The sequence below is a fragment of the Triturus cristatus genome, chromosome 3_1 (assembly GCF_964204655.1).
Source record: "Triturus cristatus chromosome 3_1, aTriCri1.1, whole genome shotgun sequence".
In the NCBI taxonomy this organism is placed as follows: Eukaryota; Metazoa; Chordata; class Amphibia; order Caudata; family Salamandridae; genus Triturus; species Triturus cristatus.
In genome coordinates, this window is record NC_140583.1 from 1101980113 (window position 1) to 1102052201 (window position 72089).

The window sequence follows — 72089 nt, forward strand, 5'->3', positions numbered from 1 at the left end:
TACCATAGAACCCCGGGTAATGTCTGATCACTCTTGCATCTCCTTATCCATTGCTAATGTTAAACCCTCCTCTCGTCAGACGTCTTGGCGTCTGAATAATGAAATTCTAAATAGTGATAAGCACCGGTCCACAATACAAGAGGCGATCTCTTCTTACCTGCAGATTAACAAAGAGGGGGACACGCCCGATCTCATTAGGTGGGATGCCTTGAAAAGTACCATAAGGGGAGTGTGTATCAAAATCAGGTCAGCAATGAACAAAAATTATAATGCAAAGTTGGAGGCCTTGGAGACCGAAATTATGAACCTAGAGATTAGACACTTAAAGGATAGGGATGATATGTCTCTTTCTGCGTTGGCGAATAAAAAATATGAATATAATAAAATAGTTAGCGAGAGAGCGGGAGTCTGGCTTGATAAGGGTAGGAGGTTTAAGCTCTGTGAGTCTAATAAGGCAGGCAAGAGCCTAGCCTCGTACTTGAAGTTTAAGGTTCAGAAGAATTCTATTAGTGTCATTAAAGATGCATCAGGATCCTCGCATTCAGACCCAGACAAAATAACAGAGGTGTTCAGAGTATTCTACGAAGACCTTTATGCAAAGAATAGGGCGGTGGAGGAAGCCAGGATTAAGGAGTACTTAGACGAATGCGACCTTCCACAGCTTTCTGCTGAGGACCAGGTCAGTCTCAATGGTCCAATTACTGCTCTAGAGATAGAGACTGCAATTAAAAATCTGAAGATAGGGAAAGCACCAGGCCCTGATGGCTTTACGGCAAAATTTTACAAAACCTTTCCCTCCCTTTTAGTCGAACCCCTCCTACATCTATTTCGAAACATAAATAAATCTGGCGAGGTCAAAGGTACCCTGGCTGAAGCAATAATTGCAGTACTTCCTAAGGATGGGAAAGATCCGTCGCTACCGAAAAATTATAGGCCAATTTCACTGATTAACATAGACTGCAAGCTTCTGGCTATGATACTTTCCGCTCGCCTCCAGAGGGTCCTTCCCCAGTTGATCCACCCATCTCAAGCAGGCTTCCTTAAAAACCGGCTGTCTAGTGACAATACAAGGATTTTGGCGCATGTCTTAGAAAAAGCGAAACTCCTAGGTACACCCACGGCAGCAATAACACTAGATGCTGAAAAAGCATTTGATAAGGTGGATTGGTCCTTCCTTAAAGCAGTCCTACGTAAATTCAACTTAGGGGAATCATTCACAAGACTGGTAATGTCCCTATATTGCTGTCCTTCGGCAAGAGTTAGGGCGGGTGGATCTGTCTCCTCCCCCTTTTGTTTGAAGCAAGGCACGCGGCAGGGTTGTCCCCTGTCTCCTTCATTGTTCTTGCTGGCAATTGAGCCGTTCTTGTATCATATAAGGAATGACCCCAAGATAGCTGGTATTCCGTTTGGAGACTGCACTGTTAAATTAACGGCATATGCAGATGATGTACTTATTATGTCAGAAAGAGCGGATGAGGCCATACCTGCACTCATGACTGATATTGAGGAATTTTCCAGAGTCTCTGGGTATAAACTCAATAAAGACAAAACGGAGGTCAAACTCCTGAACAATGTTGGGGATAAAGGAATCATTGGGGACTCCGGTCTTACATGGCAGCCCCGGTGCTTTAAATATCTGGGGCTAGACTTTGATAAAGATTTGATCTCTACGCTGAGAGTAAATGAAGAATTGACCCTTAAAAAGATATCTACATTGCTGGAGGGTTGGTCTCCAAAGTTCCTCTCCTGGTGGGGTAGAGCGGAGACGCTCAAGATGATGTCAACTCCGTTGGTTAACTATCTGGCCAGCATGCTCCCTATGACGTTCTCGAATAACTTTGTTACTAAGGTGGATCAGCTGTTTGGTAGTTTCCTGTGGCAGGGCAAGAAAGCCAGAGTCTCACTGAAGAAGCTGCAATTAGCAAAAGATAAAGGCGGCCTGGGTCTCCCCTCGTTCAGGAACTATCAGACAGCGTTTCTTTGCAAACAAGGTGCTCAGTGGTTGATAAAATCCCCAGCTTATACACCTCTATGGGTTAATATTGAGGAGTCGCTAGTAGATCACGCGCCTCTGGAAGCCCTTCTCACTATGGACCTGTCACATCTACCACACTCCAAATATATCATGCTAAATACTAGACGGGCTTTGCTCAGACTCGACCAAACACATAAAACAAAGTTGACATTCCCTAGGTCATCGTTTATGTCCTTGTGGAGAAATTCCCATCTCAAATATAATGGTAGTGGACTATTCGGGGAGTCTTGGTCAAAGAGGGGCATTAACTTGGTGAAGGACCTGTATGATGATAAGACTCCACTTCCGTTCTCGATTTTGCAGCGGAGGTATGATCTTACTCCGATGGATTTTTATGACTTCTTGAAAATCAAAGCGACGCTAACCGCTCGTAACTTCTCTCCATATACACCATGGTTAATAAGTCATCTCCCACGTCTTATGTACGCGGGCCACTTCGTTTCGAGGGTGTACAAACTATTATTGCCTTTACCCACGACAAAACACAAAATGGTGGAATCAAAATGGGAGGCTGAGCCAAATCTAACAGGCATAACTTTTGACTGGGATGTGATCCATAAGTTGGCTCTTACACACAAAGTCTCACCCATTCTATTCCAAACAAAATATATGCTACTCAACAGGGCATTTTGGACGCCGGATAAGCTTTTCAAATGTAAATTAAGGGAATCTCCTACATGTTGGAACTGTCAATCAGTTTCTGGTGACCTTGCACACATGCTATTTAACTGCCCTTCGTTAGGGGATTACTGGGGGAAAATATTCGACTGCATTTATCACGTGTTCAAGATAAGGCCTGTACAGGACTTTGTATATGTCATTTTAGGGGCGCTGGACCCACAAGTAGCAACTGTTCAAGATCGTCAGCTTTTGGACTTAATGCTAACAATGGCATGTAAAGTGGTACTTTGCAAATGGAAAAATGCGAGTGAGGTGAGCTTCAAAATCTGGCAGGAATGGTTATCATTCCTGAGAGGTTCTAATAATCCGGCTCTACAAGCTTCTACTTGGAGCCCATCCAATAGAAAGCTTTGGAAATCATTGGACGCAACCTCCTTTCATTATGAGCCGCCTTGAGATATTATATTGCGGATTGGTCCCTTTGATCGGGGTTGTTTGAGAGTACAATTGTGACTACCCTCTTGAGCCCAGAGGCGCCGCACCCACACATGGAGCATTGTATATATATAATGTATCTGTATATTGATGATGCAAGCAGGAGTTGATTTACTTTATATTATTTGGTTTTGCTAATTATTCTTTGTTATTTTTAATTGTTTGACATTGACTGACTCGAACCTTTTTGTACGGAAGAGTTACTGTATTGTCTTTGTTTTTTCAATAAAAACGATTTGAAATAAAAAAAAAAAAAAATTTAATGCTTTGTATTTAACTCGTGGTGCATAAGGTTAGAGCGTGAGAGGCAGGCAAAACCTACATGCAAGTCATTTACCATGTGCATCTTTTATGTGTCGTAGATTCTTTGCACAGAACATTATAGTCCACTAAATTCAACCCAAGAGAGATATTTGCCAAGGATCACACAAATTCCTCAAGTGGAGAAGCCAGGATTGAACCCAGGATTTCTGGTTTCACAATTTGAAATTCAGCCGCTTGAAGGACATTTCTTTATTTCTCCTGTTCTCCTGTTTTACAACAAAGGTACATTATTTGTATTACATTTTTGGTGCATGATGTTGGAGCATGGGTGGCAGGCAGAATCCCCCCAGTATGTTTTATTTTGTTTTACTGATTTTGACCACCTAATTCTTGTAAGCAGAAATGTTCTTCCTTGATATTTGACTACTTTTTCTTAGGACTTGTAAGTTATAGGGTTAAAGCTGAAAAAGTCACACCCACAGAGCATACATAGGCAACTTATATATGCTCAGCATTGCTGGCTCTCCTTAAACTTAAGGACCAAGGTACCATCTACATATAGGTCCATCATGTAACAGTTACACTAATGTCTAGAGAAACACCCTCGTAGAAGACACCTCAACAAAACCCACCAGAGAGTAATTTTGAGTGTGTGTAGTTTGGTTTAGGGTACAGACCTGTGTCAGAGATTCTTAATTATTATAAACTCATATCAAAAGGTTTCAGAGACTATATTGACAGTGGAACGAACAAGGTTGCAACAACTGCATCTTGTTATGAGGGCATTATACACACCACCACTGATTAAAGGTGACTGCAAAAGGGGTTTCAGCACCATAAACTTAATACTGTCACCCATACAAGACTGTCCTGGTATCGGATATCTTTCTTCACTAATGTTCATAGATCTCCTGGGCCCTCCTCTGCCTCTTAGTAATCCATTCCCATACGTTAATAGATGGCTGACTCAGTTTAGGAAGGCAGTAGGCAATTTTTTAAACCCTCATTTTAATTTTATTTAAGTTAGTTTTAACCTTTTTACAACCTTTTAAATCCTTTGCATTGTGTGAATAACTTTGTGTGCATACTGACCTGCTCCTCGGGGGTCCGCGCTCCGGGTTTGACCGCCATTACCGGAAGGGAGGCTGGTTAGCGGTCTAGTGGTTCACTCCTTCAGGCTATTTTAGCCGGAAGCTGGAGCGAACGCGCAGCGGACGGGCGCAGCGGGCGCACCAACGGCGCGCCAAAGGCGCACCAAAGGCAAGCCCGTCTGCGCCCGTCCGCGCCCGATCCGCAACCAGCGCCAGCCCGAATGTCGGCCCAACAAGCAACACGGAGACACGGCAATCATAGTCTAGCCTTCAGCTGCATGAACTAAATAGTAAGCTTCATAACTCTGGATGCATCGGTATATTCCCGAATACACTACCCGGAATAGACCAGATATTCTGCCCTAACTGTAGTTCAAGAATACTATTATACCACTACCACGCATCTATGAATACACAGTTCCAGCATAAAACAATCAGGGGAGAGCATGAAAACAAGACGTTTAAATGCCTCCTGTTAAATACTAGATCTCTAGTCAAACACAGTCTGGAATGTGCGCAGCTCCTGGAAAACGAAGATATTAAGATAGCTTTTTTTTACTGAGACTTGGTCGAACGAGGCCTCAGGTCCAGATCTGGTCAAGGCCACACCACCTGGGTATAGCTGCCACTCTCTCAATAGGGCGAACAAGAAAGGAGGGGGGCTCGCAGTAATTTTTCATGAATCTCTGAACGCCATGTTTCAGGGTTCACTAATGCCAGAAAGTGAAACACTGGATTTCTGTTTCTATCTCTCCCATCGTAACACCTTCAAAGGGACCTTAGTCTATCGGCCTCCCGGCCCTAAATCTCAGTTCTTCACTCAAGCTAGTAGCTGGGTTGAAAATGAACTGGGATCAAGATTGTACACAATCTTAGGGGATTTTAATTTTCATTTAGAAAAAGAGGGAGACCCAGACACTAGTACACTAATTGATATAATGAATTCAATTGATCTGAAACAGTTGGTCCCGGGGCCCACACACAAAGCAGGGCACACCCTAGATGGAATCTTTTCCAACAATGAACAACTGAACTCTACTGATACCTATCCTGTTATTTGTTCAAACCATAATGCAGTGATATTTTCTGTCACTTCTCCTCCTTCCGATCCAATGCAGGGTAAGACGATACATAGGCTATATCGCCCCTGGAATAAGGTAAGGGGACAGGATTGAAATAATTTGCTACACGGCACCCTTCCTACCCCTCCCACCAATTTAGACGAAGCCGCCAAATGCTATTTTAAGTGGTTGGAAGCCGCCAGTAACAGACTGGCCCCCCTAAGAAAAAGCAGGAACACTAGGAAACGACCAACGTCCCCATGGTATTCGCAGGCACTCAGGGAAACAAAACTCCGTTGTAAAATGCTTGAAAGAAACTGGAGAAGTAACTACGATGAAGTAGAGAAAACACTATATAAAGAATGCCTTAAAGAATATAAAAATCTGGTGTTCAAAACGAAACAAGATTTTTTGCCCTTAAAATCAATGAGGCAAAACATTCGTCCAAAGAATTATTTAAAACAGTTAGGATGCTGGCTCATCCTGTCCCCCCTCCTTTAAACTTCTCTCAAGAGCTTTGCGACAGGATAGCCAACCACCTTTTCGACAAGGTCAATGTGATATTTTCCACCTTTTCACAAGTATCGAAAAATTCCCATCCGAGCACGCTAGATCAGAATAATCAGAGTTTTTTATCAAGTAAGTTACTCCAGTTTGCCCCTATCTCAGCTCCTGAAGTAGGGAATGCCTTGACTAAAATCAGATCAGGATCCCCGCTGGATCCATGTCCTGCATCGGTGCTGAAACTTGCACCTGAACCAGTCACAAAATATTTGGCATCTGTAATCAATGCCATGTTTACAAAAGGACACTTCCCTTTAGACTGGAAAACAGCATCTATCCTCCCACTTCTAAAAAAACCTCAACTCGATAATAATGATCCTAACAACTTTAGGCCTATTTCCAGGCTCCCGTTTCCTGCCAAAATTGCAGAAAAAATCATGAATACCCAACTTAGCAATTTTCTGGAGGCAGGTCGGGCACTGGATCCTACTCAATATGGCTTTCGAGCAGGACACAGCACCGAAACGGCTCTCCTTAAATCAACGGAAGAGATCAGAGCCACCCTTGATCAAGGAGGAAAAGCGGCACTGATCATGTTGGATCTATCAGCGGCCTTTGATACGGTCCATCATGGGTTGCTGATGGACCGATTAAAGGAAATTGGAGTCCGAGGCATGGCCTGGAACCTGATCAACTCCTTCTTGAAGGATAGAGTACAAACGGTTACTCTAGGCACTTCTCTGCCAAATCCTTCTCCTTCCCCTGTGGGCTCCCGCAGGGCTCCTCCATCAGTCCAACACTCTTTAACGTTTATGTCAAACAGCTAGCCCCTCTGGTAGAATCCTTTGGGTTCCATCTTACCTCCTATGCCGATGATACCCAGATTGTGGTGTCTCTGCTTCCGGGAAGACAACAGAACATCTGCTCTGGATTCAATGACTGTATGACAGAGGTTGGCAAGTGGATGGCTCAAAACTGCCTCAAGTTGAACTCCAGCAAAACAGAGGTGGTTATTTTTGGGAATGATCTTAACTTTTGGACTCCAGGATGGTGGCCAGATTCTTTAGGACCACTCCCGCCGCCTAGCAGGAAAGTTAAAAACCTAGGGATAATGCTAGATAACCAGCTATCCTACAAAGATCAAGTTAATGCGGTGGTGTCTGCCACCTCATTTACTTTAAAGTCCTGCAAAAAAATTCTGCCCCTACTTCCCAAAGAGAGTTTAAGAACAGTGGTATCAGCTCATGCCCTCTCAAAACTGGACTACTGCAATAGCCTTTACCTAAATATTCGGGAAGGTCTATTGAATAAGCTCCAGTTACTTCAAAATGCAGCCGCTCGACTCATCTCTGGGATTCCAAAGTACGCTGCCATCTCACCTGAAATCAAAAAATTACACTGGCTTCCAGTAAAAAAACGTATTTTGTTGAAAGCCATGTGCATTGTGCACAGGTCACTTCAGGGTGAGGGACCCTCATACCTGACCAAGCACATTCGCTGGTACACACTCAGAAGAGCATTACGCTCTGCTGAGGCCAAACTGGCAACAATCGTACAAGCGAAAAAAACGAATTGGGGTGGCCGGAGCTTTTTAGTTGGAGCTACTAAGGCCTGGAACGCGTTACCACGACACCTCAGAGGCACTTCTAACCATCTCAGTTTCAGGAGGGCACTAAAAACATGGCTATTTGCGCACTAATAGGTATCTACGACAACCTACTCAGCTGAAGGAGGACCATACCCTAGCGCCAGGACACCCACGGGTAACAGATGCGCTTTATAAATTTTATAACATAACAACATAACATAACTGCCCATCACAAAAAAAAATGCCAGATGCAACTGCATGTTAGGGACTCTATGATGCAAAAGGTCTCACTAATTACTCATTTCTTATGCTTTAACATCCTGTAGTGATATAGCATGGTCCATAGTATCTGAATTCATATATGTACAGAATATTGAGTTTTAATTGTACCTTTCATAGAGAATATTGTTTGCCATGCTCAGAATACCAAATGCAATGAGCAACTTGTATTTTTTGATAATGACCAAAGTCTGCTAAAATTTTGAGTGCAGACAATGGTGGTATATTTCGTAGGTTAATACATTTTATAGTTTTGATATTCACAACTGAAGTTTCCAGCATTGTTAATGCAATGCATGTATTGTGCTTTGTTCTTGCAGCTAAGTTTAGTATGCCTAGCCTTAGTACTTGATGGCTTGTCTACTGTAGTTAGTCAAACTCCATTCACATTTGTGCTGTTAATGTCTTCAGACAGAGAACTCAACTCACAGGTTTAAGTTCTGATAAGCTTTCATTTGTTAAATCTCATAATGAGCTCAAATATACTCATGATAGACCTGCTAAACGTGTGAGATCTTAAGATCTTATGTCACTTCTATAGATGTCACTTCGTGTGAGGTCATAGTTCGTGATGCCACTTCCTGTGATGTAATTTCCCATGATGTCACACACCTTGATCTTAATTGCTTACTGCCTAACTTGGTTTGTACCCTCTTCATTTTTTTAGGACTTGTGCCTTTGCGGCACTCCAGTATTGTTATCTGCTTAAAAGTTAGATTCATGCTATATAAAGACATACAAGTATGATATAGAGACAAAGGCAAGAAAATAACTGTGGTGTTGAGAGGTAATGTGAACACATGAACTAAGGGAAGATGTAGTTTACGGGAGAAACATGGAGGGAAAGAGGACAAAAAAGGACACTTGGGATAAGCTGGGACAGGAATTGTGTAGACATAAATGTTGCGAACAGGCAGCTACACACGTAAACCAGAATAGGATTTTTAAAAGGGCGTTGTTGTAGTATAGAGGGAGGTGCTTGCAGGGAGGGATGAGAGACACCATCTTCTGATGGACATTGGGTGTGTGGAAAAAAACAGACTTCTAATGGGGAACAGTGTGGGTGAGGGTGAGAGACACCGATTCCAACAGGAAGCAGCCATAGAAGGGAAAAGGAATTTAGATGGAAAACAGAGAAGAAAGTGTGCAGCTGGGCAGGTGAGAATCAGGACAAGGTGACGATAAAGGTAAAACAAGCTTATTTACAAGGGGGAGGTCTCCTTGTGACTTCCTTTCTGGGCAGGTTGTACCCCAATATTTTCATGCACCTAGAACCTGCCACATCTGATAATGGACAACTTGAAATCTCTTGTGATGCATGGTGTATATTTTAATTCATTTCCTGTTTTCAAATGGTTCAGAAGATTATTATCTACAGTAGCGGCTCTCTGCATATACGTTTTTGATCGAGCATAACACGAGTAAACAAAAAATGTAATAAGGTAGGGAGTCTAAATCACGTTCCTATATGGATCACAATTTCTCCCACCCCTCTGTTGTTAGCGCTTTTATACACTAGGTTTAAGTAAAATGGTCTCGAATTTATTGACAACTCTCATTCTACCACTCACAGGCATTATGTGTGAGCTTGGACAAACTCACCTTCGTTGCCTGTGCCTCAAATTACTACTCTCGACGCTCGGTAAACAAATGGAAGAAATAACTGTCTATGGTGCTGATTATTATAATTAACAAACAGCTGGTTAAGAACTGTGCTACCGAGATTTTAACTCACATTCAAGTAGGGGGATAAATATTTCGCCAGGCTCACTACTGGTTCTTTTGACGAAGAACCGCTAAGAAAAACATAACTCTAGGAAACTGGTTCTTTATCTGCTTTTGCCCTTTCCTTCTGCGAGCATTCTCCTTGAACTCTCGAATTCCCCACTGCCCCATTTATGAGTCCCAGGGCCTCGCTTTAAGGGGAGGCATCAAAGTTAAACACCCTAATTGAATTATAATTTCAACCCTAAACAATAAAATGAAATCCTGTAATAATCTGCCCGCGGTGCGTGACAGCTGGCTCGTCTGATCCCAGCAGCCTGCTAACAAATTGGTATTAGTAGCACTAATAAAGCTGATTAATGTTGCGACCAAGGGACCCACTAACCTGACACTGCCAGCTGGACTCACAAAGGCTGTCAATCTACCGAGCAGCTGTTCTACTGCCAGGGCCCGGCGCTCGCACTTCACATCTCAGTAACCTTGCAGCGCCGCTTTTGAATGAGCCGCCATTAAACGGTCAGGCCTGCCAGGCGTCAGCGATGTCGCACTCACAGTGCAGCTGAGGTAACCAAGAAGTGCCAGGGACGGCGCGAGCACAAGGGAGCAGCGCGAGGGCCGGATTATTGTGATTAGCGGCATGATTTATTCATGGGTAATGGTCAGCAGTGGATGGATAATACTTGATTGCTTTCAGTGAATAAGATTTTTTTTTTTAAAAGCCACTGATGAGATTAACTCATTGGTTGAAGAGACTTCTGCCAGTTGAAAACGTTATCCCGGTCACTGTATCTGCTTATTAATTGAGATGTATTTGTTGCGGGATTAACTTTATCGCGGACGCCGAAGTGGTGCGTCATCGGGATGCTTTCTCACTTTCTGTGTGTATGGCGAAAAGTGTTTGAAAATACTAGAAAACCCGCCCAGTAAATGTAATTGTCTGGGGGCATAACGTGTTGTCCTTATAGGTGGACTCTGCGCTTCGGTGATAATCTTCATGCCAATCATAATGAGCAGATGCGAAGTTCATGAACAAGAGTGCAGTCTGTCCTAATGTAAGCCAGGAAAAGGAGCCCTGTTGGGTAGTAAAACATCTTAATAATTTGGGGGCACTGGGCCTTCACTACCCTGGGCCACGGTGCCACGACACCTTTTACGCTAATGATAACTACGCCATTTAGTCTAGTTTTGGGCTTAATTTCCCTGGGGGGAGTGGGGAAGTAAAGGAAGTGAAGATCGTAAAAAAGTCTTCCCCTGGGGTGCTTCGTGCTGGGCCATCAGGACAGGGTGGGGATAGGCTAAGCTAGGGGGAAGGGGCGGGTTTAGGTAGTGGTATAAAGGTGTCAGGAGAGGAGAGGAGAGGAGTGTCCGGCCTCTTCCTCACACCAAGCACCACCGGGAGGGGAGTTTGTTTTTTAGGATAGTTATTATAAGGTAGGGAAACACGGCTTACCTTACGGTCCTGAAGATGGTGGCAGAAGCAGATGGGGTACCGGACAGTGAGGTAGTCTGGGCCGCTTTACTCACACTAGGTGCAGCAGGTAGGGCTGACCTTCTCAGGCTGGTGTGCTTGACCAGGCCTGGGTTGGGATGTGGCGCCCAATGCGCTGCGCATCAGGCATGGCCGGTGTGTCAGTGGCGGCTTGCTTTCCTGAGCAGCTACCGTCCCCTAAGACTTCAGCAGGGCATGGTCGGAGCGCAATGCGTGCTGGGGGGAAAAGTGAACACTGGGGCAGGATGAAGAGCCTCCCTGCACGTCTACAGCCTCCTGCGGAGAGGGTAATTAAGCTTGAGAGCAGGGTGGCGGGACTTCTTGAAGCAGAGGCCGCACGGTCTCGCGTCCCGCAGAAAGGCAGGCAGAAGGCTCAGGAACTCCCAGGGGGAGAAGGGCCGGTGGACTGTCAGCAAGGCGTCCCACTGGGAAACAGATGGGCCAAACAGCTGGGCCCTTGGGCCCTGTGATAAAAAAGAGCAAGTGGGCCACACCTAAGCCCCGAGAGGAGGGTTTGATGGGGAGGTGGCAAACATACCGGCACTTGAGCAAGGGGACCAGTGGAGGGTATGGGGCTTGTGACCCCAGGGCCTCCCCAGACAAACAGATGGCACAGAGTGGATTTGGAGCTGCGTATTTGGGAACAGCACCTCCTTATCCAAGAGACTGAAGAATGCTGGGCACAGATGTGTGAGGCCCAGGAGAGGGTGGCTGCCCTTGACCCTGCGACCGGGGATCCACAGAATGTTGACACCCAGGTGGGGGACCAAAGGTCAGTAGGCCACATTACAGGAGGGCAGTGGGTGTTGGTTCCCAAGGACCTGGAACGTGAGGAAGTCAGGGTGGGAGCCAGTACAGCTCGAGGGCCCGGTGGTGTGAGGGAACTCCCCAGGTTGGAGCAGGCTTGTGGGGGATGGAGGCACAAGACCGTCAGCAGAGCCCAGGAGAAAGCTGGCGATGCCAGCTGGGTGCAAGACAGCCCCAGGATGGTGGCCTGATGCAGCAGGGGTTCTGCGGCTACCTGCCTTCCGTCGAGGACTAGCGCACAAGGAGTTGAGATGAATGATCGTCCAATTACACATGGCATGTCAGTGCAATGGCAGAAGCAAGTGGTTCCGTAGCCTGTGTGTGATGAGCCTGTTGGTGATGCAGAGCTGATTCTTGACTATGGGGAGGATAGTGACGAATGGGAAGAAGGGGAGTTGCAAGATAAGGAAGATGAGTCGAGAGGGAGGCCTGGGAAGGCAGATAGGGCAACCAGCAACGTTGGTGTTTTACAGGTGTCAAGTGCAGACAAGGAGAGTGACAAGTGTGCCAGGCAACGGAGCAGTGGAGAATGGCACAAAGAAAAGGCCATGGGCGGTGAAGTGTTGCTAGGTAAAGGTGATTGGTGGGCAGCATGGGATACAGGGGGTGCAGGGGCAAGAGATAAACATTGCATTTTGGTGGGAGTGGGAGATGGTCAAGTTACATTTTTAATACATATTTAGAAAAAGTAACTTTCCCAGTTACCTTTTCCCTGCCTGAAGCTCCTGGAGGTAATTTGCTTTAGCCTAACAGCAGCTATCCTGTCAGTGCTTGGCTTTAATGAGGTGTGAACCTGCTCCCAGAACAGAACAATGGTTAGGCCTGTTGAAAAGATGAGCTGGGTGAAGGGCATGTGATCTCCATCGGCTCAGGAATTGTAGCTGGGGACTTTCCAAGAACTTCCTTAACATTAAAGGGACAGAAGTGAAGACTGTCTATTCATAGTTTAGCATAAGGGAATCCCTAAAGAAGGGGAAGCCTTTGTGCTTTAGACCCAGGGTGGCCGATTGGGCACTAGTCCAGTGGGAGGAGGAGTTTGTCCCAGAGCCAGTTTGGTGTAGCTCAGGAGGAGGAACTGCTCATTTCCCTAAACACATTCTGCCTGGGGCACAAACTCTCGCCAAGGCAGAAGGCCTGTTCCATCTTAGATTTCTCTTAGACGAGTGCACTCTGGAATAGTTTACAGTAAGGCAAAGATGATGTGCTGAAAAAATGGATAAAGTTGCCCACAAGAGCATCTTCCCCATTGGTGAGCGAGTGTTCAGAAGTCACCTCCACCCACAAGCTAGTGAAACCTGAAAGGAAGGCATCTCACCCCCACCCCCAGCTCCTCAGAACAATTTCTGGACCTGTGGTAGAAAAGCAGATGGGCTACACCTGCTGTTTGAGACCTGTGAGAAGACCTGAAGGGCTGGACTATGTCCTTCTTGTAGGCGGGAAAAAGAAGTGGACACCAAGGGTCAATTGGTTGACCTTCTGTATGGTTACAGAGACACAACATTCAGCAAGAGGCAGTTTACCTGGAGTGACCAGTTGCAACCAGAAGAAGACTGAAGAATCCTGACCCCAAGGCTGTCCTTAAGGCCTTGTAACCCTTAATGGTGTCGAAAGGGACTTATTCTGAAAGCTCAGAAATATTTGGACATAGAAATATTTTGGACTTTCAGATGTCCAGAGGACCAAGACTAACCATACAAGTCAATCCGCCTATGGTGTAACCTTGGTGGGAAAGAAAATCAGGTTGGTTTTGCTTAGATATTTTTGAAACCTAAAAATCCAGTTCAGCAGGCCCTCACAGCAAACCTATCTGAGTTCCATGAGCCCTTTCTATCCTTGCTGAAGAGGGGTAAAACCCCGAAACCGGTCCTAGAATGCTTGTTTCCAGTCCAGGGAGGACCCGGCTTGGCAGTTCGGGCTGGACTGTTCCCATGAGGCACAGGGTCAAGACTGATTTGCATATGGCTGGGTTCAAACTGGAATGGCATGGTGAGCAAAAAAACGATGGATTTAGGCCCAGATCTCTGTACTGGGGTGAATGTATGACATTGTTCTGCATTCTGTCCATCAACTGTTGTTTTTCACCCTTTCTATATACAGCCTGCTGGTGGAATCAGATATTCAAAAAAGAAACTAAGTTCAAAGGTAGAAACCTTTATCGGGCAAAGGCATCAAAAGTATCTGATCAGCGAGAGGACTTATCTGGGCATGAAATTTGAACTCTCTCCACTCTGAGTTTTTAAAGCCAAAGCAAATGGCTTCAGCAAGACATTGTCCAAGGGCTATCTGATTTCAAGAGGGCCTCCTTCGATATAGTGTGTAACCTTGCAGCACAGGTTGATTTTGACTTTCATTTCAGAAACTAAGGGTCTGATTATTAATCTGGAGGTCCAAGGACCAACAGACTTGTGGGGGTGCAGCAGTAGCAGTCCAGCCCTATTACAACTAGGGTGGTTGGACCACCATTGGACCGCTGCAACCACCAGGGATCAGAGATCCCTGGGGTGGCATGGCGGTCTTGAGGCCACAATATGCTTGGCGGGACCGCTGTGGTCCCGCCAAGCATATTTCAAGTTTCTTCTCTGCTATGTTTTTTTTTTGCAGTTCCTATTCCATGACAACTGTGGCGGCGTGGATACGAAGGGGGCCCTACAGGGCCCCCTTGGGCCTCAGGGCCATAGGGTGCATGCAGCTTGCCGCATGCTGTGGCATGCAGCCCAGTATGGACTGCACCAGTCCGTGCAGTGTAGGTAAGATCTTTGACATTCGCATTGCAGCGCCTATTTCATAGGCACCATAGTGGGACCACCATGAGTTTGGCAGTGAGGGTGCGGGCCGCCGTCGTGGCGTACCACTGCTGCACTGCCAAGCTCGTAATCAGGTCCTAAGTAACAATGTAAAAACTTTGACTGGGACAAACTTACTTGGTGTAACCGACCTGTCCTCCTTCGCAGTCAGTCTGATATTATGCCTAGGTCCTAGTCACATGTTAATAGCACCTTCTAATGGCACCTTACTTTTTCTTGGCACCTTACTTTTTCTTGGCACCTTTTATTTTAACGCTTAAAAAATCAAATCTTCTGTTCTCCTAATTGTATTTTTGTTGTTTTGGTGTCATTTTGATAATTACGTTTTACAGTATTTTTATAATTTGGAATGGGATTTCTATTATGTTGTGTTTTTTACTGTTTAACTGTTCGGTACTTCTAAATGCTTTACACATTTTCTCTAAGTTAAGCCTGTCTGTTCTGTGCCATAGCTTACAGTGTTTGAGCTCAGGTTTAAATGATTGAAACCTTGTGTTGGAACTAACAAGTTGGTGAATTTATTACTTGTGGTGGACTACCATACCCCCCAATTATTAAATCACTTTCATACAATCCCCAACTGCTGCAATAAAAGAGGATGCATTCATATGAGAGCAGTATGTCAGCAATATGGACCTACACTATAGCTAGCAGCCCTGTGATTGTGGATTGCACCTACGAGAATTATTTTGTTAAAGCAATTAGCTGGAGCCAACCTTCCTATCAACCTAGTATACTACGACCCAAGGATCATGGTAGTGAAACATATACCTTTACTAGGAATGATGTACACAAAACCCTGTCTGTAATTTGCATCATTTTGGAAATTGTGTGTTTCTCTTTGATTGAGAAATTCCCAAAATTATGTCAGTACAGCATATCATGTACTTTTGATGCTGTTTGCCGCAAAGTTATGATGTGGGAGCCCGGGAACAAATGTGAACTATGGGAGCACTAGTGGCTTTTTGTGTTACACAGCTACAGTAAAATGTGTTGATGGTCTTTTTTCTGGTTGAGGAGAAAGTGCCCCATATTTCTTCATATTGAGATCTAGGGCCCCTTTCCTTCATTGATTCCACAAAAATGCAAATAATGACTCAATGGAACGGAATTCTCTATGTGCGCAGCTATAAGGGGCATTGTGCTCTTGGAATTTCTAATTATTGTTAGCCTTGAAAGGCAAAGTTGGAAACTGGCAAGTACCGAGAAAGCTGAAACCATGAGGTGATCCTGCAATACACCTACTATACTCACAAATCGCAATACACTTACTTGTGTACATGTTTCTACCTGGTTGGGATAGGATCTACAGCCGTGGTAAAGGCATGGTCATTTACAGGAATGGGCAGATCCAAGGACAAGAGACTGAAAGACAGCATATAGAAGCATCCCCAGTAAAGGAGAACCAATGAAGCTAGGTATTGGTGCCAAACACACCTGGAGACCTAAGAATGCCCCTAGAAATCCACCCATAGTTACTAATAAGTTTAATTTATCAAGTCATCTTCGTGCAGTCAATGCTGTTGTGCTATTCTGGTGACTCTTTCTGTTGGAGTGCACTGAGCTAGCATTTGTAAGCTCATTGATCTTGGTAATATTTGCCATTGATGGACAAATAAATACATGCTTCAATTACCTGTCTCGTGGACCGGATTAATTCACTATGGAAAACGGCTACTTAGTGATTACCCTGTCCCACATTTTGTTTGTCACGCATTATCAAGGAGGGCAAATTAGTGCTCCTCCCCCGTGGTTATTCAGGCTGAAACATGTATGCAAGTGGATTCACAATAGTTGGTTACTTTACATGGGCACCTTATGGGTGTTTGAATGTTGAGGCGAGTTTACATGAAGGGGCACAAACGTCACCAGTTACCAACTACAGGTTTACAAGATGTAAATGTAGGGCACTTATTTTGGATGAAGTTTCAATTGATGGTTCATGTGCAACTAAGTTATTGATTTGCCTCATTGTCAGTTCTTAATTTGAGCCTGTGGTTGCTGGTGGGTCCCTCCTGCACTCATCTTTGGGGACTGGGACTTTTTTCACATTCAACTTTTGATCCGGGAAAAGAGAGAGAAAAAGGTAGTAGTAAAGGAGGAAAGCAGTCGAATGAAGGGGCAGGGAATGTGCAGTGGTGGGTGAAAGCGCCATGATGTGCAATCAATACATGAAAGCCTTGGTTTTTCCCATCCTCGACCTTTGGCACCACTGGCTGTAAGCTCCTGAGTAAAACTTTGGGCCCCTGAAGTTATTGTTTTATAAAGTAGGCACTATTCATTGGAAAGTCTTCGTTTTTCTTGACCTCCCAAAAAAGGTAGTGGTTGCACATTACATTTATTTATTTTTCTCCTTCTTAAGCTTCTTCCTCATTTTCTCAGATTTTTTTTTTGATCACTGGAATACATTAAGAATTGGATTTGGAGTCCTCACCAAATGAGAGGACCAACAACGAGTGCTTGCTATTTCCTATAACAATAGCACTGTGTGCCACTTGCGTCACATTTAAATAGGCTACATAGATTATTCTGATTCCCTCAATCAAATTTAAATGTGTATGATTCATATTACTTGTGTTTGAGGGTTGCCTATCTGTTCAACACTTACATTTGATGTCTTTTCTCAGAACCTCTTTCTGAGTGCCATAGGGCAAATAGGAGCCTCTGGGCCCAACCGGGGTGGTTGTGGCCTTTTACTACTGTTCTGTGACCTTACCTACTATGGGTTTTGAGTAACTAGGTGCAGTACTAGCCCTTTAGCATTTCACTTTGAGTGGTAGGTGGGTCGACCAATCCAAGACTTGTCAGGGGGAGGTAGACATAAGGTTTTCACAGACGTACAACTCAAAACACACTCAGGAACCCCGATAAATGAATGTACAGCCAGATACTTGCTTTTATTTAAAAAGTAGTATTTATAAATTAATGCACAGTGATAAGACACACAACAAATAATACACACAGTTAGTTTTCGCAATGCCGACACTCAAGCATTTTTCAGGCATTTCCCTGAGTTTCAGTCCCTTATCTAAGGACAGCAGTTATTCCCGATTCATGTGAGGCGATGATTCAGGTAAAGCCCTGCTAGAAATTACAAGTCTTAGACATTCCACGATTGCTTTTTAAAAATTAAACCATCCCAGTGCAGTAGCTCATTTAGTCAGAAGCAAGTTCCCCCAGAGGCTCAACGGCCCAATAATCAGTCTTACCCATACTATCTTGGAACTTCGGTTTGGCAGGCCTGGTCACATGTCAGCTCCCTGCAGTAAGCAGAAGGCTAGATGCTGCTGCGAGGTGGCATGCATCCACGGCGCTACTCCAATCGAGCAATAAGTCTTTCTGACTTGGAGCAAAGACCACCATCAGAGGAACCCTCGCAGACAGACCCCCGGTCCCTGTCCAAGCTTCTTCAATATCTTTGCCTCCCTGGTTATCGACTCTGAACCCTACATCTTCTCGGGATACCTGAATGTCCACCTCGAAGATCCCATCAACACCAAATCCACCACCTTTCTGGAGAGCATGAGCATCCTCTGCCTCTCACAGCTGGTCTCCGCCCCCACACATATCGCAGAACACACATTGGACACTATCTTCTCCTCCAGCAACAGAATCAAGTTCTCCCACACAATGAAACTGACCTGGACGGACAACAGCATTGTCCACGTCACCTGACCAGACCCTCCGCCCGACCCTGGGAATGGAGTAACAGAACCCCTCAGGACCTCTGCCCTCATAGCAACCAGGCTTGACCCCTCTCACAACCTCGACCTCAAAGCCCAGAACTTCTCAAAGTGGATCTCCTCCGCAGATACCATCACCCCTATGAAAGACACCCCCCGGCATCACAGCCGCAAAACATGCCAACTGGTTTACCCCGAGCTACATACCCTCAAACATGTCTGCAAGAAACTAGAGAGACTTCAGCAAGAAACCCTCCAACCTCTGCTCTTTTTGATCAGCCCTCAACAATTACCATTGCCACCTCAGGGAAGCCAAGAAGGACGCCTTCTCCAACTGAATTGAGACAAGCCCCAACCACACCAAAGAGCTCTTCTCCGTCTTCAGAGAGTTCTTCTAAACAGTTGCCAGCAAAAACACAATTCGCCCCTCTAAAGCTCTCTGCAACACCCTTAGTGGACTACTTCCATCAAAAGATCCATGACATCTACAGGAACTTTGACCCCCAACCCATCAGCCTCAACCACGTCCACTCACACACCAATGCCACAACACCTACCAACTATCCCTCTGAAAACAGCTCTCGATCCAAGACACCACCACCATCATCAGGAACTCAATCCACTCTGGTGCACCCTCAGACCCCTACCCTCACCACATTTAAAATCTAGGGTGGGAATAAATCAGCTTCAGCCTCACAGAGATCCCCAACACATCCATCAAGACAGCCACCATCCTCACCGCATGGAAGCACACGGAGGAAAAGCCTCTCCTGAAAAAACCCTCAGCCGACCCCAGCGAACTCATGAATTACTGACCCATCTTGTTAATCCCCTTCCCAGGAAGCCTTGGAGAAATTCCACCACCACCAGCTCACAGAATACCTCGAACAGAACAACCTTCTTGACGCCTCTCAATCAAGCTTCTAGGTCAACCACAGCACAGACTCAGCCCTGATCCCAGCTGCAGATGACATCAGACAACTCCTCGACTGGGAGGAAACGGTGGTCTCTCTGTAGCCTTCGATACCGTCTCCCATCACACCCTTATCACCAAACATCACCACCTAGGCATCCAACACAAAGCTCTGAACTGAATCGCCTACTTCCTTTCTGGCCAAACACGGAAAATCCATCTACCACCATTCTCCTCTGAACCCAAGAACATCATCAGCAGCATCCCCCAGGGCTTTTCCCTCAGCCTCACTCTCTACAACTCCTACATGATGCCTCTAGCAGACATTGTCTGCTCTCACTGGACTCAGCAGCATATTGTAAGCCAATAACACACAGCTCATCCTCTCCCTTGCAGACAACACCGACATCACTAAAGCCAACTCCCAGAAAACCATGTCTGACATTGACAACTGGATGAGGGCCAACTGCCTAATACTCAACTCAGAGAAGATGGAGGTACTCATCTTCAGAAACAATCCCTCCCCCTGGAATGACCCCTGGTGGCCACCGCTCTCAGCCCTGCACCTGCTCCCTTCAACCATGCATGCAACCTCGTAGTCGACTTAGACAGCCAACTAACCATGAAAAACTAAGTCAGCGCCGCTCCTCCTCCTGCTTCCGCAACCTCCGCAAGATCTTACGATGGCTCCCCATCTCCACCAGAAAAACATTACCCAAGCCCTCATCACCAGCCAACTCAACTACGGCACCGCACTCTACGCCAGAACCACCAAATAACTAATCAACTACAGCCAGTCCATCCAGAACACTGCAAAAAGACTCATCCTCAACCTCCCCAGGAGAACCAGCACCACCCTCCAACTCGGAACCGTCCACTGGCTCCCCGTTCCAGGAAAGATGCCTCTTCAAACTCCTTACTCACGCCTACAAGGCCCTCCATAGCCTTGGGACCTCCTACATTTCATTGCCCCACCAGGGAGTCCACTCATCCTCCCTCACCTTGGCCCACACCCCCACATCTGCCGGAGCCACTGTGGGGGTTGTTCCTTCTGCTTCCTCTCTGCCCAGTCCTGGAACAACCTCCCCCTTCCCCTGCACATCTGCCCTTCGCTCTTGGAATTCAGGAAAAAACTCAAGACATGGCTTTTTGACCAACGACATGAGGACCCAGCACCCGTAGACCCCCCAGGGTGACAAGCTGTGGTTTAAAAGAACCCTCTGATTGATTGACCTGAGTCCTGCAGCTGTTGGTCTCATGTGCTCCTGGGTTCGGGTGATGGAATTGGTGCTTTTCTCACACAGGTCACAACCCCTTACGCTGCTCTAGCGCATGCTGCTCCAGAGCAATGACCTTCCTGTTCACTGTGCCTCCCCACTTGGCAACAGGGGTCGCAGACAGCACACTCAGGTTGATGGCCCCTTTGGGGCACAAGCCTGTACGGGGATCCGCTTCCTTGCCACAGCACTGCACCAGGACAGGGGCCCTTATCTTTACCTTGTCCCATACCTGGCAATGGGGTTGTCGCAGTACACATAAGGTGGCGGCCCCATCAGGTCACAATCCAGCACAAGCTATGGCTCGTTTCTTGCCATAGCTGCTCTTGGGCAGTGCCCCTTATCTTCATCGTAGCACCCACTTGGCAATAAGAGATGCAAACAACAGCACTTGAATGGATGACCCGATGGGTGCAATGGTCCTCAACATGGACCCAGAATCTCACACCCTACTTCAGGGATCCACATGACAGAAACCGCATTTGATGTCTTTACCTCCAGGTGTTTTTCTATTCACAGGGTCCTCTGCTCTTGGCAGGCATGCAATCTGTCAGATGCTGGTGCTCCAGGCTCCAAGGCAAGTGATTTTCCTTCTCGCTGGAGATGTTCCCTCACCCAGCTCAGAGACTGGAAGACCTCAGATCCCAGTCCCTGTCTCAACAGGCAGAGGTTGTGTTGAGCTTGTTCACACTCATGTACAGCTCCAATTTGACAATTTTAAAAGGCTCAACCCCCCTTTTTTATAATCCATTTCCAGACACAGATGTGATTTAGTGACTGAGTCTCAGAAGTTTGCGATGGGGGGTGTACCCTTTGAAGTGCCTGCTACTCTGTACTGTCCTTTGTTGATGAAGCAGTCGGTCACAGCAGGAGTGACTCCAAACTTGATCGCCCCACACACAGACCATGGGAGTGACTAGAGGATCGCACCTGGATGTTAGCCTCACGGATAAATGCAAAAGTTTGCAAAAGCCCCAGACCTATCCTGTAGAATTTCCTTTTCAACTCCATCTCCTTCCTGAAATGTGCCCAGGACTCACTGACCTTTACAGAATCAAAGAAATATTTTGAAGTGAACAAGATAGCTTGGTTGTCCCTTTCTCCAGTTGTGTGTTCCAAGAAGCTCTCAGGAATGCAGGCAATCCACAAATATGTCTGGGATGGCTCCTCTACTGCCACATGCCTCTCCGAGGCTCTGTGCTGCCAATATGAAACCCACAGTCCTCAAAGTACTGTACCATACGAAGGCACACACATTTCACAGCACACACATGCAATCATATGCATTTTACACATTAACGTGACATAGAACAAGGGAGAATTAGGTACACAGCAGCAGAACTTTACATGAGTGGGCCAGTAGGACTCACTCCAGTGACACAGGTAAAAAGTGGTGTTCACTCTGCTGATAACTAGTATAAAAACTGTGCAAGGTGCCACCACAGTGCTCATGCTATTTAACTGTCAGATAAAAGAAGTGGCCCTTCACCATTTATTAAGGTTTGGCTTTGGTTGCTTCTCCCTCTGCAATAATACTGCAATCCTTCAGGCAGGCCTATGTCATTGCACACACGCACAATCTGTATTTGCCCACGACTAAACTTCAGCACCAAAGATCCAGATATTGCTTCCACTGGGGCACTGGGGCACTCAGAGAACGTCTGTCCATTACCATGAAGGGCCTTTCCTTTCAACAGCTTTTATTCTTTTTAATGATGTTGTTTTTACTTGTCAATGGCAGATGTTAACATAGCTCACTGAGCAATCAATGGGAGTGGGCCACGCCTCGTTTAAGAAGCACATCATATCTATGGGCAAGCCAGACCATTGCTCTCCATGCTTGTCACATTACTGACTCTACATGCATTCAAAAATTCATGAACTGGTGGTACCTCCTTCGCCATCCAATCCACCAAACTGAGGAATTCAATGCCTGCTTTCATAGAAAGAATTGACAACCCTCTCCTATTCTTGAAAAACATCAAAGATGCTGTTTTCCAACATTCTAATGAAATTAATCCAAAGTGTGATTTATACAAATATAATTGGTAATTAAGTACAAGCAGCTGTGTCTTGCTGAACATTCTCTGCAGCATTACATGCTTGAGTACGGTAATACATGCTGCACCATGTTTGGACCATGTCTTGAACGTCATGCACCTCAACCTGCATTCCTCAGAAAGAACATACTATCAGGGCCATCTTAACAGCATTAGAGGTCCCAGGGCAAAGCGGTGCGCTGGGCCCTGCCTACACAACCACTCACAGGGATATAAACATTTAATGGAAAATTGTGTTAAATGCTGGTCTGCATGGGGCCCCTATGCTCGTGGGGCCCCCGGGCAGCTGCCCAGCATGCCCATGCATTAAGACGGCACTGCATACTACAGCACACACCCTCCCAAACACAGACCCCAAAAGCACCCCCAGGCATTGATGTAAATAGAAGCACTAGCTGGCTCTGCAGGAGTAAGCATCACTATACAAATATTACAATACGAACCAATACATATGGGGAATATTACAAGTAGTTAGGTTCTCACTCTGGCAATTTAGTGAATTACTGCTTTCAGACAACACATATATTACCTACTGGCGGTCGCCAGTAGGTAGTTATAGTTAGGACCTATTTTCCATAGGAAATCCGCAACATTCTATTCCCAATAAGTCAGGCGCCGGTTGACGAATCTTTGCGAAATTCTCCAAACATTTGGCCAGCCCCGGACCGCTCCTATCCTGAAGGTTTCCTGCTGATTCATCAAGCGGGGGCTGAGAAAAAAGGGGGATCCCAAAATGCGTTTTCCCCATGCAATTTCCCAAAGGACCTGTTGACGCAGCTACAGCCCGAACTGCTGAACGGAATTACACCAAATTTGGCAGAAAGGTAGACCATGGTTCAGAGTCGTGCCTTTTGCTTAAATGGTGTAAATCCGTTCAGTAGTTCCTGAGAATATCAAAAGTAAAATCACATATATATCTGGGCGGAGCCTAACCACACATCTCATCGTGAGATCTGATTGGCTGTCAGCACTTCATCCAAGAAGTGTTGGCAGCCATCTTGGGACCAATATACATGATAGCACCTCATTAAAAAGCATTGCAGTTTTAAGACTTTAGTTACATTATAAATCATTTGTTGATGGTACCATACTCATTTTAGGAATTGTGGTATGTTCTAAGGTGATTTTACCATGTGAAAAAGACTTCTGCTGGGATATCATGAATCATGTTTGAGAGAAAACTATTTTCACATGCTTTTCCCACAGAGGTTTGGAAGGTGATCTATAAGCTAAACTGAGAGCATATTTTCTGTAAATTCACATTATCTTTCTTAGTCATGTGAGAATGAAGTCTGACATTCTCAGTAAAACATGTACATCCAACAAGGGCAGAGACTGTCAGTTGATTCCTTTGTGTTCTACTGCAGCTTCCCAGAGTGTTCCAAAGAACAACTAGAGCGCTAACACTCCTACTTATGATAAATGTATGGCACACCTGAAGCCATCTTGATTGGAATAAAGTGGTAACTCTTAAAACATTTAATTTAAAAAGGAACAAAATGAGGGGGTTCATTTTTCCATAGAATGTATGATTAGTGCTGCAGAAAGAAAAATGAGGGCACATTTTGAGTGACTTCTCAAATCCCCTTCTATTTCATTAAAGAATTCTGACATGCAGACTGAAACATGCAATTTCAATACCAGCAGCAGACTTCCCTGGTGAGCAGTAGCTTTACTACAGTGATCTAATAAGCAACTAGAGTGCTAACATTCTGAATTTATGGCAAATGTGTGACACATCTGAATGCCTTCTTCATTGAATCAAAGTAAAAAACTGACAGTATGCCTACTTGAGGAGACTGTAGTAAATGAGGAAATTAGGAAACTTCATTTCAAGTCTCCCAAGATGGCCACGAGAGACAAAAGAGTCCAAATGTAGCACAAATATCACCGAGATGTAGCCCAAGTATAGCCCAATGACAGAAATCCCAGAATGTTTTAAAGAACAACTAGAGCGCTAACAGTCTTACTTATGACAAACGTATGGCACACCTGAAGCCATCTTGATTGGAATAAAGTGGTAACACTTAAAACATTTAATTTGCAAAGGAACAAAATGAGGGGGTTCATTTTGCCATAGAAATATAGAAATTATGATTAGTGCTGCAGAAAGAAAGATTAGGGCACATTTTGACTTCACAAATCCTCTTCTATTTCATTAAAAAGTTCTGACATGCAGACTGAAACATGCACTTTGAACACCAGCAGCAGACTTCCCTGGTGAGCAGTAGCTTTACTACAGTGATCTAATGAGCAACTAGAGTGCTACCATTCAGAATTTATGTAAAATGTGTGACACATCTGAATGCCTTCTTAATGGAATCAAAGTAAACAAGCATTGAAAATGCAATAGGTCTTGCCCTCGTTTAAGTTAAAGCAATTCTGTTTGTAATTAGGTGGCTTTTTAGCTTTGCTTGTATTAGAGTTTTTCAAACTTTCATGTACATACCATGCATATGTATGCATATATGTATATGTTTGCATGCATTTATATTTATATAGATATGCAGATTATATTTATATGTTTATATATGTATATATATATATATACACATACATATATATAAAAATGCATATGTATATATATGCATATGCATATATATATGTGCATATGTGTGCATGTACAGAGAGGTAGAGGTGTATAGGTAGAGGTAGAGAGGTAGAGGTAGAGAGGTAGAGAGTAGTAGAGAGAGAGGTAGAGAGAGGTAGAGAGGTAGACAGTAGAGAGCGAGTAATAGAGAGTAGAGAGTGAGTAGAAGAGAGTAGTAGAGAGTAGTAGAGAAAGTATCAGAGAGTGAGTAGTAGAGAGTAGTAGAGTGAGTAGTAGAGAGTGTGTAGTAGAGAGTGAGTAGTAGAGAGTGAGTAGTAGAGAGTAGTAGAGAGTGAGTAGTAGAGTGAGTAGTAGCTTTACAACAGTGATCTAATGAGGAACTAGAGAGCTACCATTCAGAATTTATGGCAAATGTGTCACATCTGAATGCCTTCTTGATGGAACCAAAGTAAACAAGCATTGAAAATGCAATAGGTCTCGCCCTCGTTTAAGTTAAAGCAATTCTGTTTGTAATTAGGTGGCTTTTTAGCTTTGCTTTTATTAGTGTTTTTAAAAATTTCATGTACATAACATGCATATATGTATATGTATGCATGCATTTATATTTGTATTTATATAGATATGCAGATTATATATATGTTTATATATGTATGTATATATATACACATACATATATATAAATGCATATGCATATATGTGCATATGTGTGCGTGTCGAGAGAGGTAGAGAGGTAGAGGTGTAGAGGTAGAGACATAGAGGTAGAGAGGTAGAGGTAGAGAGGTAGAGAGTAGTAGAGAGAGAGGTAGAGAGGTAGAGAGTAGAGGATGAGTAATAGAGAGTAGAGAGTAGAGAGTAGTAGAGAGTAGTAGAGAGAGTAGCAGAGAGTGAATTGGAGAGAGTAGTAGAGTGAGTAGTAGAGAGTGAGTAGTAGAAAGTAGTAGAGAGTGAGTAGAGAGTGAGTAGTAGAGAGTGATTAGTAGAGAGTAATGGAGTAGTAGAGAGTGAGTAGTACAGTGAGTAGTAGGGAGTAGTAGAGAGTGAGTAGTGGAGTGAGTAGTAGAGTGAGTAGTAGAGTGAGTAGTAGAGAGTGTGTAGTAGAGAGAGTAGTAGAGAGTAGTAGAGAGTGAGTAGTAGAGAGTGAGTAGTAGAGAGAGTAGTAGTGAGTAGTGGAGAGTGAGTAGTAGAGAGTAGTAGAGAGTGAGTAGCAGAGAGAGTAGTAGAGAGTAGTAGAGTAATAGAGAGTGAGTAGTAGAGTGAGTAGTTTAGAGTAGTAGAGAGTGAGTAGTAGAGTGTGAGTAGTGGAGAGTGAGTAGTAGAGTAGTAGAGAGTGAGAAGTAGAGAGTGAGTAGTAGAGAGAGTAGTAGAGAGTAGTAGAGTGAGTAGTAGAGAGTGAGTAGTAGAGAGAGAGTAGTAGAGAGAGAGAGTAGTAGAGAGTAGTAGAGAGTGAGTAGTAGAGAGAGAGTAGTAGAGAGTAGTAGAGAGTGAGTAGTAGAGTAGTAGAGAGTGAGTGGTAGAGAGTAGTAGAGTGAGTAGTAGAGACTAGTAGAGAGTGAGTAGTAGAGAGAGTAGTAGAGAGTGAGTAGTTGAGAGTGAGTAGTAGAGAGTGAGTAGTAGAGAGTAGTAGAGAGTAGTAGAGTAGTAGAGAGTGAGTAGTAGAGAGAGAGCAGTAGAGAGTAGTAGAGAGTGAGTAGTAGAGTAGTAGAGAGTGAGTGGTAGAGAGTAGTAGAGAGCAGTAGAGTGAGTAGTAGAGAGTGAGTAGTAGAGAGTAGTAGAGAGTAGTAGAGAGAGAGTAGTAGAGAGTGAGTAGTAGAAAGTAGTAGCGAGTGAGTAGTAGAGAGTGAGTAGTTTAACACAATGAGGAGGTTCATTTTGCCATAGAAAGTATGATTAGTGCGGAAAAAAGAAAATTAAGGGGACATTTTGAGTGACTTCTCAAATCCTCTTCTATTTCATTAAAAAATTCTGACATGCAGACTGAAACATGCACTTTCAATACTAGCAGCAGACTTCCCTGGTGAGCAGTAGCTTTACTACAGTGATCTAATAAGCAACTAGAGTCACAGCATTCTGAATTTATGGCAAATGTGTGACACATCTGAATGCCTTCTTGATAGAATGAAATTAAAAAACCTGAAAGTATTTCCTACTGAGGAGACTGTTGTAAATGAGGAAATTAGGAAACTTCAAAACAAATAAGTCTCCCAAGATGGCCACCAGAGACAAAAGAGCCCAAATGTAGCACAAATATCACCGAGATGTAGCCCAAGTATAGCCCAATGACAGAATGTCCCAGAGTGTTTTAAAGAACAACTAGAGCGCTAACAGTCTTACTTATGACAAAAGTATGGCACACCTGATGCCATCTTGATTGGAATAAAGTGGTAGCACTTAAAACATTTAATTTACAAAGGAACAACATGAGGGGGTTCAGTTTGCCATAGAAATTATGATTAGTGCTGCAGAAAGAAAGATTAGGGCACATTTTAACTTCTCAAATCCTCTTCCATTTCATTAAAAAATTCTGACATGCAGACTGAAACATGCACTTTGAATACCAGCAGCAGACTTCCCTGGTGAGCAGTAGCTTTACTACAGTGATCTAATGAGCAACTAGAGTGCTACCATTCAGAATTTATGTAAAATGTGTGACACATCTGAATGCCTTCTTAATGGAATCAAAGTAAACAAGCATTGAAAATGCAATAGGTCTTGCCCTCGTTTAAGTTAAAGCAATTCTGTTTGTAATTAGGTGGCTTTTTAGCTTTGCTTGTATTAGAGTTTTTCAAACTTTCATGTACATACCATGCATATGTATGCATATATGTATATGTTTGCATGCATTTATATTTATATAGATATGCAGATTATATTTATATGTATATATATATATATATACACATACATATATATAAAGGCAGAGACGAAATCGGCGCCGTAGAGAAAGGCGCAAACTCAGGAAGAGGGAGAGCAAAAAAACAACAATGGCGCAGGAGATAGAAAATGACCCAAAAACCATCGTTAATCTATCCAACATAGTCCTCAATGAGGCAGAAACTCAACTACTAGCCCTAGGATTATCTTACTGTCCTGAAAGTAACTTCAACTACGGTAAAACCCGAGTAGATATCTACAAATATATCAGAAAGTTGAAGCTGAAGAAATTCTTCAGGATAAAAAACAGTACCAAAACGACGGATACAAAAACTATTGAAGCAACCAGCATTTCAAATCTTTCTGCATCCGATGCCACTACCTTGCTTGCCTTACATGAATTGAACGATGAGAACGTTTCATCTGAAGCGGGTTTAAATGTTCTTTCATCTACTCAAGAAAAACTGACAGCTCTCAATCTTGTGCAAGGCAGTGCAGGTATCAGCCCTTTTAAAACTAAATCATCATTTTTTCCTATTATGCCCAAGGATGCAATCGACATATTCCACGAGAGAACCACAGATGAAATAAAAAAACTTTATCACAAAACAAACCATAGCAAAACTAGACTCAAATATAGAGACATTGAATATGAGAACCTCATCAAAAAATTGAGCAACAACAAGGATATCATCATCAATAAATCCGACAAGGGCGGAAACGTTGTCATCTGGCCGCGCAAAGAATATATTGAAGAGGCTCACAAACAATTGTCGGACTCGGAATGCTATGGTACCAGTAACATTGTGGAATACAATAAGGCGAAGGAAGACTTGAGAAAAGATTTAATGAATTGGAAAAGAAATGGACTGATATCGAACCAAGAATTCAAATTCATGATGAACGAATTTCCAATAATTCCCACATTATACCTTATCCCAAAAACTTCATAAGGGAACTTGTCCAGTACCTGGTAGACCTATTATCTCTGCAATAGGTGGTATGAGCGAACAGATTTCACAATATGTGGACTATTTTTTACAGATGCATGTGCAAACTCTCCCATCGTATGTCAAGGATACTAGTGACTTTCTTGAAAAAATCACACATATAATATGGGATGAGAGTTTTTCGCTCATTACAATGGACATTGAATCATTGTATACTAGTATTAATCATGAAAGTGGTCAGAATGCTGTTAAACATTTTCTTGACACTAGACCTCTCATTTTTCACAATCATAATGAGATGCTTATTCAAATGATCAAATGGTGCCTTTACAACAACTTCTTTATGTTTGAGAACAAACTATTCTGCCAAAAACGAGGCTAAGATTCATTGATGACGTGTTCCTGATATGGAGGGGGGACACTAACAGTACTGTATTATTCATCAATGAGATTAATACTAACAAACTTAATCTTAAATGTACATCTTACATCAGCCAAACACAGGTCTCCTTCCTAGATACCACTATTTATGTATCAGGTAAAAAGTTGGAATCTACATTCTATAGGAAATCCACCGCAGGCAACTCCATCTTACATGCGACTAGCTCCCACCCTGGCCACCTTATTAGAAGTATCCCCTATGGGGAGCTATTAAGACTTAAAAGAATTTGCAGTACGGAAATGGAGTTAACAAAATGTACCCAAGAGGCGCTTACCAGAGTAAAAGCGAGAGGCTATAGTGACTCTATTCTCAAACAAGCGAGTAACAAGGCAGCATTGAAAGCTAGAGAAGAACTCAATGCAAAGTTGACAGGTCATGTGATACAAGACATAATGGAGATGAGGAGAATGCTCCGCGTCTCATAATGACTTTTAACAGACAACATAGACAGTTGAGGGCTATCATTAACAAAAATTGGCCCACCATTTTAAAAACAGATGGTGTACTGGCGCCCTTCTTATCAGACAAACCGTCCATCACGTATAGACGTGCTGTATCCATGAGAAGCCAGCTAGTTAGAAGCAGCCCAGAAAGTGTATCCAGCAATACCTGGCTACAGCCAAAGAAAGGCTTTTACAAATGCACATCCTGCAGAGTGTGCAAATTTGGGACTAACCGTACTACATACAAAACCCCGTTTAGTCCCAAGGAAACACCAATCGAAGGGCATTTCACATGCTGTACAGAATATGCTGTCTATGTCCTCACCTGTACCTGTGACCTATCATATATAGGTAGCACCAAACTTCAAGTACATACCCGTATCCTTCAGCATTTACAAGCCATTGTAAACAATGACACCACTTATCCTGTGGCTCGTCATTTCAAAGACAAACATAACAATGACTTAAAATGTCTCAGTTACTATGTAATTGACGCCGTCCCCAAACCGTGCCGAGGAGGCAATAGGGAAAGGCTACTTAGGCAACTAGAAACCCGCCTAATATTAGAACTGGATACTAAGGTTCCCTATGGTTTAAACACCACTGAAGATATGTACACCTACCTATAAATTTGTTTATAAGTCTGCTTGGATAAACTCATTGATAGCTTCCTGAATAGAAGCTTTCTGGAACCAGTTTTCTGATAATTTTCCTGTTACAATGTCGATATGTGCCCACTTTATACACTCAAGGATCAATATATGAATGAGTAAGATCCTTTTGAGTTATGTTGATCCACTTTTTGGATATTAAATACATCATGTTTGTGATCTTCCCCCTCTGCAGTTTCCATTGATCTAATTTACTCATGGTCACTGCTTATTTCTCTTTCTTTTTAATTCTTTATTTTTACACTATTATGTTGTTGAAATAAATAGGCAATTATTTGCACATTCTTCCAGCACCTTGTTATACGCACCAAAATGTATCTCCCAATATGGATGGCGTATCAGAATTATTTCTATATGAGATTCACAATATGTATTTTTTGCAACTTTGCACACTTGAGGGGTCAATCAAATCATTTTATACATTGTCTCTTGTTTTATGGGTGATTTTAACCATGGAGTAGAGCCTCTTTCTGTGACACTTTCCCCTTTTTTGTTTTATATACACAGACAAGTTTTGCTGGATATTTAGATCAGGTGATAACCAAACATTTACGATTCAACTACATTACGCATTTATGCTGATATTTTAAGAAAATAATTTTAATATACATTGGATTATACTGTATTTATACTGTGATATATTTATGTATTTATTTATTTATACGTAAATGTGTATTCAAATGTGTATATATTTATTATTCTTTTTACCTCATGTAGTAGTTCTGAATCCGTGTGGAGAACCACTACCCGGTCTGTTTTCTAAATCTATTATGTGTAGAGTGCCGCAGTCTGTCCTCCATGTTTATTAATCATGTGACACCGAGTTTGAGAGAGAAAAAAACATTGAAATTGGATTCCTCCCGTTATGGCGTCGTTATGTGAACAAGGCCGACGGTACGGCCGAAACGCGTCATGACTAACAGCAGAGAGAACTAAAAATAAATTTCACTTTGCCACCAAGAGGAGTTCGTGTCATTTCCTGATGGAGTGATTGTTTGCAACATATGTAAATGCATATGTATATATATGCATATGCATATATATATGTGCATATGTGTGCATGTACAGAGAGGTAGAGGTGTATAGGTAGAGGTAGAGAGGTAGAGGTAGAGAGGTAGAGAGTAGTAGAGAGAGAGGTAGAGAGAGGTAGAGAGGTAGACAGTAGAGAGTGAGTAGAAGAGAGTAGTAGAGAGTAGTAGAGAAAGTATCAGAGAGTGAGTATTAGAGAGTAGTAGAGTGAGTAGTAGAGAGTGAGTAGTAGAGAGTGAGTAGTAGAGAGTAGTAGAGAGTGAGTAGTAGAGTGAGTAGTAGAGAGTAGTAGAGAGTAGTAGAGAGTGAGTAGTAGAGAATAGTAGAGAGTGAGTAGCAGAGAGAGAGTATTAGAGTGTAGTAGAGAGTGAGTAGCAGAGAGTGGGTAGTAGAGAGTAGTAGAGAGTGAGTAGTAGAGAGTAGTGGAGTAATAGAGAGTGAGTAGTAGAGAGTAGTAGAGAGTGAGTAGTAGAGAGTGAGAAGTAGAGAGAGTAGTAGAGTAGTAGAGAGTGAGTAGTAGAGTGAGTAGTAGAGAGTAGTTGAGAGCAAGTAGCAGAGAATGAGTAGTGGAGAGTGAGCAGTAGAGAGTAGTAGAGAGTGAGTAGTACAGAGTGAGTAGTAGAGAGTAGTAGAGAGTGAGTAGTAGAGAGTAGTAGAGTGAGTAGTAGAGAGTGAGTAGTAGAGAGAGAGTAGTAGAGTAGTAGAGAGTGAGAGGTAGAGAGTAGGAGAGAGTAGTAGAGTGAGTAGTAGAGAATAGTAGAGAGTGAGTAGTAGAGCGAGTAGTAGAGAGTAGTAGAGTAGTAGATAGTGAGTAGTAGAGAGTGAGTAGCAGAGAGAGTAGTAGAGAGTGAGTAGTAGAGAGGAAGTAGTAGAGAGTAGTAGAGAGCGAGTAGTAGAGAGTGAGTAGTAGAGAGCGAGTAGTAGAGAGTGATTAGTAGAGAGTGAATAGTAGAGAGTGAGTAGTAGAGAGTAGTAAAATGAGTAGTAGAGAGTGAGTAGTAGAGAGAGAGTAGTAGAGAGTGAGTAGTAGAGAGAGTAGTAGAGTAGTAGAGAGTGAGTGGTAGAGAGCAGCAGAGTAGTAGAGTGAGTAGTGGAGAATAGTAGAGAGTGAGTAGTAGAGAGTGAATAGTAGCGAGTAGTAGTAGAGAGTAGTAGAGAGAGAGAGTAGTAGAGAGTGTAGTAGAGAGTGAGTAGTAAAGAGTGGTAGCGAGTGAGTAGTAGAGAGTGAGTAGTAGAGTAGTAGAGAGTGAGTAGTTGAGAGTGAGTAGTAGAGAGTGAGTAGTAGAGAGTAGTAGAGTAGTAGAGAGTGAGTAGTAGAGAGTAGTAGAGAGTGAGTAGTAGAGAGTGAGTAGTAGAGAGAGAGTAGTAGAGAGAGAGTAGTATAGAGTCAGTAATAGAGTAGTAGAGAGTAGTCAGTCAGTGTCAGTCAGTGTCAGTCAGTCAGTCAGTGTCAGTCAGTGTCAGTCAATCAGTGTCAGTCAGTCAGTGTCAGTCAATCAGTGTCAGTCACTGTCAATCAGTGTCAGTTAGTGTCAGTCAGTCAGTCAGTGTCAGTCAGTCAGTGTCAGTCAGTGAGCGTCAGTCAATCAGTGTCAGTCAGTGTCAGTGTCAGTCAATCTGTGTCAGTCAGTGTTAATCAGTCAGTGTCAGCTAGAGCAGCTCTGCTGACCTGGTTCTCTGGCTCTAAGGCAGCTCTGCTGACCTGGTTCTCTCTCTCTAAAGCAGCTCTGCTGACCTGGTTTCTCTGGCTCTACAGCAGGTCTGCTGACCTGGTTCTCTGGCTCTAGAGCAGCTCTGCTGACCTAGTTCTTATGCTACAGAGCAGCTCTGCTGATATAGTTCTCTGGCTCTACAACAGCTCTGCTGACCTGGTTCTCTGGCTCTAAAGCAGCTCCGCTGACCCAGTTCTATGGCCCTGAAGCAGATCTGCAGACCTGGTTCTCTGGCTCTAGAGCAGCTCTGTTGACCTGGTTCTTAGGCTCTTGAGCAGCTCTACTGACCTGGTTCTTTGGCTCTAAAGCAGCTCTGCTGACCTGGTTCTATGGCTCTAAAGCAGCTCTGCTGATTTGGTTCTCTGGCTCTAGAGTAACTCTGCTGACCTGGTTCTCTGGCTCTAAAGCAGCTCTGCTAACCTTGTTCTCTGGCTCTAAAGCAGCTCTGCTGGCCTGGTTCTCTGGCTCTAAAGCAGCTCTGTTGACCTGGTTCTCTCCCTCTAAAGCAGCTCTGCTGACCTGGTTTCTGTGGCTCTACAGTAGCTCTGCTGACCTGGTTCTCTGGCTCTAGAGCAGCTCTGCTGACCCAGTTATTAGGCTCTAGAGCAGCTCTGCTGACCTGGTTCTCTGGCTCTACAGCAGCTCTGCTGACCTGGTTTTCTGCACTCACCCGACTTTGCGAAAATATATTTAAAAATAATATCAGTTTATTATAAGTACAAATATATTATTTTGATGAATATCTTACATAATCTCTTGCCTTAATATGTATATTAAAGACACATACATATCATTTTGGAACATCATTTTTTTTTGCAGGAGTCGTGCACCCAGCGTATATGATGTCACGCGGGACCCGCAACAGCGCAAACATCTTGTACCGTAATGTGCATGTGTCGCGAATGCGCAGGAGCAGGAGTCGCAGACTGGTCGCATACCGATCGCGCATATCCGGTGATATTAAATGTATATGATGTAACTGAAAAACATGCAGCCGTCGCACACCATACGCGGATCCTTCATGACTTTTCCAAAATGGCTGCTAGAATGCGCGCACCCACCGTGATGTGTACACTTTGAGTGCGCGACTCCAGAAAAAATTGGAATTTTATTTTTAAAGAAAATAATATAAATATATTAAAACAAAAAATGAAAACAAGAAAATTAATCAATATTTCAGTTTTAATAAAAAAAACATTTTTGTTGCAATTTTCAGAAAAATATATAATGTTATTTAATGAATAAAATATTTATAAATAAACCGTTAAAAAACTGTAGAAAATCAGTACAAAAAAATAGATATAACTACTATCACACTTAAAAGTTAGCATTTAAAAAAACTCACTGAAAAAAAAACATAGGTTTCAGAGACGTTATAGTTAGAAATTAGCATTTAAAAAACCTTAGAAATTCACAGAAAAAACCATAGGTTTCAGGGGTGTTATAGTTAGCTGCCCATTTCACTCATCCAAAACCATAGAAATTCCTCCGTTATAGTTAGTTCTGCTAACTATAACTCACGCGCCCGCAATGCACTGCTGATGATGTCACATATTGCATCATTCATAACATGGTCAGTGACATCACTGATGACATCACTGATGACATCTCAAATGACATCACTGATGACATCATCCACTTGACAATCTGATACACCTCATCATACACTAGTATAACCTTTCATCACTCACTGTAAAATACAGAGTACCATATTTGAAACCATTGACACACCAATACCAGTTACTACATACCCACTCACTGATTCCTAAGTCTACACACACAACTACCCATTCAACAACAGAATAATCAATACATGCAGTCATTAATTAATAGAACACTATCAAATGCACTTATACACATATATAGACATTGACACATCAGCAGTCATCTTAGTCGGTTATGCAGTCATCCTACTCACTCATGAAAAAAATGTATCGCACTGAAATTTACTCACTTAAACAATTATCCAACAACACCTCATTTATTCAAACACATAGTAACTCATTGTTAATATGTTAAAAAAGAACCATTACAATTATACACTCGAAGATGTACAACTAAAACATATATTCACTCACCAGCACACAAATAAATACACTCAGTCACCCAAACAACTGTTTCCACATGCACTCTTAAACCCATACACCTAGTCAATCAACCATTCACACATCTATGCATAGAGTTACACACACCCCATCCAACCACACACAAACTCAGTGTCCCATACAAATACTCACCCAACTAATCAATAACTAATATACACACTCATGTAGTTAGTGACCAACTGATGCAGCATGTTATACAACAAAAGAGACAGGGCTGCACACATTCACATAGTTTAGTTACTAATGCATGTATTAAGTGAGACACTTTTTATTACTCACTTAAAAAGACAGTCAGACAGCTACTAAATCCTCCATCCAGACAGTTATATATCCACTCAATCTTCAATACAGATTGGTATATATATAATACATATTTAAATTTAAAACTAAACCACATTCAGTGGATGATGTCATCAGTGATGTCATCAGTGATGTCACTGACCATGTCATAAATGATGCAATATGTGACATCATCAGCAGTGCATTGCGTGCGCTTGAGTTATAGTTAGCAGAACTAACTATAACGGAGGAATTTCTATGGTTTTGTATGAGTGAAATGGGCAGCTAACTATAACACCCCTGAAACCTATGTTTTTTTCTGTGAATTTCTAAGGTTTTTTAAATGCTATTTTCTAACTATAACGTCTCTGAAACCTATGTTTTTTTCCAGTGAATATATATATATTTTAATCGAGAGCTGTCTAGTGGCCAATATTAACTCTAATAGATTAACTTGGGTCTCACACTTTATTATCTTCCCGATGGACACTATCAGGTCACACTGTTATATGAGAGTAGGGAATGCTTTGTCAATGACCCTTTAGGAGTGATTTGGTCCATGATTTCACTATCACGCACAATTACAGCGTTTCTGTGCTTAGAGTGGCTTAGTTCTTCAATTTGCCCCTTAGCAATAGAAGGCATATAAGGATGTCAAGCATTTTCCGCTACAATGTTACACAATACTCAAGCTGCAAATTTGGAAACCCTACTAAACACCTTGATAGGTGAGAATCAGTGGCATAACGCACAATGATGGCCCCCTCCCTGCAGATTCTAAGGGGGGCCCAAGTGTCCCATATCTCACAGATATTCATTGGACTTTGGCTGAATAGGGACCCCTGAAAGGGTTCAGGGGGTCCTTCACAAGGGTTGAGCACCCCAGGGCCTGCCTCTGGTGAGAATGTCAATGTATCTAAAAGTAAGAGAGACTTCCACCTCAGCATGAGGGATCTCTTCCTCATCGGGTGAATGAGGTTGACGCCCGCTGGACTGACATCAGTTCGACCACTCTGTGTTGTTAGTGGCAGTAGGTGTGGCAAGGGCCACTGATTTCAGTCTGGGCATCAGAGTCATCTGTGATGAGAGCAACGATAAATCCCGTAGCGCATACCTTCAGGTACAGTGTGGAGCTGAAAGAAACAGTCTTCAATGCATTTGTTGGAAATGTCATGAACTACTGCGGTTTCCAAAGTGGTCAATCCAAGAATATGCGGTTCGCGTGGTAGCTTAGAACTCAATGGTAAACTTATGACCCCTCGTGTCCCAAAGAGGCAGACCTCAGGTCTTTTGAATGGTGGTAAACATTGCACTAGCCTAGGTATGCTGCGTGTTTGACAAAAGAACAAACGTTGTCAGTTGGCTCGCTTAGAGGCGTGAGAAACACCAACAGCAAAGACAACAGCAGAGGCAACACTTGCTGATGTCCAAAGGCCCACCATAAAGGCAAATCTGACATATTAGTTCATTTTCAGCTATTTCTCCATACCAAGGGTATCAGACATACCAGGATCCAGGTCGTATTTTCAAAATAACAACTATGTCAATGAGTAATTTCAGAGCCATTGTAATTAAATTATCGAATGTGTATATCCTGAAAATCAGGCCTGGATCTGTCCCTTTGGGACATACCTAAGAACCCCCTCTATGCACTCTGGTTCCCGTAAATTAAGTAAACACCGTTGTTATAATAATCTGTGTGACTGTAAGCACTGGACAAACGAAACGATAATACTGTATAGAATGTGATGTACACTTACTTCCTTTATGATTCATATGAATCATAAAGAACTTCACCGCGCCCTTTAGTCGTTGTATTCTGCGTTTATTGTTGCCATAGAGTATTCAGTTTCCGGCCTCAGGCATACGTTGGCCCCGCCCTTGGTTGGATGCGCGGTCTGGTTACCTCATGCTTCAGAGAATATTCCAGGGTAGCCGGGAACATGTGTCATTAGAGCTCTTTAGTGGTAAAGAGAAAAGCCAGCAAACAGGTTGCAGGCGATTCCTTTTTGTTGGACTGACTTGAAAGGGCTGCTGACATGCTTTTTAGAGTTTGAGCCGTGGCTCTTTGAAAGGCTGTCAGAAAGCGTTTTAAGTCCGTCCAACAAAAAGGTTTCACCTTAAAACTCCCCCGCTGTCTTTTTCCTCCTCCGGCTTAACTTTCTGTTGGACAGGGAATGTCCCCTTTCCGCCGTTTCCGCATAGAGCGCACTCACTTCCCTGAGCCGAAATGTTGTCGAAATATCCCGATTACCTGCTAATTGGTTCGGCGTACATTTACCGTCCTGAGTGAACCTGACGTGAGTTACAAAAAGAACAGGCTCCCTTGTTTATCACTTTGACCCACCTAACTGGTTCATCGGGTTGCATCTTTCTGATCCGTAAGGGCAAAAACTAATGCCCTGACTAGGAGCTGGCGGAAATTTAGTCCAGGCAGGGGCACCTTCGGGAATGGGGAATAACCACATGGTTCAGGAAAAACTTATTTATGAAAGGTTTGCACCACACAAAGTGGTACATGAGGGACGGAAGCCTCTAAGTCAGATTTATGAAGGCACGCAAAGCCACGTTGAGTGGCTTTGAATGGTTTCATAAATCTGTAGGAAGGCAACACAGCGCAAATTGCTGCGTTGTCTTACTTTGCGCAAGGGAGGCGTTCCATCAGATTTGCAGAGGGTGGTCCCATGCAGGTTGCATAGTTTTTGATGCATTCCTAGATTTACCAAACCTGGTAAACCTGGGAATGCGCCTAAAAGATGCACCTCCCCAGGCGAGCCTTAACGAGAAGAAATATCTTAATTTCTCCTTGTTTTTTCCTCTTTCTATGTGTGCTGCAATGTGCAACACACATAGAAAGAGGAAACAGCCTCTCGGGATTGTTTTTTTGTAGGAAGGCGCCTCTTCCTGCTCAAAAACAATCCTACCTACAACACAAACACCCTTGCACCATGATGCAAGGTGCCTGTGTAGGCGCTAGGCTGCCAAAATGGTGCCAGTGGAAACAGGAATGCACATATTGATTAAATACAGTGCTCCCTTGCCCTTTTCCATGGCGCAGCATGGCGCAACAAGGTGCCTTGCTGCCCAGCTCTGCATCAGAATATTGTAAATATGCCCGTAGGTGTTTTACTGTGCATTCTTCTTCATTCCAGAGAGAAAACAGCAATCCGCCTGCTCCGAGCAGACAGACAGTGTCTTCTGAGGTGCGGAGGGGGTGGAATGATAGCACAGGGGCCAGAGTATACAGATGCAGGGCTTGGGCAGGGCCAGGCTTTGATGATGCTCACAGCCCATGCAGCAGTAAAATTAAATCTGGTGTTTCCAGGACAGGACTTATGGGCTCCAAATTTTGCAGAGCTGACATTTTTGGACCTGGAAGCACTTATAATTGTGGGTGGCAGAATGCCACCAGGGACCGTATTACAGAAAGTACCCCGGGAGTTTGCGCCCATTTTCCATGGCCCTGGGGCACTTTGTTATTACAGAGCGGGGCGCAGATGCTTTTACAGCCCCTTCTGTAATACCAATAGTGCTGGCGCACATAAAGCACCAGTTATATCTTCAGGGGGCGTTCCCTCATTTGCCTAGGGGTGTGCCCCACGCAAATGAGGGTATCCCTTTGCCGCTGCCCCAGCACCATATCACAAGCGAAAGTGCAGAGGCAAAGAAGCTCTCAGGGGCACACTGTCAGTGTGCCACCTGAGAGCAGCCCTATGGAGAGGGAAAGGGGGTCCAATGAACCCCACAGACATCCCATTGCGCTGACTGCATCCGCCTGCAAGGGGATGTCTAATCCCCTTTAAAATTGCAGGCGGGTTGCCGCCTGCACTGTGAAAACACGGAGCGGCTGTAAAGCATCTGCTCTGTTTTTCACCGGAGGCAGTACATTCATCATAATAGGGCACATTTTCATTGTTTGCGCCGGATGCACGTTTTGAAAGGTGCGCCCAGCGCAAACAACGAAAATGCGCCTTTTCTGTAATGCGGTCCCAGTAGTTATCCCTCTAGTTGAAATTCTTCCACTTTATATCAGGGCCTACGAGCGTTCAAAATTTGTTAGCTAGAATTTCAATCGTGTGTGGCAACCGTGTAATCTAAGCTAGATCTCTAGTTAATATCTCCATTATGACATCGGCCTACTTACTTCCCTTCCCAAACCTCCACCAGGTATCAAAGGCTAGGGTAGGGTGACCAATCCGTTAGTAGAGGGGCAGGCAAAGCCAGACTGCGGTTGATAAGAATAGAAAATGTACATGTTCTTGGCCAGAACTGGGCTGACAGATAACAGTTCATTCACATTATTCTGTACATAGTTTCTTTATCTGCAACAAATCCTTTTGCTGAGAAGCTGATCAATATCAGTGAGTCCTGGAGCAGTGCTTAATTTGTAAAAAAAAAAAAAAAATGCCTGCCCCTAGAGCTGCTGAATTCAGGAGTTCACTAATACCAAGGCTACCGAGTGTCAATTCAACCTCATTACATTTTCTCCCCCCACCCTACAGTTGCTGTATCTTGATTTTGCTCATGTAGAGCCACACCGAGCTTTCTAACAAAAGAGGTTTGTTTTTAGATACAGCTTGACTGTGCAGCAGTCTGAATACCTACTGTGAGCAATTCTTTAACATAGTGGACTCTGGCTGCACACAGAGGAATATGCCCTCTCACCTCATGCTATTTCTTTGGGGAGAAAAAGAAAAGTTTGACAGCGCAAATGTGGCTTCGTAAATGATTTAAGCATGCTTACATTTGTATTTCTTACATTTATGAATGTGAAAATGTTTTCGCATGCATGAGTCTTTGAATTTACAAAGGAATTGCAAACTAGTCCAAGAGAACTGCAAATGCTGCAGCTTCCCCAGGAGCACTCCCGAAATTCTCTGTAAATTCCAGCATGGTCAGAAATGAATCCCATATTGTAGGCCTAAGGAAGTAAGAGCCTGTTTTTTTTTTTGTTTTAATCGGACCCTAATAGAGAGCAGATCTCAGACGTTGTTCTAAACATTAACAGCCACCTCCGTTGCAACTCCCCAAACCATCACTCTTTTCCTCTCACTAGTCCAACTTCCAGCTTGTTGAGGGCAGAAGATTTGTACTTCCGAACATCGGCATTGGGTTATGTTTGATAATGCTGTTGAAACAAAATTAACCTAGTGTTCCAGCTAGAACATGGGTGGATGGACTAATTAAACAAATCGTACAGTCCATTCCTGTATCACCAGGGCACGCTCCTTGCAGTGCTATCACTTGCCAACGCCAAATTGTAAGAAAAAGCACCAAAAGCAGCATTGTTATGTCTTTCCTGAGACAGAGCATGAGCTGTGGCTTGCAAGACTTTTTGTTAGCTTACACTGGACTTACAGCTCACCTATTGCTTACCATTGGTTGGCTCCTTTATCACTCTCCTTTGCTTGCTTCTGATCTAATAACCCCTGCCGGCTGTCTGTGTTTGGCCACCCCATCCCCACATAGCCAAAGTACTTGTATCCTTTCACTGCTTTGGTTGTGGGAGCTACTATTTTCTTTTTTTTGAAGTGTCCCATGCGAGTGGATGTGTTTGTCTGCTTTCTCTCACCCCCTTCCACATACCCTCCTTCTCTCTTGTTGCCTCCGCCCCCTGCCTCTATTTGTGTAGCCTTCTATTCCCCACATACCTTCCGACATCCACTCTTTTCCCTTTCCCAGATTTGTCCTTCATTCACTGTCCCAGTTCTGCTTTACCCAGTGCTTGAAATGGAAACACAGAAGTGCAGGTACTCTGAGCCGGAGTACCCCCTTGTTTCTAAGAAGTGCCGGTACTCTCCAATTAAAAAGAGTACGTTTATCCTGAGAAGTGCAGGTACTCTGGCTCTCGAGATAAAAAAGTGCAGTTACTCAGTACCGGCCCTTTTAAAGATTTACCCTAAACTGTCTTGTCCCCTTTTTCACCTAGTTGGCTGAAGGAAAGCTCTCTTGACTTCAAGAATGAGAAAGCCGGCTTGCGGTGTGTCCACTGGCACTCACCATACTCATCTCAGATCACCAAAGGTGCAAACTTTGCCACTGTGATGTATCTGTTGACAGGCATTTCACTAAAGAAAAGCAAGGTTTTGCATTCTGGGGTTAGCAGACTCATTCAGACTTTGGGGTGAAAGCAGAAAGTTAACAGTGGTGCAGCCATTAACTATTTGAAAGGCTCTCCAAGATTAAATACGGACTGCACACGCTGCCCCCAATATGGGCCTGATTTACAAAAGCTGATTTGTATCCTACATACCACCCGACTTCAGCTGTAAGGCACACCTATTCCGGGAACAAGTCATGACCCTCCCAGAATAAAAATAGTATTTGGCAGATAACGGAAATGAAGCGCATGGAAATAGCTAATTTGCTCAGGATCATATAGGTTAGTCACGTCGGGGATCCCCCAGTTTAGCTGCTTCTACATAACATCTCTATATGCGTTGTTTCAGCACATGCTCGGGAACACACATCAACGATACTTTTATCATCTCAGTTATCTAGCTATTTTCTGGATCGGTTTTTCTGATCTCCTTGCGAAGGTCTGACAATGCGTCCGGTGAAGGGCAGGCTTTGCCTTTTGACTACACACAGCCAACAGCAACTGCCGTCAGGCACGCGCGGCGAGGCCAGCGGGCATGGAGCAGCCGAAGCAGGACTCGTGGGGCACCTTAGGCAGCCACTTCAACATATGCCATGTAATAGCGGTCCTGTGTTTCGGCCTATAAGTCGGATACTGTATACACGTCATCCGAGGGCCAGGTGTGGCCTGCGGGGAATAATAAAAGGGGAGGACCCGCATGGGGGTTATCTTCTGAGACCGTCACACTGAGAGTGTCTCCCATTGTCATCTCTCAATATAGCCTGCACTTGCCACCATTGAGGCCTCACCTCTGTACCCCGTTCGCTGGACGGCACACTGGTGACGAGGAGGGTCGTGACTCTCGCTTCATTTCTCTGCCCTTGCTTTTGATCCCTTCACGTCGAGAACCAAAAACAAGGGAACCCTACTCGCATGGAACCAGGGTACTAAGACTATTACCAAAAACAATGGCTCCTGTGGACAAATGGCAACATAATATAGATAAATGATGCACAATGGCAATCCTGGAAAGGGTTATAGTGATGTCAAAAAGAGAGGAAGCTGAACACACCAACAATTTGTATTTTCACAAACAAATAATTATACACATTTTTTTAAACTGAATATATACATCAAAAATAATCGAACAATAGTGAGTAGTGTCCCAGTGAAAAACGGAACCTAAAATAGTGGTGACATATTTGTGGCATATGTACAAGGTTTCCTATATATTATAAAGGCGACCATTATCTGGTATATGGTACTAGAACCGCGCTTAATACAATGACAAGTGCTGGTTTTTAATGGTTCACTTTTGTATCAGTCTATGGCGTTTCGACCCTGTGTGCAATGTAGGGTCTCTTCAGGACCTAAGAGTGTAGGGACACCTGAAGGATAATCGGCGCAGCCTTCTGCTGAAGGTGTGGCACCATGAGTGTGGTAAAGGAAAAAGAGAGACAATACTCACACGGGACCCAGCCGGGCGCCCATGTGAGGGTGGAAGTTGGCTGGCAAATCTCTGAATGGCACAGCTGGAAGATTCCAAGTACAAGGTACCGTTAAGAAGGCATGGGAAATGTGCGTTCCTGGCGTGTACTCGGATGAGTGTGTCTGCGCGCTGGAAGTGCAGGCTCTTAGTGCATTAGCTGGGACATGGTGGTTCACATTGTGGTTAGGTCATTGTACCTGGCAGACAGACACGCGCTGTTCTGCCTCGTGGTGGTTCCCGTGCAGGCCTCAAAAGAAACCCAACCTATTAAGACCCCCCCCCCCCCCAGTGGATGTAAGCAACCATAATTGTTAGCAAGAAGGAGCAGCTGCGCCCCATACCACTACCTGTTATCCTGACACAGGTAAAGGCAACAAAGCTGTTGTTGTGAACCACCGTGTTCCAGCTAATACACTAAGAGCCTGCACTTCCAGTGCGCAGACACACTCATCTGAGTACACACCAGGACCGCACATTCCCGTGCCTTCTTAACGGTACCTTGTACTTGGAATCTTCCAGTTGTGCCATTCAGAGATTTGCCAACCAACTTCCACCCTCACATGGGCTCCCGGCTGGGTCCCGTGTGAGTGTTGTTTCTCTTGCAGCTTGATTAGTGAACACATCACCACTCACTAATGGGGTGGCATTTTGTCTGTGATTGTATTCGGAATTACAAACGGAACCCTGCACTTGTGTCTGAGCTCAACAAACTTTATCACCCGGCAGGGTGGGACTGGGACTAACAAAGACAGAAGTAACAAACAGAAAAGTAGCCAACATTTACAGAAAGTTATTTTGGTAATACCTAGGTGATGTGTTTTGGGGTGTGGTCACTGGCGGGCGTGTGAATGTGTGTCTAATTCCTGCTGTTTGCCTACCTGAGTATGTCGATGATGCGGCAAGAGCAAGGTGAGTGGTTTTTTTTTCTTTTTTTTTACATTCCCTATCCCGTTGTTTGTCACTTTCCCCCTAACCCGCCCTACCGCGCCTATCTGCACGGGCCGCTACTGCAGGATACTATTCTGCGTGAGGCTCACTTCCAGACAGAGCTCCGGTATTCAAACTCTAGAATCCTTATCTTTCCTGGTTTTACCAGGCGGTGCAGCAGCATCACCGCCCCTTTGAGAAGGAGAAGCAGAAGCTCTGCACTCTTAACCTTCTTTATATGCTTCTCTTCCCGGCCCGCATAAAGGTCATTTTTCAATCTACTACTGTCTTTTTTGCTAACCCGGGGCAGGCTTGGGAGTGGCCTACGGAGCAGCGTCCGCTGAGAAGATCCACACCTGATAAACATCAAATCGGCTACCCCGGGGGACTCACTTGGACATTTCCTCATCGATGGAACAGGCGAAGTCGCTCTCGCTCCAGGAAGTCAAGGGCTGAACGGCGGGAGATGACCTACTCACCAGGCATGGCACTGGCGGGGGTGGTCTGCTGATGTCATTGGTCCCAGACGAGAATTTGACAGAAACCCTATTGCTTTTCCGGTCCTTTGATGATGTCATGAGCTCCCTCTCATGACCACCCTCACTTCCTTGATCAATAATGCTGAAATTCTTTGTTACATGATTTGCTTGCATTACAGTTGTTGGTAGGCATGGCGGTAGCACCTAAGCAGGCAGCTCTTGTCCCCACCTGCTAACTGAAATGAGCATCTGCCCACTGCTTGCTTTTCAACACGGCTCTTGCTGCTCCCGGCCTGGACCTAATTTCAATACCGCCACTCTGGTCCAGACGCTTGTTGTTTTTCTAGATTTTCACCTGTATGCTTTCAGAAACATTTTCCTGCTTAATGGGCACCTAGATACCACACATGGTTTCCCATGTTCTCTATGTTGTAGATGTCGTTTAAGGGTGACAGATACTTCCTGGAAAGAAGTGTCGTTTGGGGGGACTTGAGGGGAACTCAGCTGGTCCTTAGGGCTGGGTTTTTTGTTCTAACCATGTTATTTCCTTTTCAGGGTTTCCCACGTCAAATACTTCCAAGGTTTTTCATGTACTTTATTGACTGTGCCTATCACATTTCAGATAGATGTCCATAGTCTTCAGCAGGGCCCACCAGCACCTTTCCTGCCTGGCTCTTCAGACACTTATCTTAAATTTCCCCCTCCCAATTGGGATAGCAGCAGACTAGTTCTGAGGTTCTCTTGCGCCGGTACACTCTTTCTGAGTAGCTGTGACTTTATAAATACCCCTCATATCATATCATATCACCATGTCTGTCCCTAGCCTGATGGTCTTCTCTTGAAACACCAATGGTGTTTTGGACCGGATCAAGCACTCTGCGGCTCTGCACTATATTGAGAGATATAAGCCAGCAGTCATTCTGTTACAAGAAACTCACTTATTGGGCTTGCGATGCAGCTTTCTTGGTCTGTTTAGATATGATAGGGTTTTTCACTCTGGGTTCGTGAGGAGCTTCCCGGGGACGGGCATATGGCTACACAAATTCTTCTCCTCGACAGTCACTAGGGTCCATGGGGATCCCCAGGGGCCATATGTGGGAGTTGAGGGTCGCCTGGCAGCCAAACATAATAACTTAATTTCCTGCTATGTTCCCCCACCATTGTTACAACCCACTCTCTAGATGCTATGATTCTGTATCTTTACCATCCCCTCGAGACCTACCTTGATTTGCCGGGACTTCAATGCAGTCCCTGACCCTGACCTGACCTTGATGCCTCTGCTACTTTGTATCCAGGCCGATGCACTCGCTCCGTCTGTTTGTCCTCCTGGGCTGACTATATGGGTCTGTGGGATGCATGGCACTCCTGGCATTCTGCAACGGCACACAGTACAGAATCGCAAATTGAATTACTGTGGCTTTCAGATGCAAATTCTTCTGTGTGGAATCCTTGACCATGCCCCCGCTTAATGGAATGGGATGTTCAGCCAATCACTCTTAGCCCCGCCTTGGAGATTTAGTGCCTTGCACCTGCAGTGAATGTGTCACATTAGTGGAAGAGGACATGGAGGCCTTATTCCAACTTAATATAGGCTTGGTGTCATCTGCAGTTACGTTATAAGCATCTAGCAAGCCCTCCATAAGGGGTCACTTGAAGGGCTATGTGCGATTTTGTGGGGCCCGCAAGTTGGCATGGATAACTGATCTGGAGGGCCAGATACTTCAACTGAAGACCGACCTTTGTTGTTGTGATACAGAGGAGACATGTCGCCTCCTGGCCATCGCACACGCTGGCCTGAGACTGGTCTCACTTGAGGAGGCGAAACAATGCTGGAGGCTCTCAACCCAGAGTGTGTACAAATTGAGTGATAAATCTAGCAATTTGCTGTACTGGTTGGCGACTCACAGCAGGTGGTGCCTGCTGTCAAGGATTCAGCCGGTAGGCTCCGGGAGGAGCTGCCTGATATTGCTCAGACCTTTGTGGATTTCAATAAAGCTTGATGAGCCCAATGTCCACAGCCCTCACTGGAGATGGAGAACCCCATTCTGCGTGATATTCCGCTACCATCCATCCCTGACTCTAGGACCTGGGAATTAGCTCAGGCCCTCACCCTAGATTAAATAGATTCTGCTATAACAGCCTTGCAATCCGGGTAAACGACAGGCCCAGATGGTTACCCGATTGAGTATTATAAGCAATTCCCAGACATTTTGACCCCTCATCTGCTAAATTTTTATACAGCGGGCTACTTTCAACCCGAACTGGACTGCACCACCATTGCGGTTCTTCCTAAGGAGAGTCCTCCCAGTGACCAATGTTCATCCTATCACCCCATCTCCCTCATCAATGCTGACATTAAGATATATGCTAAGGCCTTGGCAACCCACCTGACCCATGCTCTTACCTATCTAATTCACCCAGATCAGTGTGGGTTTATGCCGGGTCAGAGCACTCACCACCACATTTGTAGAGCACAGGCAGGTCACTCTTGGATGCGGGACTTAAATGGCACACTGCCCTCCTGCTCATAGATTTCTCTACGGCCTTTGACATGGTCTCTTGGGACTTTCTGGATGCGGTCCTCATGTGAGTTGGCTTAGAGTTCCATTTCGCCAGATGATCCATCTTCTTTACCGCGATCCAACAGCCCAAGTTTGGGTGAATGGTGTTTTATCCGCCCCCTTTTCCATCTGGCGGAGTACATGCCAGGGCTGTCCGCTGTCTCCTCTGCTGTCCGCCATTGCAATAGATCCTCTGGTGCATCTTATACGGTGCAACACCCGAGTGCTGGGATGGAAGTGGGGAGATGAATTTGAGGACTGGATAGCGTTATATGCGAATTACATTCTCCTGTTCCTTGGAGACCCTCAGACCTCTGGACCCCTGTACCTGGAAATCTTTCATCTATTGGCGATGCATCGGGTCTTCAAATTAATGCGGGCAAATCCAACTTTGCAGAAAGAAGGGGGATGCAAGGGACGATCCTGGTGTCCGGATATTCTCATTCGATGCAATTTCTTTAGGTACCTGGAGATTCACGTATCCCACATCCCTGATCTAGCTTGGACTCCTAATTTTCAGGGACTTACTCAATCTCTGGATCGGGACCTGCACCTGTGGGCCACCCTCCCCCTTGGGGCTCCTCGCACTGTTTAAGATGGTGTGTCTCCCCCTCTCTATGTAAGTCCTGTGGAACTATCCCTACCCCCTTCTTCACAGATGGCTCCACTCCCTGACTTCTAAACTTTGTGTGGGCATCATAGGGTGTCTTTTAAATCGGTGCATAAGTCCCCCTTTGATGGTGGCTGATATATACCTTTACTACTTGGCAGCGCACTTGGTACCAGGCAATGATTGGATCACCGGAGGTTGGGATGATCCTGCCTATCATCTGGAGCTCCATCTTGTGGGCTTTGATGGTCTAGTAGACCTCCTCTATTGAGCATGGTTGCCCTCGACATTGCAATTCTTGCAAGCAGATAATTCTTGTTTGCTGGAAGGCAGTCTTACATCTTATTCATTGGGACTGCCATGTGATCGGGATGACTTCCTTGTGGCGGGGTACATGGCTCCTACACCTTTCTATGTACAGAGTTTTGCCAATTTGGACCGAATTGGTATTTCTTACTTAGGGGACATATATAAAGGTGAAAACTTAATGTCCTTTCAAAACCTGAAAGATCAATATGCTCTATCCAATATGCAGTTTTTTTGCTTCTTTCAGCAGCGACATGCTTTGTGATCACATATCTCCCCAGACACTTAGGCCCTTGAATATAGCCCGCTTGAAGCTAAAGTCTTCCTGGGGCACCTTGGGAAAGATGCACCAGAGGTTTTTGATCTGCTCAGACGGAAAAGGGTACTTTCGTTGGGGGATCTCAAGGAGGATGACTGGAGGGAGGCTTGTCTCGCAGCCCGTGAATTGGCAATCCGTATGCGCATGATCCAAATAAAGTATCTTCATGCAAATTATCTCTCTTCATGCTGCCGGCACCTAATGTCACCCAGCACCCCAGGTGCTTGAATGCGCTGTACACTCCTGATGGCAGATTTCTCCCATGTGGCATGGGATTTCCCCATGAAGCACACCTTCTGGGATGGGGTGAATCAGGAGTTCTTGGCTGTTATTGGGCACCCCTTGGATTTGGCTCCATGTAGTATGCTGCTGGGGCTGGTGAAGAAGCTTTGGGTCATGCAGGCTGAACGAGATTTTCTTGATGTGGCCTGCTTGGTGGCCAAGAGAGATGTGGCCTGCATGTGGAAACAACCAACGCCCCCCTTGATCTTGTGTTGGCATCATGGGTAGATTGGTGTGCGCAGCAGGAGAAGCCTATTTATGCTGCTCATGTGTGTCCTCAAAAATGTGAACGGGTGTTGGGAAATGGTGCTCCTCTCATGGATTATCGACGCAGTGTATCTGTTAGTATCTGCCGAACTATTTCCATGTCTTGATGTGTTACTCAATGCACAGCTCTCTTTGTATGTGACAATGATTGTCCTTGCCATAAAACGTTTAATCATTTTTTTTTAAAGAAAAATATGTGAAAAGCCAGATGTACAAAACATTTATATGGTCCTAAATACTCTGATTTAGAGTTAGACACCACAAAAATGCATATCCCATTTCAGTATTCAAAAAACATTCCCTGAAACCTAAAAAGGGAATCAGATCCCATAGATTTGGTATTTGGAAGGGGCATGTTGTAGGAGTTCCTTCGAAATACCAAATCAGTATCCAATATAGCACCTGAAAGCCAGTTGCAAAACATTGATACATTGTATACCGAACAGATTACAGAGTTAATGAACACTCCTAGATCCCACCTTCCACTGCTCATTCCTACCCACTATCGTCTTGGCAGTGCTTCTCTTCCTCTCTCTGATTAGGGTTTCTTTCAAACTCAGCTTTCTTATTGCTCAACTTCCACTCCCTCTTATTGCTTTCTCCACAATGAATTCATGCACTTTCTGCAAAATTAATCTCACTGACTCACCCCACATCTTGCCTGACTTGTGTCTATATCCTTCACATTGCACAGTATTTTTCACTCGCTCACTTCATACATAGTGTATACCCCCACTCACAGTCTGCACAGTATTTTTCTATCTCAACACACTCAATGCCTGCACAACGCTAGACTCCCTCATCACACTCATTGTCAGCTTGGCACTTGTCTGGCGACCATACTCACTGTTTGCGCACCACGTATCTTCTTCGCGACACTCACCGTCTCCACAGCACTTGTCTCACTCACTACACTCTACACAGCATGTGTTTCTCTAGCCACACTCACTGTCTGCACAGTATGTGTCTCCCTCAACACACTGACTGTCTGCACATCACCTCTGTTCAGCACACTCTCTGCAGAGTCATTTTCTCTCACCCCGTGATGCATAGTTCTACACCACTTGCTCTCTACTTCCACTCTACACCGTATTTCTCTAATCTCGCCGAACGTACTGTTTATACAGCACAGTGATTTTTCTCCACTCACTACAAAGTTCATTTCCACCACTCACTGCTTGTTGAGCGTTTCTCCTGCTCTTATTTCATTTGTGATAACCCAGTGTTTCTTCCCGCTCACTGCCAACCATTGTTCCTTGTCCCCTATTAATCCCAGTGACTGACTGAGCGAAGAAGTGCCTTTCTGCATCCTCTTGTATTTGTATCAAACACCTGCATAGGCTGAATAGCGGATGCCATTCAGCTCTGCTGTCCAGTCCTAGAGTTTTCACTAAGATACGGTGGTGGAGTGGTGGGGCGGATGAAAAAGATCAGTCTATGCTCGCTCAATTCAAAATTATTCTTGAAGGAAAGAGCTGGTGAGTTTCATCACCTCAAACGTGGACTGGCCCAGAGTAAAATTACAGACTGGTGCCTCTGAAAGACATATAACGGACCGGTACTTAACAGTCCTATGCGTCTGAAAGTTTGTCACAGGTAGCCTATGACAACTCAGGCTTGTTTCTCTGAAAGATAGTTTATGGGTAGAGGCAAACATGGTTCAGGCCTAGGACTCTGAAACTCTGGTGTGGGAGTGAAAGTCATTGATAGGATGGAATAGGAGTGCAGGCTATGGGAGGATCTATATTAGGTCTCGGAACAAAAGGGTTCGAATACATTTTGGCAGCTGATATCAAACAAAGGTTACAAGTCCAGTATCTGACAGCGATTGCATAAAATCAGAAATTTGGCATTCTCACTTTGCAGACTTGTATGGCCCCTCTACTGCTGTGAGGAGTGATGTAGAGAAGAACACACAGGATAGCATGGATTATTCCTTTAGTTCACCATCCTCAATATTCCATATAGGCTTGCCAGACACTTTGAGGGCATTCAAATCTATGGCTGCTGGGAAGGCTGCGGCCCGAACGGGTTCCCAGGCGATCTGTTCCTTTCTGACATTGAGTCCTGGGATAAATAAATAAACATCCTAACTGATACAATTGTAGATGGAATGGACATACCGCTTAGCTGGAAGGGAGCAGGAATCGTCCCAGTACTTAAGAAGGGCTATAGGTACTCCCAGTCTAATTATAAACCCACAAGTGTAATAGATGTACTGAAAAAAGTCTTCAGTAGACAGATCCTCTATAAAGTGAAGGCGTGGATAGAGGATACATCGGTGCTGTCACAGTTACAGGCAGGGTTCAAAAGGCAAACAAGTACCATAGACCAAGTATTTAGGCTTGTAGCGATATTCTGTAAAACAGTTATACTGGACAAGACTTATCTTTACCTTTTATTTGTTGATTTGAAAATTGTGTTTCACCTGGTTCGCCGCCCAAAAATGTGGAAGGAGTTCAGAAATATGGGGATAACCCATGACCTTGTAGAAGTCATCCGGTGTCTGCATCAAGGAACTTATACACAGGTTCGATGGGGACCAAAGGGCAAACTCACAGATAAAATGGCCACCCATAAGGGTGACCAGCAAGGGTGCATATGGGCACCTACCCTGTTCTCTTTCTACCTGAATAGGATGGTACCATACTTGGAAGATTATATAAATCATGCAGCTAGGTTGGGGGGCAGGAGGATTCCCAATCTTCTGTTAACCGACGATACTCTTAATTTCCAACACCCCTTGGGGGTTGCAGAAGTTGGTAGACAGATTGGGGACTTTTTGCATACAAAGAGGACCGGTGATAAACTTTGATAAAACAAAGTTTATGGTGAAAAAAACACATAGATCATTCACTGGTTCCATCATTTTAGAAGGAGCACCGCTAGAAAGATTTGCGGAGATCAGCTATCTTGGTATCACATTGACAAAAACTATGTCTTGGGCATAACAGATGAGGAAAAGTGTGCTGAGTTGGACGCACAGTGCAGTGGCCATTCTAAGATCCTTTAGATGCACAAAAGCTACATGTATTTCACCCATCTTAAAAGTCTATAGGCCTAAGCCGGAGACCAGTGCATGATATGGGGCAGAGATATGGGGTTGTCTCGGTGAAACTGATTCTACCAGAGCTGAAAATCAATTTCTATGTACATTGGTCAATTTACCAAAAAGCACTCCCCTTGTCCCATTATTTCAAGATTTGGGGTTGCAGCCAGTGGCCAAAAAGGCTTAACTACACCCCTCATTTTTAGTGGAGGCTCAAACATATACCCACTCTCTTTGAGTGCTATTTGGTATTTATAGAAATAGTTACCCTGGATAAGTCCCGTGCCATCAAATATGTGACTTCTGTCAAATGACATGCTGAAGGAACTTGGCCTGAGAGTATATTGAGCTGATGGTTCCCCATCATTGTCTAGCGAGATGTTGAAAGATTTATATTGGAAATGGGTTATTGAGACTGAATTACGAAGGCATAATTGTGGTTCCTTGACAAATGCTTTGTTGCTTATCAAGCTGCACTGTGCTTGTGAGCCCCTTCTTAATGTCCTCATGGTTCCAGGGGACAGATCTTGTTTCTCAAATTATGATACGTCATTAGGCCTGGGCGGTGAACTTCGCTCCATTTGCGGAGTTTGCAAGTTTTCTGCACTCCGCGGAGCTCGTGGAGTGCAGAAAACTCCGCTTCGCGATGTGCAGCAGGGTTTTTTCCCCGCTCGCTATCACGAACGGTAAGTTCTCAACCGTTTGCGAGCTGCCGCTCGGGTAGAATTTCTACCTGAGCGGCAGGAAATCCAGCACAAACTGCACTTCGCACTTCACTCTGCTACCCACAGAACTTCGCAGAGTTTTTTTGTAGCAAAACTCCCCAACTACGCCCAGGGTTATGTCATATCACCCATTTTGTCTTTCACTGCAAAGTGGCAGCCCCAGTCTGTTGTTAGGAAGTGCTGTCCGGTCTGCTGTAGAACTGAGGAGTCTCTAGCCTGCTGCTTTTTTATTTGTCCAGGTATTATTCAACCAAGGAAGAAATGGATGCAGCCTATATGTAGGCTGACGGGTTGCGGGCAGTCCTGCACTTCACTGAGGTTACTGTGAACCAAAACAAGATAAGTTACAGCATGGTCAGTGGTGAAATATTTAGGATGGTGCTTGGCCATTCGGGCTAGAGCCCTGGAATTATGAGGGTTGCAAATTGGTAGTGAAGCAGCTGGAGATTGTGGGGAAACTACCATATTTGTTTTAATACCAATGAGAATAGATACTAATTGCGGAAAATTGAAATACGATGCATTGTTGGCTATGGTAATTTTTAATTGTTTGGTTATTATGGCCTTTTAGGAAACATATTCCAAAATGTTTTTTCTGTGTTTGCACCTTGCACTTTATTCATACTTCTGTATTTTATATTTTTATATTGTTTTTATGATTCTGAACAATTATGTATTGTTAGCTTTTCTGTACTAATAACAGAGTAGAGTGCAGAGTAGATTAGAGTGGCATAGATTGGATTGGCATAGAGTGCACTGGCATAGAGTGGAGTGAATGTTTTAAAAAAAAAAAATGTTTTCCAATATGTTTGATGATATGAAATACATTGTGTGTTTTAATATGTGGTGATGAGATATGAATTTTAATATTGTGTCACAGCAAATTAAGACCTTTTCAAGTGATACATACTGTGTATCATACATGAAGTGGAGTTACTTTTTATTGTAATAAGTTTTACAGAAGAAGAAAAAAGAATATTTTTTAATCAAGATTAATAAATAAAATGGAAAAGTATTTTCTCACGTAGTCAAATTGGTGTGATTCCTGAAAACTGTGAACAACTATCAGGGTTAAGGCCTTCTTTATGTAATTTTAGTTTAGTGCATTGTCTAATCTTTGATAACTAGCAGCTTGGTGCTTTAGTAAAGTTATAGCACAAATGGAAAAATATTTGGGTTTCTAATAGAGTGGAGTGATTCAGAGTAGAGTGCAGTGTTGCACATTAGAATGGCATGGAGAGATGTGCAGTAGTGATGAGTGCAGCGATGCATAGTAGTGCGGGGTAGACTGCATTGACCGAGTAGAGTGGTGTAGAGAAGAGAGGCATAAAGTGAAGTGGCATATAGTGGAGTGATGCAGAGTAGAGTGCAGTAATGCAGCGTGGAGTGGCGTGGTGCAGTGTAGAGTAGACTGGTGTAGAGTGGAATATGCATGGTTTGGTAGCACACTGTCATTACAGGCAACACATCTTCAATTGAAATGATCATTACTTTTGCACAGACAAAGTCATACTAATACAAGTATACAGTGCACAAATGATAAAGTGTAGAAATGTCATCACTTAGTGAATTGATTGTTTTGATTATATTCAAATATTTGTTTCCACCACACTTCAGGATTACCAAAATGTGCTTCAGTTTTTATTTTCAAATTCTAATATATTCTGAAATATCAGCACAGTTAGGAATGTAGGTGTGAGGAATGTGTATTCCACACATCGGAATGTGTATCATTACAGGATTATCTTGTGATTAATTCAGACGTGCACTCTGAATATCAACCCCAGAAAACAATTTCAAGGGCAAAACATTGGGGGGGGAAATAAACAGGTAAGTAAGTCTAAATTGTCTATACCAAACACCACATATGCAGTACATATATCTTAAAAGTATGTAAATGTGGGATTAGGAATAGGAAATCTATACTTTCGTATATGCACTTAACTTTCAATATTCTGTCCTTGATATTCTTGTCACAACAATATTCCTATGTCAATATTCAGTAGTACAGTTTTGACTTCAGATGGAGGCTGTATTACTCAAAGATTATCCAGATTACCTTTAGAATGGGATTGTACAGTAGAAGATGACTTCATTATACGTTCATGTTACTCCTGGGTAATACTGTGATTACTACTTTACCAATTTTCGAGGATTCCCACTTTTGCTATTACAACTTAATAGCACTGGTGTTTTAAACTGTTACAAAAAGCAGAGCGCCAATAACAATATAATTTCACTCCTTTTAATCCTGTCTCACCTCTACTTTTAATTTTCATCTTTGTTACTCCAATCAAGCAACTTTGTTAATTTCTGATGTTAAAAAGGGATTCACATGTAGGGGTTAGCACCATCAATGCAGGGTGATGAGTGGATCATTTTTCATGCACGAGACTGCTCAAGAAGTATGTTGCGGTTCAGTCTCTGTTAATAAGCTTTCAAGTGGTTTTGTGAGTGGTCAACTGGATGCTGCAGTTTAGTGGTGGTGTGACTGAGGGATGCTGTATCAAGATATGGAAAGTGGCAATGTTGGGTGATTGGTCTTCTGGTTGTGAGTTGTATGAGAAGCTGATGTAATCTAGTTTGGTCAAATGATGTGAGTGGCCACAGTCCTTTTGAGTGGCCACAGATCCTGTAAATGAAGAAATAAGTGTTTTGCGTAACAGTGGCATTTTGAGTGGCTTTAGCTTGTAGGGATACCTGAAGAGGCTCTGGATGTGTATGAATGATACTTTGGGTTCAATTGTCAGAGAATTATTAGATGTTATTTGTGGGTTAGACAAGCATTTCTAGCGGTCAGTGGTGTTCTAAGTGGTGCTGTGCTTGACTGCAGGTGACTAGTGCAACTGGGTTGTGTTATGAATGTGGATGAATAATGTAGTGAGTGTGCTGTGAATGAGTGCAGGAATGTTGCAAGGGATATTGTAACTGACTGAAGAACGCTTCAGGTGGGGATGTGAGTGCATATGGGGTGGGCCAGTGTTGCATTATGACTGTGGGTTAGTGCAGCAAATTGCTGGGCGTTTTCAGGTACGAGTCATCTTGACAAAGACTTTGTATGTATAAGATGGTGTGGGCTGCAAATGATATGAAGTAGTAAATGAGTGCTGAAAGTGGCTGAGTTGTGAGTGATGGCAGGTTGGGATGTGAGATGTGAAATAAAAGCTGTGAGCAGCTGAGACATGCTGTGTGTGACAGAATAGGGTTACACAGTGTTGCAGGTGAGACGCAACTGAATAGCTTATGTGAAAGATTGCATTGGTGAGGGATAGCTGAAATGGGAGAATGGTGTGAGCAAGTTAGAAAGTGTATGAGTGGCTACAGCTCATTGCCAGTGTGAGTGAAGGATGTGATTGTGACTAGTGTGGAGGGTTGGTAGGGTGGATGGCTGGTGTTGCTGAGAATGAATAATGCATGTATTGAAGGACAGTGGTTTAATTAAAACATGTGATAATAAGAGTTCTTGTGAGTAGTGATGTTGGGACAGAGTAGTAAAGTGACTGAGGTGAGTAGCTCCAGGGGAGGTTTGTAATGAAAGTGGTTTTGTGAATGGTCATAGGATACAAATGCTATAGTAATGTGGCAAGTGGTAAAGTTACTGGTTGAGATAAGAAGTAGTTGTGTGGGCAAGTAGTGTTTGCATCATAGCCTGAGTGGTTTGGGCCAAAAGTAAATTCTGCTGCAACTGCCTGGAGTGAGTGACTGGTGCAGTAAATGGCATGTGTCATAGTCGTGTTCGGAAGGGATGACTGGTGTTGCATGTGGCTGAATGGGTGATGGACGCAAGTGATGTTTCATGTTTCACTGTTTAGTGTCTTAACTGGTGTAAATGAGCGCGGTGAGTGGGTTGTCAGTTTGTGCTGATGTTGCTGCATAGTATTGCAAATGCCTCAATGGTGCTTTGTGAAGGTGCTAAGGTGAGTGAGTCAGATGACCTCTCAATTTCGTTCTGACACTAGCCCGTCAGTTCCAATAGCCTCCAATCCCACCCCTTTGTAGGAAGTATATACTTAAGATCACCATTCCTGCCCTTTTCTCTCATAATCTCCTCACATTGACTGGCTTGTCAGATTGTCACAATCATTAGGCTGGCCTGACAGCCTGTTCCCTTCTGTCAATCGCCTTCTCTTCTAACATCATCAAAATGGCTCAGAGAGGTAAATACTCACATTTAGTAAACAGCAAGTCACAAATTCAAATCCCTCCAATGCAAACTTATATACAAAAAAACGAGAGGCGACAGGAATAAATATTTAGAATGTACCAATGATCATAAGTCTCGAGAGTTGATGGAGATTTTTTCTTTAATATATATTTCCAAATAAGCACAGGGATTGTTGAGGATAACTCCTGATCTGACCATAAGCTGTGTGCATACAAATACATAAATCAAGTCACAGCCCACTGGTTCTTAGTTCCACACTTCTTTTGTGTACAGCGCCATGAGTCACGTCCTATCTCCCGCAAAGTCTGCCTAAGAACCAATGGACTGCAACTTGATTTATGTATTTGTATGCACGCCGCTTATGGTCAGATCAGGAGTTATACGCAATGATCCTGACTTAGACAGAAGACAAATATCTTTCGACCCAAAAACTAATTTAGATTTGAATGTGCACTTTAGAACACTGACATGGCTTACTTTGTACCAAGAGTTTTTCTCGCGTTCTCAGTGGTTCAGATTATTGGGCTTGATGAACCTGTTTGTGAGCTGAAATGCATTGGCTGCGCTTATTTGGTAATGTATATTAAAGAAAAAATCTGCATCAACACTCAAGACATGATCATCTGTCTATACTAAATATGAATTCCTTGTTTTTTGTATATCAATGTTTGTAATGTATGGAAAATGTGCAGCTGACCACTGAGGTGGGCAACAGTATTCTCTACTTGTTCTTTTGTGGACTGTATTGACTGTTTCGGGCAGTGCGGCTCTGAATCCCCTGGCTGCATCCTCTATTTTTGCAAACTCAGTCTTCCATCCTTATTGAGATTGGAAAATGGAGAAGGATGAAAGAGTTTAATAGTAACAACTTTAAGATACAGCACTCAAAAGAAGGAAGAATAGTCTCAGAATTATTTTATGGCCTTCTTCCCCAGCACCACCTGAAGCCTCCGGTTGCTTTCACATAGCTCTTGGTCCCATCATTACCACAATAATCAGATGTTACTCATTTATGCCACTTGTATCACATGATGTTGTCTTGACCACAAGCCACACTATCATTTGTTTTTTTACCTGGATCCCATTCTACGTGATTTTTGTTGACGTTATTCTTAGGCCAAACGTTAGGATAAAAAATGTCAGATTATGTCAACAGACTTGTAGTTAGTGCTTTCAAAACCTGACAAACCCTCAGGAAATGGCTGATATATTTAAGGAAAAGGCTTTAGAAAACCTCACTAGACAGCCACCTATTCCGAAGCACTGCACTTGGGTGATAGCAGACCTTTAATGTGAGAAGAATCACCATGAGGGACCCTAACTTTAGTCCAAAATCATTTGCAATGAGAATGGCGCCCCTGACACTAAAAGGACTCCCTGCCATCAAAATGAGATTTCAGTACAAGGCAAGGAGCCTATCTGACTCACGGCTCAATTTAAAGTCTGGCATTTGCCAAGACCTTTAGAAGTTATTGAAATTATACATAGAATATACTCAGTTGTAGAGGCTTCAGCCAGTCCTCTTCATCAAATTGGTGTGTTATTGTGTCATTCACATTTTTCATTCATCCACTGCAGCATACAGGATGCGACAGTGGCCAGCCCACTTCAGCCATTGGCTAACTTTACTGCAAGAGATGGCATTTTCCCCTTTACAAGAAGTAAATAAACACATAAAGTAGTTCCCTTAAAAAGTCAAGGACTACTATGGCCAAGAGAGTGATTCTACGTTTCATGGTCTATACCGGCTGGGTGAAGGAGGCAAATTAATATTTTTTTCAGTTGCTGTGTGCACTGTTTGGAGAAGACTGCATGCTGTGGGTTGCCAGGATTCTGAGTGAAAACTGGGCTGGGCAGCTGAATCCCGAACAAACTGTTCTGGATGATAGCAGTACTGCACAAAAATGTTATAAAGACATCTCCACAGTGAATAAGCCATCTTTGTACTAATATAACAAACCTGGATTACAGTGTGCAAACACTTTCTCAACTGGAAGTGTAGAGAAGAACAGTGGAGACAGAAGTAGACACCATGAGATGTAGTTGCAAGAAGAAAAAACATATAAATGAGAGAGTGAGGAAGAAGGGTATATTGAGGGAAGAGCCAAAGAAAGATAGAGTACAGACGGAACGAGAAGAGTAAAGAGAACTGGGAAAAGCAGAAATTGGAGTGCAAGAATTATGCATGGTGAGAATTAAAAGTGGAGAAGGGAAAGGAAAATGCAGACCTGGAGAGGGAAACATGAAAAGGGAGCAAAAGGAAAGTAGGCAAGAAAGACAGAAAGGTGAAAAGTAGCTTGTGAGGGGAGAACTGAGAGAAAATGTACGCAGGGCAGAACACGACAGACTGCATTATAAGACTGGAGCATGGTGAAATGTTAAGGAAGAAAAGAGCATAGTGCAAATTTGGCCGTGAATGAAAAAAAAATGTTTCTTTGCCCTTTGCCAGGGTCTCTCTGGGACCCCAGCACCAAGGCTAGGGGGTTAGGGTATTTCTTTTCAGTGAATTTCTAAGTTTAAAAAAAAAAATCTATTTCCTAACTATAAAAACTCTGTAACCTTTGTTTTATTTAAGTGAATTTCTAAGGTTTTTCAAATGTTATTGCCTAACTATAACGTCCCCCTAACCTTTTTTTTGTGTGGATTTCTATGGTTTATTAACTAGTAGTTGCATTTGCAACTTCGTTGGGGAGGGGCTTCTGGAATCCTGCTGTGGCAAACTTACTGGAGGTAACAGGATGGCTTCTGGGCTCCCAAGAACCTTTAGCATCCAAGAGTACTTCATCCCCCAACCAGCAGTGCGGTTGGAGGTGCGTTTGCAGAGTGGTGGAGAAAGGGTGCCTGTCTTAGAAGACCTCTCAGCAATTCCACTTTGTGGGACTTACTGGAGGTAACAAGAAGGCGTGTTGGGCCCCAAGGACACTATAGAGCCAAGGGGACTTCATCCCCCAACCAGCAGTGCACAGTTGGCACATTTGCAGAGTGGTGTAGAAAGGGGGCGTGGCCCCCAAAGTCCTCTCAGCAATCGCGATCTGTTGGACTTACTGGAGGTAACAAGAGGAATTGTTAGCCCCCAAGGACACATTGCATCCAAGAGAACTTCATTCTCCAACCAGCAATGCGCCAGGAGGCACATTTGCAGAGTGGTGGAGAAAGAGGATGGCGGTCTTGGAAGACCTCTCAGCAATCGCACTGTGTGGGAATTTACTGGAGGTAAAAGGAGGACATGTTGGCCCCAAGGACGCTCTGCAGCCAAGGGACTTCATCCTCCAACCAGCAGTGGCACGTTTGCAGAGTGGTGGAGAAAGGGGGAGTGCCCTCCCAAGTCCTCTCAGCAATAATGCTCTGTAGGACTTACTGGAGGTAACAGGAGGGCTTGTTGGCCCCGAATGACCCTCAGCATCCAATGAGACTTTATTTCCTAACCAGCAGTGCACCGAGAGGCACGTTTGCAGAGTGGTGGAAAAAGAGGACATGGCATCTGAAGTCCTCTGAGCAATCATGTGTTTTGGGACTGACTGGAGGTATCAGGAGGCATTGTTGGCCCCCAAGGACCCTCTGCAGCCAAGGGGAGTTCAACCCCCAATGAGTTGTGTGCCAGAAGGCGCATTTGCAGAGTGGTGCTGAAAAGGGGGCCTCCGGTGACTTGCCAGTCTTTTTTTTTATTATTATTATTTATTCAGGGAAGAGGGCTGTGTGTACCCCCGCCCCCCCCCCCCCCGGCTGATTTTGGCCCCAAGGACCCTATCCACCAGGGCCTGGCCTTTTATTTTTTCTTTTAAACTAAGAAGGAGCTGCTAAACATGCAGCTACCTGGATCTGCAATATATCTGTTTCTCTGATTGTTTGACAGTAGGCAGTGAAACAGATAAATGCTCTGCTTTCAGCGAGCGAGAGCATTTGTGAGCTCTTGCTTGCTAAAAGCATAGCGTTTGCAGTGGCTTGGTGAGAAGCTCCAGCAAAGCCACAGAAAACTGCAATTTCTCAGGGGTGGACACCCCAGGACATTTCAGGAGCTGGCCCTTGGGGGTGGCAGTCCTCAAGGCCATGTATGGCTTCAGGAGGGGGTGGCCGTCCCCAGGGATGCGGGGCTGCGTGATGTCCATGCGGCCCCGCACTGTATTGAATTATTGAAATAAAGCCCCGGGGAGGTGGCTGTCCCTGGGGCTGCAGGGGGATCTGCGACATCCCCCGCACGGTATTCACTTGAAGCCCAGGGAGGTGTCAGTTCACAGGGTGGCGGGGGATCCTTGCAGCCCCCAGCACTCATTTGCAACAAAGCCCTGGGGAGATGGTGGTCCCCGGGGCTACTATAAGCCCAGGAGGAGGCTACCATGCTCCCCCTTCCTTTTCAACCCCCAATGCCCCTGGACCTGGTCCACACAGGGGCAAATAGAGTAAAAGCATGGAGACTGTTTTTTCAAATCTAAGAAAATCTTGCAAATCTGGCTGCATATTTTTCAGCATTTTTTTAAAGTGCTGTTTAACCATGGCGGGGTCTATGGGTGACCCATGCACCATTGCTTCAAGTCGAGTCCCAAGATGACTGCCAACTCATCCTGGTTGAACTGTTGGCAGCCAATCAGATTTCAGCATGGATTTGTGAATTCTCTGAAAGAATCCGCGACCCTAGGTATCTATATTTTTGCCCTTTAATAGCTCTACATCTACTGAATGGATTTACACCAAATCACAAAAAGCGTGATGTGCGTAACCAAATCTACCTTTCTGCCAAATTTGGTGTAACTCCTTCCAGCGGTTCTGGCTGTAGTTGTGTTCAAATGTCCTATGGTAATTAACATAGGGAAAAAGTGTTTTGGGACCCCCTTTTCTCTTGGCCCCTGCTTATGAATCACCCTGAAACTTTCAACACAACAATTAGACCCCACTAAAGTATATGTTTTGAAAATGTTGTAAAGATCCATCAAGCGGCCCCAAAGTTATTGAAAAAACAAAAAATACTCTTACAATAAAAACTAGGTCTTAACTATAACTTCTGGTGACCACCAGTAGTTAATATATAGACATACATATATACACACACACATATATATAATATATATGTATATGCATATATATATATTTATATATGCATATACATATACATATACATTATCTACTGGCGGGCGCCAGTAGATAGTTATAGTTAGGATCGTGTTTCCATAGGAAATCTGAAAATTCTATTTTGAATAACTTTTGCGCCGGTTGACGAATCCTCGCGAAATTTTCAAAACTAATGGGACGCTCCGTTCAGCTCCTACCCTGAAAGTCTCGGGGTGATTTGTCAAGTAGGGGCCGAGAAAAAAAGGGGGGTCCCAAAACGCGTTTTCCCCATGCATTTTCCCATAGGACCTTTAGACACAGCTACAGCCCGAACGGCTGAACAGAATTACTTGAAATTTGGCAGAGAGGTAGCCATAAGGTCACGGAAGTGCCTTTTGCAGGTCTGGTGTAAATCTGTTCAGTATTTCCTGAGAAAATAGCATTTAAAAGCATATCAATATCTATATGCGCGCACCGTGCGAGCACCCTAACGTGCGCAAGCGTAATTCTGATTGGTGGTTACATGTTAGTCAACGTTCGAATCGGTCGAAATCAGGAATTGTCGGCCGCCATTTTGTTTGTTTTCAGTGCGAGAGTGAAAAAGGAAGGTGGCGAACGTGAAAAGGGGGCAGGGTAGAGAGTTCCTGACCCCCTAGCCTTTGTCAGGGGGTCCCTGAAGGACCCCGCAGGCAGAACATTTTTTTATTTTTTATTTATTTTTTTAAATCGCGGGGGTGCGCGCACCGTGCGCGCACGGTGAAAACCCCAAAAAAATAAAAAAAAATTAATACGTAGTTTATTGTAAAATAAATATATAAAAAAATAATAATACATAAATAAATTAGCATTTAAAAAACCGTACAAATTCACTGAAAAAACCATAGGTTTCACACACGTTATAGTTAGGAATTAGCATTTAAAAAACCTTGCAAATTCACTTAAAAAACCATAGGTTTCACACATGTTATAGTTAGGTGGATATTTCACTCGTAAAAAACCAATGAAATTTCCCCGTTAGTTAGTTCAGATAACTATAACTCGCGCGACCGCCACTCTATCACAAGGATGATGTCATGAGTGATGCCACTGACCATGTCATGAGTGATGTAATATGCGACGTCATGAGCAGTGGATTGCGGGCGCGCGAGTTATAGTTATCTGAACTAACTATAACGGGGGAATTTCATTGTTTTTTTACGAGTGAAATATCCACCTAACTATAACATGTGTGACACCTATGGTTTTTTAAGTGAATATATATATATATATATATATATATTCACTGAAAAAACATAGGTTTCAGGGATGCTATAGTTAGTTGGACATTTCACTGGTACAAAACCAGAGAAATTCGGCCGTTACAGTTAGTTGAGCTAACTACAACTTGCGCCCCTGCAATGCACTGCTGATGATGTCACATATTACATCACTCATGAAATGGTCAGTCACATCACTCATGACATCTAAAATGACTTCACTGATGACATCACTGATGACATCATCCAGTGACTGAGTGCTTCTGAAAAGTTTAAGAATGTTATCTATATATTCCCCAAGTGTATTGAAGAATGAGTGGGTGTATGAGTGTCTGTATGGATGATTTTGTGGGTGCGTGAATGACTGTATAAGTGAGTGATTAAACGTGTTTTAGTGAATGCATGGGTGAGTGACTAATCTGTGTGAATGTCTGTAAGTGGCTGCCTAGGTTTTTAAGTAGCTACATGAGTACCTGTATGGGTTAATGGTTGGTCGTCTGAATACCTAGATGGGTGCCTGAGCATCTGTGTGGGTGGGTGGGGTTGTGTGACTCCCTGCATAGATGTGTGAGTGGGTGATTCACTGGGTGTATGGGCTCATGAGTGCATCTGTGAGGGGCTGTATGGGTGGGTGAGTTTGTATGGCTGTTTTGGTGAGTGAACTGATGTCTCAATGGTACATCTATGAGTATGTGAAAGGCGGTATATGTGAGTGTTGGAGTATATATGTGACTATATGTGAGAGTGAGTGATTGTGAGAGTAGCTGTATGGATGAGTGTATGCTTGTGTCAGTGATTGTATAAGAGAATAAGTATGTATTAGTATATGTATGAATAAGTAAGGTGGTGTGTGTGTCCCTGTATAATGAGTAAATGGCAGTGTGATTTATTCTTTGGGTGACTGGCTAGGTGTGTGAGTAACTCTATGGGTGAGTGGCGGTGTATGAGTATCTGTATAGGTGTATGAGTGCATATATCAGTGGCTGTATTAATCAGTGACTGCATGTATGAGTGACTGTATGGGTGAGTGTATGTGTGTGTGTGTAGACCTATGAATCAGTGAGTGGGTATGTAGTAACTGGTATTGGTGTGTCTATGGTTTCGAGAATGTTAGTTTGTACTTTAGAGTAGGTGTATGAAAGGTTATATTAGGGTGTGAGGAGGTGCATCAGATATTAAGTGGATGATGTCATCAGTGATGTCATCAGTGATGTCATGAGTGATGTCACTGACCATGTCATGAGTGATGTGACATGTGACGTCATGAGCCGTGCATCGCAGGGGCGAGAGTTATAATTAGCTCAACTAACTATAACGGACACATTTTTCTGGTTTTGTACGAGTGAAATGTCCAACTAACTATAATGTCCCTGAAACCTGCAGTTTTTTCAGTGAATTTCCAAGGTTTTTTAAATGCTAATTTCTAACTATAACGTCCCTGAAACCTATGTTTTTTTTCAGTGAATTTCTAAGGCTTTTTAAATGCTAATTTCTAACTATAATGTAGTAGTCGCGTTTGCAGAGTGGTGCAGAAAGGGGCCTGGGCCTCCGACCAGCGCTCAGGAATTCCACCAAGTAGGACTTACAGGAGGTACCAGGAGGGCTACTTGGCCACCAAAGCCCTTCAGGAGTAAAGTGGACTTCATCCCCCAACCAGTACTGTGCCAGGAGGCGTGTTTGCAGAGTGGTGGAGAAAGGTGAGCGTGGCCTACGAAGACCTCTTAGCAATCCCACTGTGCAAGACTTACTGGGGGTAACAGGAGGGGACGTTGGCCCCCATGGTCGACCTTGGGGGCCAACTACCCCTCCTATTACCTCCAGTAAGTCCCACACAGCAGGATTTCTAAGTTCTCATAGCAGGCCACACCCCCTTCCTTTCCCCACCACTCTGCAAACGCACTACCTGGCGTGCTCTTGGATGGGGATTAAAGTCCCCTTCGCTGCTGGGGGTCCTTAGGGGCAAACTAGCCTACCTGATACCTCCAGTATGCCCCAGATAGTGGGGTTGCTGACAGGTGGGCACAGACCATGCCCCCTTTCTCCACCACTCTGCAAACACTCCTCCTGGCATGTTCTTGGTTGGGGGGTTAAGTCCCCTTGAATCCTGAGGCTCCCTAGGGGCCACCTAGCCCACCAGGTACATCCAGTAAGCCCCACACAGCTGGATTGCTGAGACTGGTCGAAGAGCATGCCCCCTTTTTACACCACTCTGCAAACGTGCCTCCTGGTGCACTGCTGCTCAGGGGATGAAGTCCACTTTAGTCCTGATGTACTCAGGACAAAAAAGGACCTCATTGCATCACCAGCAATGTGCCAAGAGGCGCGTTTGCAGAGTGGTGTAAAAAGGGGCGTGGGCTCGGGCCACCTCTCAGCAATCCCACTGTGTGGGGCTTACTGGAGGTACCTAGTGGACTAGTTGGCCTCTAAGAACCCTTAAGATTCTAGGGGACTTAATCCCCCAATCCAGAATGCGCCAGGAGGCGCGTTTTCACAGTGCTAGAAGGGGGGCTGTGTGGGCCCTGGATACCGCATCCCCCAGGGCCTGACCCATTTTTTTTTTTTATGAAAAATAACGGGATGGGGGCTGCGCGGCCCGCATCTGAGGACAATTTCGGCCCCGGGACCCCATCCCCATGAGGCATGGCCTTGTGTATTTATTTTTATTAATTATACGGGAGGGGGGCCGCATAGGCCCCCCCTTCCCTTGCCCACTTCTGGCCCATCCCCCATTGCCGGCCCTCACATTGGGGACCGTGGGGAAGCCCCAATGCCCCCACAGTCCCAGCCGGCTCCCCACCTCCTGCGGGAGCCGGCATTGCTTTTGGGCAAAGGAAGCTGCAGACATGCAGCTCTGCTTGCCAAAAAGCAGTTCTGCTTCCCTTCATGGAAGCGAAGCGAAGCAGTGTTTGAAGTGACAGGGCAGGAGCCGTACTCCCGCCCTGTCATTGCAGGGGAAAGGAACATTGCTCTCCTTGGACCTGCCGGCGTGGAAGGATTTTTAGACCTCCTAATCAAAATAGAGGATTAGATTCATAGAAATAACTAGAGAAATTGCCGTTGGGATGAATGGAGAGGCAAGTTATTCATGCCTAGCGAGCGCGGGAACTGAAATTACAGGCGAGTCGGCACTGCAGCAGGCTGACTTGTCTGAAAAATGAAATAAGCGCAGGTTCGGGTAAAGCACGCCTAAGAGGAGAAGACCCCACCAGAATCTAAGAAGGCCTTTCGACTGTATGGTGTTTTTTTAGATATGCAGGTGCATTTTACAGATACATTATGGAATAAACTCTATTTAAAATATGATTTACTGCTGGTGCATGTTAGAGTATTTAAAAACACCCTGGGTGTGTGTTTGGGGATGCAGTAAATATTCTAGGTTCCCATGTTTTACGATTTCTTCAAAACTGTACACTTGAAACCGAATTTATAAATCATGCTCAACGTCTGAATGTTATCAAATACTAATTATTTTGTCCTATACTGTTTTTGCGAAGAAGGTCAAAGGGAAAGCCAATCATGTTGCCACTGAAACCTGACATGTAATTTTACACCTCGCCATATTAGAAGGGCAGAAAAACTATGGGACATATTATCAAGCACGGCGTTAAAATTATCGCCGCTTTAGCGGCAGTTTTGGATAATATGCCGCAGAGAATTCCAATAGAAGCCCATGTTGACACCAGAACATGGGCTTCTATGGGAATTCTCAAGGGCATATTATCAAGCCCATTATCGCCCCTTTAGCGGCAGTTTTCTGCCGCTAAAGCGGCGATAATTTTAACGCCGTGCTGGATAATATGCCCCAGACATCTGTTGCTTCTGCAGTCGTTGATGTCTTGAATACATATTTAACTTTAATGACCGAGGACTATCACTTCACAAGATTGGCGACGATTCGTTCCAGCCATCAGGGCGTTTGACAGGACTGTGAGGACAGATTGGTGTGAGAACACACAGTGCGGGTTAAGGCTGCCACTGAAGGAGCCTTTCCATAATTGTCTAATTTTCAGACACATTCATGGTTGAAAGTAATCATTTTACCTGAAGCACATTTTGGCAAGAGTTGCCCACCTTCCTTCCAGTAATGCATCCTTTGAGCCTTGTTTCTTAACCGTTTTCGGATCTTGTCAGGACACACAGCCTTTGAAAGACGGAACATGCCCCCCACGCACCACCCGCCCCCGCTCAGCAAGTTAACAAAAGCAGTCCGACTTTCCACACACTGGAGGTTCCCATAGGAAACGTCAGCGCCGCGCAGTACGTAATTGAATGCAAAACCTGCCCCCTCCCACCTGATTTTCCAGGCCTCCAGGAGCGCTGCAACGTCAGAGCCAAGTTACGATTCCATTAGTCGATGTTTAGGACGGGGTTGATTTGACAGAGTGACAGAGCCTCTGCCCTTTATGCATTTTTAATTTAAATATTTGTTTCTGAATGTGATGACTGTATAAATATTTAATTTCACTGATAGGCTGGAAAATCAATTGAATTCATAGGAAACGGTCGTCCGGCAGCTGTTAAATTATATATTTCATTTGTAATGAATATATTTAGCGCAGTTGTGTCGGAAGGTTGAAAACGATGTAATCTCAAGGCCTAAAAAACCCATTGTTACGTCTTTATGGGAGATTTTTTTCTGTATTGTCTAAAGCTTCTATAGATAGAATTAATTTGTAAGACTCGAGGGAAAGACAGACACAGCAAGTTACTGGAGTGCAGTGAGGTGGCGGGAGTTGAGGGCGAGGGCGGGGCGGGGCGGTTTCAATCTTTCGCCTTGTCCATAACGTGGCACCCCTTCATCAGCCACAAACCGCACAGAATCGTCACAGTTTCCTCTGGCAACTCCTTCAATTCATAAAGTAATTTAGATTTTCCAGATAGGTGTCATGTCAGGATTTGGCAGTGAGAGGGATGGGGGGGAGGGTGTTGCTGAGATAGTTGAGTGTTTGAGAAAATATTTGGATTCAGTATATGTTAAATAAGATTATTCAAAAGTACATCCTTGGATTTAAGAACATGCACCTATTATTAATTTGGTCCTGTTGAAAAAAGAGAGTTCCATAGGGTTCTATGTGGCAAAGCTGTTCCCCACCTCTGGTACCTATGGGCATATCCTAAACTGACGTTACTAAAAATGTGGAAAGTAAGCTCCTATGACTTTGAAAGAGATTACGATCTGTATGATGTGTGAAAAAAGCGAAAACAGGCTAAGGAGGGCGACAAATGTGGACGATCAGAACTTGGGGCAGTGTCAGGGTAAAGTGTGCCAGATGTTGCTCTATTTTGTTTAAACAAAAACATAATATTGGTAGCCAATCTGCAACTCACAAAACATGCACTAGTTCACACAATAAACCAAATATTAATCATTTGTAATTCACATTATTCAAACTTATCATTAGTGTGGCCTTTCCTGTTTAAGATCCCACGTTAACAATATGTTGTGAAGCTCAAAGGAGAATAAACACTTCCGACAAAAAGTAAACCTTGATGCACCCCCCAGAACAAAGAGCATGGGGCACCAGGGTTTAAGAGCACATCATCCATCAGCCACCGTCAGGTTTACAATTGATAAACTGTATTTTGGCATCAAGTGATACAATTGATGTACGTTTGTAAGCTATGCAGTCAGCATTTCAGCTTATGCAATACAACAGAGCTATTCATCTTCATCCAACCCTCCTGCCATAGAGTTATGGTTCTTTATCATGCATATGATCCTATCTGAATGCACCTTATGCTGTGGGAGCTCGTACTGAATCTTATAATGCAGATATAGATATTAATGGAATACAATTAGCTCCCTCATTCAACTTGCATGAGACACATGTCCCAGACAGTTGCACCACCACTGAAGAATTTTCAGCACTGCTTGTTTCATATAAAAGGGAGGCAATTCATGCTTCCTAGCTATAATATTGGAGGGGCGTGAGGAGGTTTATTGTTATCTGTGGTAAGAGCTGTCAGTTGCACAACTAGTTCATCCCATTAATATGCTATTGGAAATTTTCTCCTCCCTTGGAGTTCTCCTTTGAGGAGCGCGCAACTCACTGCATCTGCTCAGGGTATAAGCGTAAGTGCCATTTAATAACTGAGCGCTTTCCCACGCCATGGTGATATTTCTTCTGGCCAATAGTAGAGCCAGTTCAAGAAATATGGATCCTGCTTTATCCGCTTTAGACCGCTTAAAGGCGCAATGCAAGCATGCCCCTATACTTAATGATCTAGCCACACTGGCATTTTACGAAGCGGATTTCTATAATTTCACTCAGTATTTCGACAGTGCACAGCAATTCCACAACATGGTGCAATATCAGCCTCTCGCTCACACTGGGACTCGGCGCCCTTGCACCTGCTGCACCAAGGATAGCTACATCCCCTGCTGCGAGGGTGAAACCTCCATCGTCAGAGCTAAACCTTTGGAATTTTTAGTGTCCGATCATAGTGCCTTATATTGAGATATGTAGCAAGCTCCTTATCAGACCCTTCTTGGCAGAGCTCACACTTTCATCACAATGATACCGGAGCCGGTTTTGTTTTTATACCTGCTGCCTGCTGTTGCCCAGAATTACCGGCTGAAGGGAGAGGGGTGAGGAGACCACAACTCCCAGCACCATCAAGCGGCGCACACGCTGCCCACATCACATTCTGCGCCAGGAGGCGCTCTAATACTGGCCAGGGCTCCCGCAGCGTGGGACGCGCGTGGGCGTGCCTGGGCCAAGCCCAGGCAAAGGGCAGGCCCGTCTGCGGCCGTCCGCGGCCGGAAGAGGTCAGGCCAGCCCGCCCTCTTGGCCCCATCAGTTGACGCGCCAGAAAAATTCTATTAAGGAGGCGTGATGGTACGTTTAAAGAAATAATCTCTCCCTCTTTCTTTCAAATTTTGTCTTTCTGTGCATTCAAGTATTTCTTTGTCATGGGGAGGAAGAAACCCACGCCCGCTGCCAAAAGTACCGATGCTACTTTAGATGGCTTCCTACAGAAGGCCGTGGGGGCTATTAATAAGGAAATTGAACTTGCCGAACGTAGACTTCCATTAGCTCCACTACCCCTATCTGTTGCTCTGACTACGCAGGCTGTCACTCCCACAATGGTTCCCAACATAACAACACCTGCTACGCCCTAGGAGTCTTTGGCACAACCCCCACCCCCACTTTCACCTACCATTATTATCTTGAGCCAGGGCGTCTCAGGTGCAGTGCCAAAGGGGTGTGGAAGCCATAATATGTACATCTATGGGGGACCAGAGTACGGCTGGGGGAAAAAGGAAGCGCACTGACCCAACTGGGACTGACCAGCTCGCAATGGACCAACTGCCAAGGGTCAAGAGAACAAAGCGAAATCCCCCAGGAACTGTGGGAGACCCCGTGGGGAGGAGTGTTCATCAGGTCTCAGACTGAAATGTACACGGTGATAGACCGAACTGGTAAAATAGTGTTGGACTCCTTAGAGCCTATTTTGTCCCGTCTGGGCTGTACAGAGGAGCAGCTTGGTCAACTATTGTTGATCTCAGGAAACTCAGTTGTGGAAAGTAAGCAAAGCGAAGGGTGTGCTTTAGCTAATGGTACTGGAAAAAGAGGACATAATGCCTTTCTTAGCGCTCCAGAGGGTGGAAGGACCATAATAAATGGGCCAATAGTTATATGCAATGCGATCAAACCACCTGAATTTCCCCCGTACATGGATAACTGTATTGACCATTCAACGGTGCTGTTAGTTACGACACCCGGCCTTGAGGGGTCCCTAATGGTGAACAAGGGCCTACCAATTTTTTAAGATCTGATAGGCATAGTGGGGTGAGCCTATTGAAAGGGAAAAGGCCCATAACTGGTTCTGCGCCTGGTTTGCGAGCAGGCAGGGTGATAATAGCATTCTAAACCTACCCCTGGAGTGCACACCTTATACCATGGTTTTGACAGGGATCCCATATCCCTCACCAGGACACCATGAAAGTTGCCAGAGCCTTATTAATAAATCTGCCCATTGGTGTACTAGAAAAATCCAGTCCCAGATAAATTAGCATAAACATATTATCATGGAAAGGCGGGTGAGTTGGCTGGGAAAAGCACCCAAAAGCAGAGAAGGCGATAATGTAGTGCTGAATTTTAATTATAGGACGTGCTCTGATCTCGCACTGTGTCACCTTAGAGACTCCTCTTCGGAGCAGATACAGGCCCACCCCTTGGGTTTTTTCTGCCCTTGCCACCAAGGGGCTTCTAAGAGCCAACAGCCACAGCCGCGATTTAGGCTTCACCCTAACCGCTTTGTGGTACTCTCCTGCCTAACAGACATAGATTGACTACCCTTTGACCTAAGTAGTTCAGATAAGACGGTAATAATAGGTGGGCTACTAGGGAGAGACCCTAATGTAGTGGTTAGAATAACGGAATGGGTCATTCTTTACATAAAACAACCATCACTCACATTAACACAAAGTGAAAATAAGACATGGACAGACCCACCTATTCCACCTTCTATACTCAATTCTGGAGTGGTGGGGCATGACTTGGATTTCAGGCCTGCTAGGCTTGCCACTATTAGTAACCTGGGGGATACAGTGACAAGGAGCCAAAAAACCCGCGCTCTTAGAATTCTTTCCTGGAATATTGCAGGTATTCGCCCAAAATTAGAGGACGAGGTTTGGTTAGAGTATGTCAAGGCCTTTAATATCATTTGTGTTCAGGAAACATGGCATAGGGAGAGTATTGAGCTAGATGGTTATTGTTCTTTTAATGTCCATGCAATTGCTTCGCCAGCAGGGAGGGCAAAAGGAGGGCTGGCGACAT